The 72,089-nt window shown below is 34.5% G+C and overlaps 2 protein-coding genes and 2 pseudogenes across 5 annotated transcripts; 2 read left to right on the top strand and 2 right to left on the bottom strand.

The window, feature by feature from the left end:
• Positions 1–14,494: 14,494 nt before the first annotated feature.
• On the bottom strand, positions 14,495–47,945 carry LOC137806591 (Regulator of chromosome condensation (RCC1) family with FYVE zinc finger domain-containing protein). 3 transcript variants are annotated; one of them, XR_011080370.2, is made up of 10 exons: positions 47,110–47,751; positions 46,571–46,657; positions 45,951–46,040; positions 45,640–45,720; positions 45,270–45,437; positions 43,146–45,176; positions 42,298–42,444; positions 41,646–41,706; positions 28,477–28,769; positions 14,688–15,001 (listed from the first exon to the last, which is right to left on the bottom strand). XR_011080370.2 is itself a non-coding variant. In XM_068606795.2 (9 exons), the coding sequence occupies exons 1-9, from the start codon at positions 47,155–47,157 to the stop codon at positions 14,911–14,913; spliced, it is 3,036 nt and encodes a 1,011-aa protein (XP_068462896.1). In that variant the 5' UTR covers positions 47,158–47,945; the 3' UTR covers positions 14,495–14,910. The 3 variants fall into 3 exon arrangements, 2 of the variants coding, with proteins under 2 accessions (XP_068462896.1, XP_068462895.1); XM_068606795.2 differs by lacking the exon at positions 41,646–41,706 and having other exon boundaries at positions 14,495–15,001; positions 47,110–47,945; XM_068606794.2 differs by lacking the exon at positions 41,646–41,706 and having other exon boundaries at positions 14,495–15,013; positions 47,110–47,855.
• On the top strand, positions 32,667–33,442 carry LOC150028683 (uncharacterized; annotated as a pseudogene).
• A 4,454-nt stretch (positions 47,946–52,399) lies between the features above and the next one.
• On the bottom strand, positions 52,400–57,859 carry LOC137806590 (HVA22-like protein c). 2 transcript variants are annotated; one of them, XM_068606792.2, is made up of 5 exons: positions 57,649–57,859; positions 57,501–57,527; positions 57,278–57,400; positions 53,098–53,356; positions 52,400–52,569 (listed from the first exon to the last, which is right to left on the bottom strand). In XM_068606792.2, the coding sequence occupies exons 1-5, from the start codon at positions 57,714–57,716 to the stop codon at positions 52,501–52,503; spliced, it is 546 nt and encodes a 181-aa protein (XP_068462893.1). In that variant the 5' UTR covers positions 57,717–57,859; the 3' UTR covers positions 52,400–52,500. The 2 variants fall into 2 exon arrangements, with proteins under 2 accessions (XP_068462893.1, XP_068462894.1); XM_068606793.2 differs by having other exon boundaries at positions 53,098–53,320; positions 57,649–57,856.
• Positions 57,860–69,422: 11,563 nt separating this feature from the next.
• Positions 69,423–70,111, top strand: LOC150028682 (uncharacterized; annotated as a pseudogene).
• Positions 70,112–72,089: the final 1,978 nt, after the last annotated feature.

The raw sequence follows: 72,089 nt of genomic DNA, 5'->3' as shown, positions 1-72,089 counted from the left end.
GTGTGTTGTTTAGTAGTTTTTGAATTGTCAATTCACATCTAGTATTGATCCAAGCTCACTTGATTATTTATATCTTTTAAAAGAATTGTTTTCTAAAAGTTGTGAAATTTAGTCAGTTGTTTTTCAAATCAATCTGTTGAAAAATCTTTGTTCTCTTTTATCTTTTCTGTCAGGAAGAAACAATCAGTTATTTCGATAAAACAACTATTGTTTTATATGAAATCCTTAACAGAAAAATAAATTCAACAAGTTGTTTTATAAAAAAATCTGTTGTTTTTCTAACAAAATTATGTTAAGAATTCCAAATTGTTTTGAATGTTTCTAACTGCATTTGATTTATGATCTAACAATTTTAACCACTTCTTTGAGTCTATATAAAGACTGTTTTGTGATCTTTTCAAGTACCTAAGAAAGAGAGCTTATTAAAAATGTTTTCAAGATAATCAAGATCCTTTGGATCCTTGCTTGTGTGTGAAATAGGAACTGGGTTTTCTATCCACTTGTACTACTGCTTTGGAAACCCTAGGTGTATTCTATTTTCTTCCTTGAATACTGTAAATGTGTAAATCAGTTTCAGAAATGGTTTCTGGAAACTGAGGTGTTGCCAATGAGTGTTATGTGTTCTTGAGGGATTCAATATCAACATTTTTTGTGTGATTTTGCCTAAGAAGTGTTGTATGTTCTTGAAGGGTTCAAGATCAACATTCTTAGTGTGTTTTGTAATCTAGTTTTGATTGCATAGTAAATTTTCAGTGGTTAGATGAGGATTGGATGTAGCTCTTGGTTAAGAGTGAACCAATATAAATATCTTTGTGTCAATCTCTTTATCCATACTCTTATTCATTGATTTGTAAATCGTTCTTTGTTTTATGGTATAAACAATCTATTGTTTCGAGAAAACAACTGGTTGATTTTTTTATAAAGAACTATAAAACTGAAATTTTATCTAGTTGAACAAAAAATCAATTGGTTGATTTTTCAGAACTTTTCACTTTACTTCCAATCTTTGCAAAAATCTTGTGAAAACAATTCAGCCCCTCTTGTTTTGGCCACATATTCTAACAATCTTTCATCTTCAAGATAATATCACAACATATTTAAATGATAAAAATCATTTTTCTGATTACCACACTTCGGGTTTATATCCAATTAAGATCATATCGGTCAATGTTTAAACCTTTCCAATTAGGAGGAAGTTTTGCTTCCATGATTTGATCAGTAACGGGATGTCCCATAGGTTCCTCCTCCAAAATAACAGTGCATTACAATTGGTGAAGCCTAGATGATTGATGAGTCTGACTTTAGAGGATGGTCATCCTCTCTTGATTTTGTGTGTCCTCAGATTTTTCCGGGGAGGTTGTCTTATCACTTCTAGATTTGGCCTTTGGGGCCTTGGTTCAAGTATGATCCCGACCATTTGTTGCTTCATTTGATTATTCTATTCTCGGAGGATTCGTATTTCCTCTGTATTCTTCTGGTAGATGATTCACATCTCCTTGTTCTTCTGACGCATCTCTGCCATCTCTCTCTATAAAGTCTGGAATATAGCCATTTCCTCAGCCTCCGTCATTCTCAATCTTGCCATTTTCCTTGTTCATACCATTTGTTGCTTTTCAATACTATTTTGGCCTCACAGTATGCGCCAATTGTACTTGTATAGACTGATATGGCCTAGATAGTATCTGTTATTGGCTGGAACAGTTGTCTTTGATCCCTTGGTAGCTCCTCCTTCTCCTTCCTTCTCGTATTCACTCTTTGGTGCTCGATCGCTCTTCCTTCCTCTTCTCATACTCCTTCATATTCGATCGGGAGTTAACCTGCAAAAGGTTCTCTGATTATCAAGTAAGTTTTATGTATAAGCGTATATGATGTATTTGATAAAAGCATACCTTACACCTTTGTACAGGGTTTATTTATAGTATTTGGTCATTGGCCCTCTGTTATGATGGATCGAATCTATCAAATATCAATGTTAACTTGTTTCTAGGGAGGTTCCCTGATTTCACAGGACATTGTGGGATGTGCCCTGATTCTCAGAGAGTCTCTACAACTACCTTAACTGCTATTATTATAACTACTTTAAATATATTTTAACTCGGTCGATCGGTAACCAAGACCGAGTGACATGACTATTTTGGTATCGACCTGTACATTTTTCTTTCTTTTTCTTAAAACTGAATTATATGAAACATTGTGTAAATTAAAGATAGTTTAGGAGTAGGTTATTACTACCTTCTAGTAAGTGTATAATGAGTAATAATCTTAAGCTAAAAATTTAAAAAATTTGTTTTATTAATAGCTGAACTTGTTAATAAAGTTAACTATATATAATTGGATACAGAACTTCAAAACTGAATCCATTTGAATAAGGGGTCATGACTTTTTTTTCTTATTCCTGTGCAATTGAGTCGTGTGGCAGACAAACTTAAATGGAACAAAACATGTTAGCATAGGTTTTATTTATTTTTATGCTTTGTGTGCATTAATAAAACATAATATAGCGTAAGATTGAATATATTTTGGTTCTCCTAACAAGATCAAATTAACGTGAATAAATAACTGTCCGTTGCTTTCTGTCTGCCCATGTGCCCAACTTTACACAATATTTTTTAATCAAAATCCATTTTTCAAATATATAAAAGTGAATTCTACATTTAAGTCAATAATGCATGCCTTAGAAAACTATCGAAGCCAATATGCCTGTGGAAATAATGATAAAATCTAAAAGTGAATAGAAAATTACTGAAATGGGGCTTAAATAAGACCTTTTTTGGAATAAAAATTGTAAAAAGTTTTAAAAATAATACGAAATAGCGAGAACCATAAAATATAAATTAAGATTTTTCATAATAATACTCACATTAAGAACTTAATTAATTCAACAAATCAGGTTAAACTTTGGATTGTCTCCTAACCTATGTAGCACGGATACGACACGGACACGGAGATACGTATAATATCTAAAATGTATGACACGGGGACACGGATCTATATATTATATAATTATGAATTACATAAATTTACAATAAAGATTTATGTGCACTAATTATATTTCAATGAAGTAGATGATGCTTGTTATATTGCAAGTCTCTTATTCAAGGAAGTTATTAGATTGCATGGGCTTCCTAGAAGTTTAGTATCTGACAGAGACACTAAGTTCTTGAGTCACTTCTAAAAGACATTGTGGGGAAAACTAGGCATTAAACTCTTGTTTTCTACTACTTGTCATCCTCAAACTGATGGTCAGACAGAAGTGGTCAATAGGACTTTGGCTCAAATGTTGTAATGCCTTATTTCTGGGAACCCAAGGGTGTGGGAAAACTTAATCCCTCATATTGAGTTTGCTTATAATTAGGTAGTTAACTCTACTACTTCTCACACTCCTTTTGAGGGTGTGTGAGTTCAATCCCCTCACACCCCTTGACCTACTTCTTATTCTATACTTGATGAGGTGTTGTGCAAGGATGATTTTGAAAAAGCTTCCTTTATTCAAACCTTGCACCCTCACATCAAGCTTCAAATTGAAAGGAAGGTAGGCAAGTATGCTCATCACACCAATAAGGGGTGCAAGTCATTGATCTTTGAACCCGGGGATTGGGTCTGGCTTCACTTGAGGAAGGATCGCTTCCCTACTCAAAGGAAGTCCAAACTTCTACCACGTGGTGATGGCCCTTTCCAGATCATTAAAAAGATTAATGACAATGCTTATGAGTTAGATCTGCCTGATACATACTTAGGAAGCAATTCTTTCAATGTTAGTGATCTGACTCCTTTCTCTGCAGGTCTTCCAAATTCGTGGACGAATTCCCTCCCATCCGGAGAGCATGATGAGGACCTAGAAGAGGGTGTGCCCACTGACCAAGCCCAACCTTCCAGGAGGATGACTCGGAGCATGACTCATGATACAAGGCTAGGTCAGGATCCAAATCTAGCCAATGCCTCAGCACCTAGCTTTCCCCAGAGGATCACCAGGAGTAGAGCACAAGCCTTGGGAGCTGAGCATCAGCTAGTATCTTTATTTTTAATCTCAATAGAATAGGTTTCTTTTAGCATAATAGGGGGTGTGCTTATCACTTTAGCTTGAGCATAGCCATTTAGGGTAGGATTTTGACCTATCTTCTAGAAGAATAGGCTTTATGGTGCGACATTGACTTAATCAATGCTTAAGGCCACATCTTTCTTTTGTTTCCCATCCTACCCTTGCTTCTTGTTTTCCAAGGCACCATCTCCTATAAATAGGGTGTCATACTCCTTGTATTTTTCATGTTGAATTGTATAGAATAAGGAAAACTCTGCATAAGTTGTGTGAGGCTTGTTACTCTATGCATTAGGTCTTATCTTGAGTGAGTTGAGAGCTTTCAAGTGGCGGCCATTTACACTCATCTTGGAGAAATTCACACTCCAAGTGGCATGTCCACTCTCATTTCATCTCCTTAAGCTTTCTTTCCTTTCATCCTTTCTTCCATTTTTCATTACACTTTTATCTTTGTGTTGGTACTCTTGTTTTGCTTCATTTTCATTTTGGTTTCCTTCCATATCATGTGTTTCCTTTCCTGTCCTTTACATTCCGCACCATACATCATGTTCACCTTATTATGTGATCTTCCTTTTTGACTTTGGAAGTGAACCTTCACACTTACTTAACCACTTGGTTAAGTTCATGTCCAGTGGGGATCTTCCCTAGGTCTCACCATATACTTGTTAAAATCTCAATCATAAGTAAAGTGTCACCTCTAAAATGGAACTATCTAAAATCAACTCACAACAGACTAGAAGGAAGCCTATTATACCAATGAAATTATTCTCTATGAATAAATCCTAAATTAGTCAACTTATCAGCACATGCATTTCCTTCACGAAAAAAATGAGTAACCCTAAACCTAATTTTCCCGCAGTAATTATGACAAGTATTCCATCGATTATGAAGCATCCACAAAACTAGTCCTAACAGTAAACTTAGCACAAACCAAGGAAAAATCACATTCAAGGCATACATTATTAAGCCCCATCTTTTGAGCTTCCTCCAAAGCATGTATAACTCCATAAAAATCAGTAATCATATTAGTCTAAACTTCAAGAAACGCATAGAAAGCACCAATAAACTCTCTCATACTCCCACGAAAAATACCTCCACAAGTAGCAAGACTAGGATATCCCCTAACAGCCCCATCGGTGTTAATTTTAACCCAACCTGGAGAAGAAAACTCTCATCTAACAGGAAGAGGACGAAGAACTTTACCATTATCAGTATTAATACCAAAAAACTTAATCATGTTGAAATCCAACATATCATTCTTCATTGAAGCTTTAGACGAATTTCCCACTACACAAATTAAATCTTTAATTACCGAAATAGCCCTAGAAACATAAATCTTATCCTAAAATCTAGCATAATTCCTCATACGTCATATCATCCAAATAGAAAAAGTTATCATAGCAAGCTTAATCAATTTAACCAAAGGACTACCTTCACACTTAATAAAAGAAAGAAGATCATCCTTATTAGAGAAATAAGAAGTAAGAAAAATCTGTCGAACCCAACTCCAAATATGTAAAGCATTAGAACATTCAAAAAATAAATGTTGAATAGATTCTTCATGTTTTTCACAAAGCATACACAAAACAAATATGCAAACCTTTATTCTGAATATGCTGATCTGTAGGAATCCGCTCATGAAAAACTTTTCAAAGTATTAAAGTTTTGGAAGGCGGAATATATGAAAACCAAATGAATTTACCCCAACTAAAGGGAACAGGGAACACTTGGTTCCAAGAAAAAAGTCATAGCCGATTTAAGAGTAAAACAGCTAGACTCATCTAGAATCCAATTAGGAATATCCTGTTCCACTCTAACCATGATATGGTTAAAAAAATGAGGCATTTGTTTTAAAAACAATGGAATATTCCAATCACGATCAGTCCAAAACTGAGAGGCTGTATCCAGAATGCTAGCACCATCAGATAACCTTGCAATATTTGCTAAAGAAGTAGAAGAACACCATTTATCATTCCAGAAATTAATAAAAGTACCTGTACCAACCGTCCAAGAAGTATAATTAAGTATTGTAGCATAAAACTGCTTAATTTCAGACCAAAGAGATGAGGATCTATAAACCTTTCTAAACTCATATTTTGATTTAAGAACCTTGACTTTTAGGAGAAAAGACCAAGACTTGTTGTTATAAGCAAAGTTCCAAGCAAGCTTAAGAAGATGCGCATTATTTTCATGATGAAGGTTAATAATTTTCAAACCTTCATTCTCAATAGGAGAACAAATTGTAGCCCAATTAATAGTAGTTATGCCTTTTTTCAGAATATCACCAATCCAAATAAAATTTCCACACCACTGCTCAACTTGCTTAAAAAGTGAAACAAACCATTTATACATATTAAAGCTATAATCTAGAAATCCAGTAATCACCATATTGACCAATTAAATCCGACCCATCATGCTAAGAGATTTTACCTTTCCAAGATGCTAGTTCAATTTGACTTTATCAACTAAAGGTTGAAGAAATCGACACTTTGGAGCACCAACAAAGATAGGCATTCCTAAATAAGTGAAAGGCAAACAACCATGACTATAAGAAATAATATGTTGAGGTGACAAATCTTGCAAAATTATCCATGGTAAAATCCTACTTTTAGAATTATTAACATATTGACCAGAAAAATCACCATATGTTTTAAGAAAAATAGTCAAATTTTTAAGAGACTTATTATCTGCCCTACAGAAAACAAATATGTCATCAGCATATAAAATATGAGAGGGAGTGAGATAACCTTGCGGACTAGCCATATGTAGAATCTTTTATCATTCACAAGCTTAGAAATACCTCTACCAAGAACTTCCTCTACAAGAAAAAAAAAGTAACGGAGACAAAGGATCACCTTGTCTGACACCTCTACTATAAGGAAAAAAACCCACCAAACTGTCATTTATTATGATAAAAAAACATAGTTGAACGGAGAATTATACAAATCCAACCGGCAAACGAGGGGTGAAAACCAAAGTGTGTCAAAACTAATAATAAGAACTTCCAACTCAGAGTGTCAAAGGTTTTATGAATATCAACTTTGTAAGCCATGTTGCCTCCTCTAACCTTTACCAATACAATCCTGAATTTGTCTACCCTGCACAAACCCATATTGATTAGGAGAAATGATTCTATCAGCCACAAGTGCAAGCCTTATCCGCTAGTATCTTGGAAATAATCTTAAATTTGAAATTAGCAACAACAATTGGCATGTAATCTTTAATGGAATTAGCATCCTGAATCTTAGGAATAAGAGATACCACATTACTGTTCATTCCAGGGAGAACCCAGTTTTGTTTAAAAAACTGTTGAACAACATTGCAAACATCTGTCCCAATAATTTTCCAACAAGAATGATAGAAAACACCACCAAAACTATCAAGACCAGGAGCACTATTATCATTAAGATTAAAAATAACATTCTTAATTTCCAAAAAATCAGGACATTTAATCAACATCATATTCTCCTCAAAGGAAACCAGCGCAAGAATATAAGTATCAATAAAATCTTCCATATTACTTGTATCCTGAACGTTAGAAATAGACTCAGCATAAGGCATTTTATAAAAGTCCAAAATATGATCCTCAATGAGTTTAGGATCCTCAATAACCTCATTATCAATCTGTAGGCGATGAATCTCACTAAAATTATTTCTCCTCTTGACCACATCATGGAAAAAAGCAGTATTTCGATCCCCATCTTTAAACCATAACATCATAGCTCTTTCTTTCCAAAACAAATATTGAAAGTGAAGAGAATGATCAGACTCCTCCTTAGCAATCTTTTCTTGACAGAGAAGCCCATCAATATGAGACAAACTAGCAGTCTCTAATGTTTGTTGAACACAAAGGAGGATTCCCTACTTAAGAATAATTGCATTGTGAACATTACCAAAAGAATTTTTATTCCAGTCTCGAAGCTCAATTTTCAACCTTTTTAGCTTATGTTGCAAAATAAACATAGGACAACCAACAACCTTATTAGCCCAAGAATCATGAATAAGCTTCATACATGAAGTGTCATGAAGCCACATAGAAAAGAAACAAAAATTGCTAACCTTCCTTTAAGAATTACTAGCAAGACTAGCAAAAATAGGGGAATGATCAGAATAATTTTTAACAAGAACCTAATAAGTACAAGAATCACATTCATCCAAACACACTCCATTACATAAATCCCTATCCAATCTTCTATGAATTCTATGCAACCCTCTTCTTCCATTACACCAAGTATAACAAGGTCCAGTAAAAGGCATAAAAGAAAGATCATTAGTATTAACCCAATCAAGGAATTCATTACAAGAAACCTGGTTAGGAGCCACCCCCTTTGCAGTCATCCGCCGAGAGCACAACATTAAAATCTCCCATAACACACCAAGGCCCTGTGAAGAAACTAAGATCCCTCCACAAAAACCGTCTAACCAAGTATGTGTTAGCACCATAAACACCTACAAAGCTAAAGCATTTATCTTGCAGAAGGCAAGTTACAAAAATAAACCAATCATTGACCAAAAAATTTTGGACAAGATTTGGAACCGACAAACACCAAAGCTTAGCAGCTTTATTAGCAATAGGAGACGTTGCCACCAAATGCATATTAACATATTTGAAAATGATATCGAAAGCATCAATGTACGACATCATAGGTTCAACAAGAAAAACAAGGAGGGGTTTATGTAGTTTAAGTAAACTAATCTACATCTCCACCGTTTTGTGGTTTCCCAATCCTCTAACATTCCAGAAAAATGAAGAGACCTTCATTGGGACGTTGTAGAGAGAACTGCCTTATCATTTTTTTTGGATTTACCAGTCCCCTTAGGTGGTCTCCTTGATTTTATTTTAGTGTGAACAATTTCCTCCCTAGTATCACTAACATTTTCCTCCATCTCATTAGGATTTGTCCAAAATTTGGAGACGACCTGATTTTCAACAGTGATATGTTCATAATTAAATTCCACAATGGCAGTCAAAATAATTAGCGTACCAGTATGAGGATCCCCTCCCACATCTATAGTTTCCAAACCATCAAGAGAGGAAAAGTGATTTTGCAGGACCAACGTATCATTAGCAGGGAATAGTGCTTCCCCAAGTGATTTAGTCTTCTGAGGAGAGATAGGACGCGACGGAGATGGTACAACCACATTAGCAGAAACCTCCACATGATGACCATGAATAGGAGTCGTAATTGGTCTTTTAGCATCCCCAAGTGATTTAGCCTTCCGAGGATAGGTATGACGCAATGGAGATGGTACAACCACAGGAGTAGAGACCTCCACATGATGACCAACAATAGAAGTTGTAACTAGATTTACTACAATTTGCGACTCTTAGCCTTTGGTTTGCATAACAACCGATGAATTCCTAACAGTCCCTGGTTCTGAAACCTTAACTGTGTCAAAAGTGGGAGTGAACAACCCCTGTCTGGGTGGGGACCTATCATGATCTGAGGCATCCTCGAGAGAAGGCATATATGCAAAATCTTCCTCCCCTCCATCTATTTTATCATAAGCAAGGTGATCCAAGGGTGACCCTGCATTAGTCCCACCAGGAGCATCAGTTTTCAAATTACCAATAGGGCCTTCCACGAGCTTCGGTTGGGGATCTTTCTTCTGATACTCTTTATGTTGTTTAGGAACCGCGACCTTCCCCTGTTCCTGTTCTTCAGAAGTTGTCTTAGGCTTATGTTGAGGTCCAAGAACACGACATTAATCACACAGCATTGAGCAAGCTCATGCCCAATCATCTTACAGTGAGAGCAAAATGAAGGGAGTCATTCATATTCCACGTCGGCTACAAAAGCAAAGTCTGAACGTTCAACCAAAACGTGATCGGGAAGAGGGAACAACAGATCCATATCCACCAGTACTCTAGCAAAGAAACCCCTATTCTTTCTCATGGTATGTGTTAGAATATATGGCCTTAAACGAGAGGGGGTGAATTATTTAAGAGGGATTTTCGCAAACTTTGAAGGTATAATAAAATTCAATGCCGAATTACAGAGAAAAGAATCAAGGAAACAAATACCAAAACTGTTTTAAGATTATATCAGAAAAACAATCGGTTGTTTTGTCGAAACAATCGGTTGTTTTTATCAACAGTTAATAAAAAACAACTTAAAACATATATATGAGATCAGGGAAAGAGAGAATCACACAAACATATTTATATTGGTTCACTCTTACACCAAGAGCTACATCCAGTCCCCATAAACCACTGGGTAATCCACTATGCAATCAAAACCAGATTACAAACATCACACACCAAAGTAGTGACCTTGAACCCCTCAAGAAACACACTACCTTTGGCAAACCACACCGAAAATGTTGATCTTGAACACCTCAAGAACACACAGCACTCCTTGGCAACACAACTATAGAAATACAAGGAAGAAGGGAATAAATACACCTGGGTATTACAAAGCTTAAAGTTCAGAATTATAACCCAATCCTATTCCACACACTTAAGAATGATCCAAATATCTTTCAAATCTTGGAAAAACTGTTTTGATAAACTCTTTCTCTTACTTTTAGATTAGGAGCGTAAAACCACCTTTATATAGACCAACCAAGTGGTCAAAAGCATTTAATAAAGGAGCCAAGTTAGTTAGGATCATTTAAAATATATTAAAACCACTAATATAATTTTGTTAAGGTTTACAGGAAAACAATCGATTGTTTTGTCGAAACAATTGGTTGAATTGACTTGACAGCAGAGTCAAGCTTTTCCAAACCTTCTCAAAAACTGCTAAGGTAAAACAACCTGTTGTTTCAAAAAACAACCTGTTGAAATTTTAACAGCATTTTAGAAAACTCATCTTTTCAAAAGGTTAAAGATTCAAATGAACTTGGATCATCTTAAGGAGTGAATTAACAAGTTCCAAACAACTAGACAACACACACACACACACCTAGCAGCAAGGTCTTCAAGCTTTCCTCTTGGATTTAGAGACATCAAAGCATCTTGTTCAACAATATGTTCATCCAAAGACAAAGGAGTGCCAATGCCTCTAGTGATAGAAAATATCACCCTTGGTCTCCAATATTCTAAAGGAAAATGGTAGATTCTAACCCAGACCTGGGTTTTAGTACTCTTCATAGTAGATAGAACAAAGTCATTTGTCCAGGCAAACAATCTCAAGAAACCATGAGATAACTGCAATGAACTCATCCCGAGAGTCCATCGCATGTCTTCTAAAGAAGTGAACTCAAACACATATAAACCCTTCCCAAGAGGGATTGCTTTCCACGGTCCAATAGTCTTCCATACAAGCTGCAACTTTTTAGTTAAATCAAGATGTGTGAGAGCTCTTAGATAGAATAATCTGACTATGTTCTTAAATTTCTTATCTTTTCTTTTCATAAATGAGGTCTTCACTTGAGGAGGTAAGCTAAAATAAAGTATACTCTCACACTTATTCAATAACCTATTTTTAAAATAATTTTAAAGCTCCTTTATCGTCTAATGTTAGGATAATCATGATTTTTTTCTTTTAAAGGTTTGTAATAAGGTTAGAAACAAGAAAATGATAAAATCTCAAAAAGGCTACCAAGTGGATTATCATCAAGATAGACAAATATGACTAATGGCTCAAGATCCTACTCACGAATCTCCTTTAGAACCATCCCATCTCCTATTTCTTCATAACTCCATTCCCATGCCAACTTTTTCAAAAATTATCCTTCTTTCTGCTTCTTATAGGCGCTTGTGTGTACGTTTTTTTAGATCTTCTTCTTCCACAATGCATTAATGTTTTTCTTATGTTCTAGTTTGAATCCTTCCTTTGTTTCCTCCATCACTCGTTTGTTCTTCATGCCTATGATACTTTGGCTGGTTAAAATGCATTTTTTTATTCCCAATTTGAATCATATCCAATTGCTTCTCAACATATTCTACATCCCTCACTTCAGAAAATCTCACAATGTTAAATATATGCCCTCTCCAATATTAGTTTTCTTATATAAACACTTCTTGTACTTTTTTCCACCTTTGAAAGATTTTTCACATGTCATACTGACCATAGTTCTTCGGAAAGTGGCTAAAAAACATATATGATGTTCCCTGTTAAGCTCTTATTCCTAGCCATTATCTTCGTTGTTGATTATAGACACCCATAGTTGTTCTTGAAAATACTTTGATATTAATGTTTACAATATTGATCAAGAAAAATAAATAAACAGTAGTATATCCTTGAAGTGGTAAGTAAACCACTAGAGAAAGTATATTAATTTATTGTAATATGATATTTACTCTAGAGTTAAGTCAAAGTTGTAGAGAATGAAAGAAAATATTTGTTGCAGAGTTTATCCGATTGTTACGTGACGTAAGTCATAATCAAATCATAACATTTAAGTTCTTATTATCTTAAGTAGAAAGAATTATTTTCTAACTATCCTATAATTGTTTATAAAGTTCTTATTACCTTAAGTAAAAAGAATTATTTCTAACTATCCTATAATTGTTTATAAAGTTCTTATTACCTTAAGTAAAAAGAATTATTTCTAGCTATCCTATAATTGTTTATAAAGCTCTTATTATCTTAAGTAAAAATAATTATTTCTAACTATCCTATAATTATCTATAAAGTGATAAATATTCTATTCAACAATATTATATTATATTTCTAACAATTGTTGAAAATAAAATAATATCACTTTATATTTTCGAACATTGAGAAATATGATTAAATGTCTACCTTAGATATTATATTAATTTGATTGATATATTTTTCAAATATTATAACCTTTGTTAAAGAAATTAATTTGAATAATTATTAAATTAGTGAATTTATTATGGTCAAATAATAAATTATTTTTAAAGTGAAATATTATTATATTATTTCCTAGCATTTAAAATATACATAATATAAAGGTGAAAAAACAGAAAAATATTTTGATAAAAAATTTGTTTCAATTTTGAAATTGTTAAATAATAGCGAGAAAATACAAAAAATATCGTTATTTCAAGAAAGTTTTTTCGTGTTATGAAAGTATACTAAGGGTTAGATGTTTAATAAACACAATTATCAGTTCTGTACCTCTTCTCTAAATGAGTACCAAAAGATCTTGAGATAGATTGTCTATATCCTTATTTTAAATATCAAAATGATTGATAACAAAAATCAATCTCGCTATAATAAGTTACCTTTATTCTTATATATATGAAAAAATGATTTTATTTTTATTTTTAAATCTACTTTTAAATAAGTTTATTCAAACATACCAATATTTCATAACTATCTTCTAAACCAGTTATTTCCACGAACAACTCTTGTATTATTATGTTCATGTCATCTAAATGTCTATTATGAAATGGGAATACTCTCACTTTCACTTCCTAATAATGCATGTATCAAAGATTTAAAGAGAAAAATAAGAGGTTAGACATTACTCCAAGGACAACTACTTTAATTCTTGTTATCTGTAATTTGTATTTAAAAAAGCACCATCTTATAAAATGAATGGAGGTTGGTGGGGAAAAAAGATTCAAATTAATAATGTCATAAAACTTATAGGAAGTTAAAATATAAGGCTGTTGCCTATGATGATATGAGCTGGATTGAATTAACAAAACTACTACCGCCAGCACAGTCCAACCAAAAATGGATTGACCCACAGCAAGCTTTGATTTCAGTAAAGTGGCTATTTTCCTTATGCATTGATTGCAGCCACCTCCCTCACTCACTACATCATTCTTATTCCCAATAGTTAGCCGTATGCATAACTCTTACTAACTTTAATTGAGTCATTAATTATTAAAGTTCAAGAAAATTAATGCACCCGTTTCTCTGTTATATGACTGTATGTGAAGTCGTTGTTTTATCTTGTCCGTCCCTCAATGCTTCAACGAAATCGGAGAATTCGGATCAGAGCCTGAAGTCTTAAAAGGTTTAAGAACAATGTAACGAACCATGGAACTTTCCACTTCCAATTTCAACAGCAGGATATAGTGAAGGGAAAAAGACTCGTGATAGGCCATGGAGCTGTGGGTAGGCAAGAAACTTGAGGAAGAAAAGATGGTACTTTTGCTACTTACTCCCATGAAGATGCACTTGAGGGTAGTCACCATTTTTCCCACATTTGCCAATAACAACCTCTGCAAGATTTTAGGAGATGATAATCAGAAATTGGCGTTACTAATGAAGTCTATCAAAGGACCAATGATGATCCAAATTTACGGCAAAAAATGGTGTCCGAGTCCGAAGAATGAAAAATGAAACCAACAGACTATACGGGGCTTAAAAAAATGAATAACTACCAAATGTACAAATCCTCATTTTACTGAGGATACCTAGTCAAATTTAAATACTATCCCCGTCTGTACCTTTGGAAAGTTATTGAGTATCAGAATGGTAAAGGGACCAACATTAAACGCTCATACAACCAAGGATGTAAAGTGCAGTGCCTCGCTATGCTCTAAATGGAGTGAGCAAATTGTCAAAATGCACAGCAAGAGATCACTAGGTTGGCAAGAGATCACTAGGTTGCAAGAGAAGTAGCTATACAATAGGCAAAAAGAAACTGAAAAGAATCCTCAGCTGCAAGTAAACATACACGCAGTTATACCAAAAATAAAACAGCTGAATTTGCACCACACTTGTCAGTGTAAGTTCAGTAAAGAAAAAAAAATTCTGCTATTTTCCATTTTTTTTTTCTTTGGCTGAGGGGAGGGAGGTTGTAGAACCATTTTTCTGGAAAGTTACAAGTTTCCTCCTGCTGTGGTTTTTTTTTTCCCATAATTTTGTATCCTACCTGTCAATTTTGGAGAAGATCCTTGTTAATTTTGGAAGAGGGAAGAGGGGAAAAGAATTTACTGCTTCGATAGTGCACAGAAGAAGGATAAGCTTTTCTCCGGGGAACAGATTCTCTTGCATATTCTATAAAGCAACTATATTGTGCCGCTCCAATATTTTGGTTCCATTTTCGGCCCACCACTTTTCAGCCTCTTCTTCTGTGAAATGCTTTCGACTGTAAAAACAACTGATAATTTCAGTTAAGTGTGCAGGAAACCTCATTGCTGGACAGACAGATAAAGAAAATATTCTTAAACATTCACCACATATTCCTAAAATATTTTTAAAAAATACAGTAGATTTTATTTTTCCTTTTTTTTTGCTACACATACAAATAGCTTGCTATGGGGAGAATAAAAATGTCTCCTTCCCCTCAGTCCTCGATCTCAATTAGGATCGAGGATATGCCAAACAAAAAATCAGACCATAATTATTTCTCAATATATTGTTCTCTACTCACTCGAAAAGTGATAACTTACTTACCATAATACTTTGCACATTTACAAGAAATACTAATTTTTGGTAAGTATTGTCATCATTCACTTAAAGAATCAAGGGGTTAAATAAAATCGACAAAGTATAAATAAAGGTATATGCTGTAAGATTGATTCTGTAGCGATATCATAGTGAATCAAGTGCCGCTATGGAAGGGTTAACCTCTGCATGATGTCTGAATTTTAAATCTTAACCGATGTAAATACAATTACTGGACAGGTAAGACTTTTTCCTTCTGTAAACAATCAAATAATTTTCAAATAAGGAATTGCCAGAGGTCCAGCCAGTAAATAAATTGACTTTAGACATCGCAAAGTAAAAAGGTTATTTTGACACAAGTGTTGCAAATGGAAATATATTGTAGTCAACTATGAGCCATTCTGAAAACTCTTCATAAATATTTTTATGTCATTTTGAAATCTATTCATAAATAAATAATAAAAGGGTTAAATAAAACGTTTATCCCAGTAGAGAAACTCCAAAAACACTTATAGCTTTGTATCCAAACAGCCCCATGTAATTTTAAATATCAACAAAAATATTTTAAAATTTGGAAGATTAGACCATGCAAAAAGCAACACTATGATTTCTTTTTTGTTGACCATGACCATATAGACTGGGGTTTTGCATTGTACACCCCCATGAAATTATAACTGCACGCCCATACATTATTAAATGCTGACTTTGCCCTTCTGAATATAAATGTTCAAATGTGGGTGGCAATGTGTTGCTTTGGAGAATTTCTCAAGTTTGGAAAGTTTGTGTTGGCTCGTAGTGGTTGGTGTGCTTGGTGGAGGCTACTGCTGGTGGGTGGCTGGTGATGGTGGCAGTTTAGTTGATGGGCGGTTAGTTAGTGATTTCGGTAAGTTTGTGTTTTTTGTTTTGCAGGTTGAGTTCCAAAATATACAATCCGATAACCTTCCAAATTGTACATTCCAAAATGGTCCAAAATGGTGAGTTAATTTTTTTTATATTCTATAACATAAAATCCGAAATACAAAATATGTATACCAAAACGTAGAATCCATAATGCATATATGTATACGTTCCAGAATACATATTTGTATTCCATATTGTATTCTGGAAATTAGAATCCAAAATACAAATATGTATTCTGGAACATAGAATCTGGATACATATACACATTTTAGATTCTATGTTCCAAAATACATACTTGTATTCTAGATTTTATGTACCGAAATATAGATGTGATGAATTTTAACATTTATTTAAATTTTTTGTTTTTAATTGAAGATGTGATGTGATGTAATTGATAGTGGTTGTTGAATATAAAGATGCAAATGGTGGAGGAAAATATCCAACAAAGTAGATAAGTTATCTAACATGGATGAGTCCAACATAATGAAGTCAGTGAATCTGAAGATGAATTGGTTGGAGGAAACTACGTTTGGCCATTTACAACGGATGAGGTAAGTGTAATTTCATCGATTACAATTGAAGACATGTGACATCCGATATTCTGAAAATGTGTTGTATTTTGTGTAGGTATTGGGTACACAAGATGACTTCAAATGGGTGCGTAACATTTGGACTAGGTTTTGTAGTTGTCATATTGACATCTGACAAAACAAATGGATAACAGGAAAGGAATACATGAGTGTTGTTAGGTGGTGAAAGGGATGGTAAGCATAGGAAATACATAAATGATCTGAAAGTGACTATAATTGGTACAAGAAAGTGTGATTGCCCTTTTAAATAGTGAGGCATACCAGTTGCTCGTGATGAAGGTTGGGTTTTAAGGATAATATGTGATATATCAACTATGAATTGTCTAAGTTGATCACCCTTATGCTAATAGATTAAAAGCAAATGAGCATTTGATGATTATTGACATGACTAAAAGTTTAATGAAGTCGGCAAACACATTACTTATTTTGAAAGAACACAATAAGGACAACATGACAACAATAAGGCAAGTTTACAGTGCTAGATATGTATATAAGAGATCAAATAGAGAAGGCAGAACTGAAATGCAGCAATTGATTATGTTGCCAGAGTGTGACAATTATATTCATTGAAGTTTACGTAATGAGTTTATATAGATGTTACAAATCTTTTTTGGACACATCCCGATGTGGTTAAGTTGGTGAATGCATTCATCATTATCTTCTTGATGAACAACACACACAAAACCAACAAATATAGGTTGCCTTTGCTTGAAATAGTTGGTGATGTCCACAGGATTGATTTTCTTTACTACTTTTGCATGGTCAGCAACAGAACGAGAAAACAACTTCATGTGGGCCCTTTAAAGATTTAGAGAGTTGTTTGTTAGGGCAGATATCCTCTAGTAATTGTCAAGGAAAGGGATTTTGCCTTATTAAATGCAACTAGCAGTGTGTTTCCCAAAGCCACCAACCTTCGATGTCAGTTCCACAATAATATGGACTTTCTGGAGGCATGAAAATTTGTTATGGATGCATGGGCCTCTATGATGGATTGTGGAGACCGTGATGCATTTGTGAAATGTGTGAAACGCTTTGAAGTTGTTTGATAACTGTTAGATATTATTAGATATAATTAGATATTATTTGATATTATGAGATATTATAGATATTGTTAGATATCTTATATTTATGTAATGGGCTTAGCCCATATGTTTCTTTTTCCTATATAAACATAACCCTATGTGTTCAATATACACAAGGGATTTACCCTATTCTTTCTTTTCCTTTAACATGGTATTAGAGCATAAGGTTAGAGTTTAGGGTTTAGGGTTCAATTTTTATTGGTGAATCCACTATTCACTAGAATTTTCCAGCCACCACCCCCACTGTCTCGCCGTACCCGCCTCCAGACCTTCGCCGGACCTTCCCCGGAACTTCGCCGGAACTTCGCCGGAACTTCGCCGGACCTTCACCGGAACTTCGCCGGAACTTTGCCGGACCTTCGCCGGAGCCGCCGCCGGAATCTCGCCGGAATTGCTGTCGGAGCCTTCATCTTTGTTGCTCCCGCCAATTAACCGGTGACTGGATTTGTCCTTATCTTTTATGGCTTCTTCCACTTCCGCTGCCACTATGGCTTCTTCTTCAGTCATTATGCCGGATTCATCTATTTATACTAATTACGTCAATGTTCATCTTTCCATTGACAAATTGGATGGAACCAATTATGACACTTGGGCATCAGATATTAAATTATGGCTTAAGAGTCAAGGTTATGTTGATCATCTTACTCATCCTACTCTTGCTGAAAATGACATTGTTCGTTGGTCGAAAATTGATGCTCAATTATGCATTGTTATCAAATCGACCATTCACTCATCTTTAAAACAAATTTTTCGTACCTATGAAACATGTTCAGAAGTTTGGGAACAAGCAAAATTATTATGCACCAATGATACTCAACGTTTTTATGGTGTGTGTCAAAATCTTCTCACAATTGTTGCTCCCAAACGTCTTGATGGTACAATGGCAGAATATCTAGGTAAACTTCATGCTCTTCTTCATGATTTTAATGAGTTATTACCTCCTGCCTCTACTCCTTCTCAAGAACTAGAACAAAGATCCAAGTTCTTCATGTTATTGGGTTTACATGGTCTTCCTGATGATTATTCTCACGTTCGTGATCAAATTTTGGGATCTCCTATTGTGCCCAATTTTACTTCCACTTGTTCTACCCTTTTGCGCGTGCCAGGTAAACACACCGCTGATATAACGTCTCATGTTGATGACTCTTCTGCTTTAGTATCTCAGCATAATGATCGTACTCGCCCTCACAAGTCGGGCAAAGGGTGTCACAAGTGTGACCATTGTGGCAAACTTGGCCACAAAATTGACAGATGTTATGCCTTACATGGTCGTCCTCCTAGATCTGTTGCGGTTGCTCAAATTGCCCCTGTGCAACCTTCTACCATGGACCATACTTCAATTGATACCCCAAGCCAGCCTGCTATTTTCAATGAATTTCTTAAATGGTATGAGGATCGTCAGAACCCTAGTTCCACGGCTTCTGTTGCACATTCAGGTACATCTTTTGTTGGCCTCACTCACTCCACTTCCCATGGCCCTTGGGTTCTAGATTCAGGTGCCACTGATCACATTACTGGTAATAAATCTTTTTTCTCTTCCCTATTTACTACGGGTTATTTACCTTCAGTTACCATGGCCAATGGATATAAGGTACCATCACATGGTGTTGGTACTATTAATCTTTTTTCATCTTTATCTATTGATAATGTTCTTTATGTCCCTGGGTCTCCATTTAACTTATTATCCATTAGTCGTCTCACTCGTTCCCTTGACTGTGTTATTTCTTTTACCAAAGATTTTGTTACTTTACAGAACCGGAGTTCGGGACGGATGATTGGCACCGGATGTGAGTCTCATGGACTTTATCAACTACAGATCTCTGCACATGTTGGCGCAATTATGGATTCTCCATCTCTCATTCATGCTCGGTTGGGTCATCCTAGTCTTGCCAAGATGCAACAGCTTGTTCCAAGTTTGTCTAATGTGTCTACTTTATCGTGTGAGTCGTGTCAGTTAGGGAAACACATTCGTAGTTCTTTTCCTCGTAGTGTCTCACAACGTGCTTCATCTCCTTTTGCCTTAGTTCACTCTGACATTTGGGGACCAAGTCGTATTAAGTCTAATTTAGGATTTCAGTATTTTGTTACTTTTATTGATGATTATTCAAGATGTACTTGGGTATTTTTAATGAAAAACCGTTCTGAGTTGTTTTCTATATTTCAAATATTTTACAATGAAATTAAAAATCAATTTGGAATTTCCATCCGAATTTTGCGCAGTGATAATGGACGTGAGTATCTTTCTCATTCTTTTAAAAATTTTATGGCTTCTCATGGTATTCTTCATCAAACTTCATGTGCTTATACACCTCAACAAAATGGGGTAGCTGAGCGCAAGAATAGACATCTTGTTGAAACAACTCGTACTATTTTAATCCATGGTGATGTTCCTCAGCGTTTTTGGGGTGATGCTGTTCTTAGTGCATGTTATCTCATTAATCGCATGCCATCTTCAGTTTTAGATAACAAAATTTCTCATTCTATTTTATTTCCACATGACCCTCTCCACTCTTTACCTCCCAAAGTTTTTGGGTCCACATGTTTTGTTCATAATTTTAGTCCTGGTCTTGATAAATTATCTCCTAAGTCACACAAATGTGTCTTTTTAGGGTTCACTAGATCACAAAAAGGATATAAATGTTTCTCACCGTCTTTAAACCGTTATTTTATTTCAGCAGATGTCACCTTCAGTGAATCTTCCCTTTACTTTAAGTCTTGTCCTTCTCCTTCAATTTCTTCATCTAATCAAGTTAATATTCCTCTTGTTGTGCCTAGTGCACCTAACAATTTACCACCGCCGCCAACTCTTCAGGTGTATAGTCGTCGTCAACCGTCTCATCGTCCATCAGCAGACTCTATTCTGGTGCCAACACCTCATCCCCCTCCGGCTCCTATAGTTGAACCTCCGACTGTTGAACCTGATCTTCCTATTGCTATCCGTAAAGGTATACGTTCTACTCGTAATCCCTCTCCACATTATACTGCTTTGAGTTACCATAGACTATCTCAACCCTTTTATACCTGCCTTTCGTCTATTTCTTCTGTATCCATTCCAAAATCTGTAGGTGATGCCTTAGCCCATCCTGGTTGGCGTCAGGCCATGCTTGATGAAATGAATGCGCTTCAGAATAATGGAACTTGGGAACTTGTTCCTTTACCATCTAGGAAATCTGTTGTTGGTTGCAGGTGGATTTTTGCTATCAAAGTTGGTCCTGATGGTACTATTGATCGTCTCAAAGCTCGTCTTGTGGCTAAGGGTTATACCCAAATTTTTGGTTTAGACTATGGTGATACTTTTTCTCCAGTAGCAAAGATGGCCTCTGTTCGCTTATTCATAGCTATGGCTGCTCTTCAACAATGGCCTCTTTATCAACTGGATGTTAAAAATGCTTTTCTTAATGGGGATTTGCAGGAAGAAATTTATATGGAGCAACCTCCCGGTTTTGTTGCTCAGGGGGAGTCTTCTGGATTGGTATGTCGTCTTCGCAAATCCTTATATGACCTCAAGCAGTCTCCTAGGGCTTGGTTTGGAAAATTTAGCAATGTTGTTCAACAATTTGGTATGACTCGCAGTGAAGGCGATCATTCAGTTTTTTATCGTCACTCGAGTGCTGGGTGTATCTATCTTGTAGTATATGTTGATGACATTGTTCTTACAGGCAGTGATCACCATGGCATCTCACAAGTAAAACAACACCTTTGTCAACACTTTCAGACCAAAGATCTCGGCAAACTCAGATATTTCTTGGGGATTGAGGTAGCACAATCCAATACTGGTATTGTTATCTCTCAAAAAAAATACACATTAGATATTTTGGAGGAAATTGGGTTGATGAATTCGAAATCTGTTGATACTCCCATGGATCCCAACGTCAAGCTTCTACCCAATCAGGGGGAGCCTCTTTCAGATCCTGAGAAGTACAGGAGATTAGTTGGAAGATTGAACTATCTCACTGTTACTCGTCCTGATATTTCCTTTGCAGTCAGTGTGGTGAGTCAATTTCTTAATTCTCCATGTGAAGATCATTGGAATGCAGTCATTCGTATAGTGAAGTACATTAAAGGCTCTCCTGGAAAAGGTTTGTTATATGGTCATAATAACCATACTAAAGTCGTTTGTTATTCAGATGCTGATTGGGCAGGATCTCCATCTGATAGAAGGTCAACTTCTGGTTATTGTGTCTCCATTGGTGATAACTTGATCTCTTGGAAGAGCAAGAAACAAAGTGTCGTGGCAAGATCTAGTGCAGAAGCAGAATATAGAGCTATGGCCTCGGCTACTTGTGAGCTTATTTGGCTTAAACAGTTACTTAAAGAATTGCAATTTGGAGAGGTTACTCAAATGACACTGATATGTGATAATCAGGCTGCTCTTCATATTAGCTCAAATCCAGTTTTTCATGAAAGGACAAAACATATTGAGAGATTGATTGTCATTTCATTCGAGAAAAGATAATATCAGGAGATATCAAGACTGAGTTTGTTAATTCAAATAATCAATTAGCAGATATTTTTACTAAACCCTTACGAGGACCTAGGATTGATTACATTTGTAACAAGCTAGGTACATATGATCTATATGCACCAGCTTGAGGGGGAGTGTTAAATATTATTAGATATAATTAGATATTATTTGATATTATGAGATATTATAGATATTGTTAGATATCTCATATTTATGTAATGGGCTTAGCCCATATGTTTCTTTTTCCTATATAAACATAACCCTATGTGTTCAATATACACAAGGGATTTACCCTATTCTTTCTTTTCCTTAGAGGATTAGATTAATGAGACTTTTAAACTTGATAGCATTTGTGTTATTTTGATTATTTAATTATCTTATCAGTTTGACAACTAATATTTTGTTGTTATATGAACTTGTTTATTTTAATATTGTGGAATTGGTATCATGAATATTTTTTTACCGGAAAATTTTTCCGGCGGTTTTTTTTTTTTTTTTTTGTGCGTGAACAGGATCAAATTTTGCCAATCTGAAAAAAGTTTGTTTTGAACTCTCATGGACTCCCTTAGTAAGCCATCTAGCTATTGTTCCTTTACTATGAGTGGTAAGAGTTCTATTTTTTTATCCTTTAATGCTTCTAGTACTGAAAATATATGGATTATAGACTCTGGTGCTACTGATCATATGACACCTCATTCCTCTCTTTTTTCATCCTACACTACTTTATCCGGTAAGCCATATATTACTGTTGCTAATGGTTCCACTACCCCCATTAATGGTCGTGGTAACATTCACCTTCAACCTTCATTTCCTTTAAAAAATGTGCTTCATGTTCCCAAACTATCCAATAACCTCTTGTCTATTCAAAAGATTACCCAAGATTTAAATTGTGCAGTGGTATTTTTCCCTTCCCATTGTGTTTTTCAGGATCTTGCCACGGGGAAGACTATTGGAATTGCTAAAGAGCAGAGCGGGTTATATTATTTACAGCATGAAGAAAGTAAAAAGGGTGTTAGACTACAGGCACACACTTCTAATCTTCAGCAAGGTCGTGAATCTTGGTCATCCTCTCAGATATGGCTTCAACACAGACGTCTTGGTCATCCTCCATTTAGTACCCTAAAGTCCTTATTTCCTGTTTTATTTACAAAAGTGTCTGCTGAGTCATTTCATTGTGATGTTTGTCAGTTTGCTAAACACCATCGGACAACTTTTCCTCCGAATGGTAATAAAAGTTCTAAACCTTTTGATCTTATTCATTCAGATGTATGGGGACCTTCATCTATTCCTAACATCTCGGGTGCAAAATGGTTTGTTTCATTTATTGATGATTGTACTCGGGTTACTTGGATATTCCTCATGAAAGATAAGTCTGAAGTTTTTCACTTGTTTGTAAAGTTTTACAGAATGATTCAAACACAATTTGAAAGTCCAATTAAGAGATTGCGTTCTGATAATGGAAGAGAATATGTGAACCAAAACCTTTCCAAGTTCCTTGAGGAAAATGGAGTTGTTCATGAATTAACCTGTGTGGACACTCCTCAACAAAATGGGGTTGCTGAAAGGAAAAATCGTCATCTCCTTGAGGTTACTCGAGCTTTACTTTTCCAAACATCTGTTCCTAGATCTTACTGGGGGGAAACAGTCTTGACTGCCACTTATTTGATTAATAGATTACCCTCTCGGGTTCTAAAGGGTGTTACTCCTATTCAGGTTATGACCACATTCTATCCTTCTATTCCCATGTTGAATAGTCTTCAGAATCGTGTCTTTGGTTGTCCTGCTTTTGTCCATGTTCATAGTCCTTATCGGGGTAAGTTAGATCCTCGTGCCATCAAATGTGTCTTCATAGGTTATGCCCCTAACAAAAAGGGATACAAATGTTATCATCCTCAAAGTCGTAAAGTGTATATTTCCAAAGATGTCACCTTCCATGAAACAGAGTCTTTCTTTCCTAGTTCTCAGCTTCAGGGGGAGAGTATTCAAGAAGCTGAGGACCTTGAGTTGCCACCTTTTCCTTTGTTGCAGGATTTCGTTCTTAGGGAGGATGACAAAGACCCTGCACCAACATCATTACCAGAGAAGAATAATGAAGACAAATATTTTGGAAAACAATATCAGCGAAGGCAACAAGAACCCGTCCTGGTCGAACAGCAACTTCAATTGTCTGAACCGGAGGTAAGAACTCATACCAGTGAGACTCTTGAGGACACCTTAAATACTGCTTTTGAACCTAACCTAAATGATTTACCTATTGCCTTGAGAAAAGAAAAAAGATCTTGTGCCAAATATCCTATATCCCAATTTGTGTCTACAGAAAAACTTTCTATGCAGCACCAGAGTTTTCTTTCAGCTATTGATTCTATCAAAATCCCTTCATCGGTACAAGAAGCCTTAAAAGATGAGAACTGGATTCGAGCCATGAATGAAGAAATGAGCGCGTTAGAAAGGAATGAGACTTGGGAGATTGTAGAGAGACCAAAAGATAAGAAAGCAGTGGGTTGTAGGTGGATATACACAGTTAAGTATAAGTCTGATGGCACACTGGATCGGTATAACGCAAGGTTGGTTGCAAAAGGGTACACTCAAACCTATGGGATCGATTATGAGGAGACTTTTGCTCCAGTGGCAAAAATGAATACCGTCAGGATTATTCTCTCCCTGGCAGCACACTTTGGTTGGGCAATGCATCAATTTGATGTTAAAAATGCCTTCTTGCATGGAAGCTTGGAGGAAGAAGTATACATGGAGATTCCACCTGGTTATGGTATTGTTAATGAAGGGAATAAGGCGTGCAGACTTAAGAAGGCCCTATATGGTCTTAAACAATCACCTCGTGCTTGGTTTGGAAGGTTTACTCAAGCTATGGTATCTTTGGGGTACCGACAAAGCCAAGGTGACCATACTCTGTTTATAAAACATTCTCAGAATGGTAAACTCACTCTACTTTTGGTCTATGTAGATGATATGATTATTACAGGTGATGATGAGATTGAAAAACAAAATTTGAGGGAGAGACTAGCTGCTCAATTTGAAATGAAGGATCTTGGGAAGCTGAAGTACTTCCTTGGGATAGAGGTTGCTTCCTCGAGACAGGGCATCTTTATTTCTCAAAGGAAATACATCCTTGATCTTCTCAAAGAGATTGGTAAGTTGGGTTGTAAGCCCACTGGAGTGCCAATAGAGCAAAATCATAGGATTGGGAATGATGAGGAAAACCCAAAAGTGGAGAAGACACAATATCAAAGACTTGTGGGAAAACTCATTTATCTTTCACACACTAGGCCAGATATAGCCTATGCAGTTAGTGTGGTTAGTCAATTTATGCATGATCCAAGAGAAAGACACTTGCAGGCAGTAGATAAAATTATTCAGTACTTAAAAGCCTCTCCAGGAAAAGGATTGCTATTCAAAAAGGGGGAAAACTTATCCATGAAAGTATATACTGATGCTGACTATGCAGGATCGATTGTTGATAGGAGATCCACCACAGGCTACTGCATGTTCTTGGGTGGAAATCTGGTGACATGGAGGAGCAAGAAGCAAAATGTAGTTGCAAGATCAAGTGCAGAGGCAGAATTTAGAGTCATGGCTCAAGGGGTGTGTGAACTCTTATGGATGAAGATCATACTTGATGACCTAAAAATAAAATATGAAGCTCCTATGGGTTTGGCATGTGATAATAAGTCCGCTATCAGTATTGCACACAATTCGGTTCAACATGATCGAACAAAGCACGTAGAGATAGACCGACACTTTATTAAAGAGAAGTTGGATGATGGTCTTATAGCCACTGAGTACATCCCTTCAAGACTCCAATTGGCAGATATGTTTACTAAGGGACTTCCCACAAAACAATTCGAAGATCTTACTTGCAAGTTGGGAATGATAGATATACATTCACCAACTTGAGGGGGAGTGTTGCATAATCAGGAGAATTATGTTATAATTAAGTGCAGATTCCATTTTATATTTATTAGGACAGATTTGTTAGTGATTTGATTTTATTTGATTTGTAAAGCTTTAAACACTCATTATTTCTGGCTTTCATTGCCTATTATTTCTTTCTTTAATTAGGTTGTAAAACAGTCTATAAATAGAGACTGTAATCACATTTGTAAGATATCTCAGAAATATATTTCATCTATTTCTTTCCACTTAAAAAAAAAAAAAAAAAAAAAAATCAAATCACTAACAAATCTGTCCTAATAAATATAAAATGGAATCTGCACTTAATTATAACATAATTCTCCTGATTATGCAACAGAATTTTTATATGAAGTAGACTCTTACGAGTCTATGAGTCGGGTTTACGAGTCTATGAGTCGGGTTTACGAGTCGAGTTTACAGACCTCCCACGAGTCTACGTAGACTCTCGAGTATGATAACCTTGAGTGACGAGATGAAGATGCTACATTGTTGGGTGGTTATGAACGGGTAGACCAACTAAAAAGATCATTACTTGTGGATGAAATGTCAACGATAAGTTATGACACACCTAACACTTTTTTCCAACTTCTACGTTATAATGATGACAATCTAACTGACATTATTGTCTTTGCAAGTTAGTGTAAACAAATAAATCATTATGCCCGATTTGGGATATTTGATTGCTAGGAGATACAATGTTGTGTTTATCATTATATTCCCATCACGAAGTAATCTTCCAACTGATATCAGTATGCATCGATTCATATGTAAACGATTCACATTTTGTTCAAGTATTTCTGTAATGTTTGTTTTAATGTGTTTACATTCATATTCCCAACTACTTACCGATTATATTATATGATGGAATCTGGTGCAAGTAAAATTGCAGGATGGTTCTCCCATACCAACTATAAACATATCGTGGTCTACAAACTGTTATCCAGAGGCTATGTTATGGTCTTCCTATTATGTTAGTACGATGCAAAGTTTTACAAAGATGTTAGGAATTACACGCACATATGTTAGCCTTGTATACAATTGAATTTATTCTTGCACACTATTTTATTGTTGCATATGACTTTTGAAATCCACACTCTTAGAATTTAGTATATGAATGTATACTCATCTCTTTTATTCACAAGTGTTTCTTTTTCTTCACAAAACAAATACATTCTGGAATGTAATAATACATTTCAAATTGAACAATCCAAAAATACTTTCTGGAATATGCAATACAGAAAGCACTATTACCTTCTGGATTGCACATTCCAAAAAGTATTTCCAGATACAGAAATACATTTTAGATTGTACAATTCAGCGCAGATTGCACATTCCAGAATATAAAATCCAGAGTGTATTTTTTCAAGAACAACTTTGTCAATTCACCCCCATGGGGGTGCAGATTTAAATTCATGGGGAGAAAAATGCAAAACCCTACATATTAATCATCACCGTCGTATGCAATAATTAATATCCTCATAGGAACACAAGCCGCTATCACTTGTGTCAATCAATTAGTCTATGACTTATAGTGTATTTAAAGCAACAAAAATCTGCTTTTTCTTTCTTTAAGGAAAAAATGGTATAATGGATCAGATTATTCAATTCATTGTAAAGATATTCACTAAAATGAACAATCTTTGACCACTTCAAAGTTATAGCAGGTGTTGATAGCTTGAATTGTGACATTCTATGGGAACAATTTTCTATTAGGGCCTCATTTTCAGACAGTACAATAGTGCGAGCAGCATGCACTCAGAAAGCTGCATGAATACAGAAGCTCTATCCATCCCCCACATCAACCACCTCTAATAGTATTCCATGTTTTCGTGGAGTAACAAGTTGTAGATGGATGTAGATGTAAGGAATGATGGTCCCTTAATATAATCTCTATTGAGTTTCAGATTCGATAAGGAAAAGAAATAGATAAAAATAAATGGTTAAAACAGAATAGATATAGAATACATGAGGTGGTTGAAAAAGTACTTTGAACAGCTTGATCACCAACATCCACCATGCTCTTAGTTAAAAGTACTGATAAAAACATTTATAGGTGAAAAGAGGAAACCCAACACATGCAAAATGGTCTTTAACAAAGCGGCGTCACTTCTCATTTAATTGGAGAATATGAGCTCATAAACTATTTGTAATAGATCTATATGAATGCGATAAAGTTTTGATATGCTTAAAAATTTAGAGCATAGCATACCTGAAGCGAACACGCATAAGCTCATTACCACCACCTGGCTGGGGGGACAAACTCACGAACACACCTGTTTCATCTTGCACTACCCACTCTGCCTTCCCACTTTGTGTTTTGGCACCATTAGGTAATATCAGATTTGCTACATTGCTGCTGCCTTCATTTTTTAGAATGGCAGTGTTTCTTATATGGCTCACATCTAAGGAATGATCAATAATATTTTGAGTGTATTCAGCACCGAGCTCTGTACTGGAGTCATCATTGTGTCTTTCTGGCACTCTTTCCACCATTTCCTTTAACTGTAACACAATTAAACATCCAGAGTCAGATAATTCATCAAGGGCTAAAGCACAAGAATAGTAAACTTCACAGAAATCACTTAATCCAGCATCACTTGCCTGCCACAAGCAAAAAACAATATATCATAGATTTAGTGCATGTTTGGTACAGTTTTACTAAAAAAATAACTTTTTTTCTGCTTTCTGATAGATTTTTTTAAAAAATAGAGTCCCGGTTAACATGTCATTGGGTTTTTCCACCCTGCGTCCACCCATCACAGGTAGTCAATCACGTGTATAAATATGATTAACTTTGTCTAACTAGTTAAAATTAAATGAACGTGATTGTATACAATTATCAATATGCAGTTAATAGTGTGATTAACTTTGCCTCGTAAATAGTTAATAGAGTCATGAGATTATTGACTATCACAAGTGGTTTTAATTACATGCATATAGTTAGTTAACTGAACGAGAATTGATGTGTTGTTAGTAGTGACATGAGACTTTTGAAATGTCGAACAGTTAGTCAACTTTGCGTCTCAAGTAGTTAATATTAACCACCTCCATAATAATCATGTTCATTGTCATTTAACCTTTGTCAGGCAAGTGTCTAGATGGACATAGCCCAGTGAATTGTCCAACTTTTTCCTTAATAATTGATTATGGAAAAGCTGAAGTAAACATATAGCTTATCACAATTCTAACATATTTCAAAATTATTTTATATACCAAAAAAAATCTTAAATCCATCAACAGGTCACCAGTGTTTTTGCCATTTATGATTGGTTTGTCAGCAATACAACACTTATTATACACTTTCCATGGAGTTTGTATGGGAAGACAAACATAAGATTGTTTTTCTAGAGCTCTATTCCTAACATACTCTTTTTTCTTCATTCTCTCAGTCCAAACATTTATAGCACAAATGTATTAAAGATTTAGAAGGGAAATATCATAAACAGAAGGGAGAATTATTTTTTATAAGCTTTTCAATTTGGATTGAAGAGGTAAAAGAAGGCCTTCAAAGTTGGCGATCCAGATGGTATTCCTGTTGAAGTTTAGAAGTGTGTCTGAAAACAAGATACCAATTGACTCACTAAGCTATTTAATGAGATTTCGATATCTAAGAAAATGTTAGGTGAGTGGAGAAGGAGCACTTTGGTTCTTATATTTAACAAAGGAAATATTTAAAATTGTGCAAACTAGAGAAGTCTAAAACTTATGACTCATACTATGAAATTACAAAAAAAAAAACATGATTAAGAGTCATTTATCTTTTACAGGAGTTGATGGAAAGGTATCAAAACAATGAAATGAAAATAACTTACATTGTAAAAGAATGATGTTTGCATGGCTTATATCCATGTTATACAAGACATGCATGATGGGATAACTACTAGTGTGATCAGGCAAGACTATGGACTAACCAGTAGGGATAGGATTACATCAAGGTTCAACCTTAAATCCTCATCATACAAACCCTGGAAACGAATCCAGTATAGCAGTAATGTTTGATGAAAAAGAGGAGCTACTAGAGAGCACTTAATGGTAAGCTAGAGCCTATGTCTCCTATCCTGACTACCTCAATACAATATGCACGAATGCCCTGTCTTGTCCCCTAGTGACCTATTAAGGCATGCTGCTCATGGAATCCTGCTGCAAATGCAGTAAGCATATGCCATGTCACCATTAATTCTCTCTCTCTCGGACATACCCTCCATATGATGGGCTTATTTGGGATTAAGTTCAACATTTGATCCAATTCTTTCTAATTATCTTAATTGTGGCCCAAGGGCCTTATCACTATTTTTAATCTAGTTTTGGTTATGTTTATTGGGACATACAAAAGATTATCCTAATAGCATGATTTTGTGAGTGGAATAGTTTTGATTGAGAAATCAAGGGAAGCAGTTAATTTTAAAGTAGAGCTTTCATGAAAAACTTCAAAAGGAAAATATTTTCACTTAAATACGAACAAGACAAAGTGTGTTTTGCAATTTTAGCAATAAATAAGAGGAATATGATTTAGAAGTAAAAATGGGAGATGTCATACCACAAGTTTGACATGTAGGATTGTCATAGAAATTAAAATGCTAAGATGGATGTGTGACCACACAAGAAAGAATATGATACGAAATTATAGTCTGTGAGAAGAAGATATTGGTTTGACAAAAAGGGAGGAAAAATTATAAAAAATCAATTCAGGTGAATTTGAACATTTACAAAGAAAACCACTAGAAGCACCACCAAGGAGAGTAGATTACACATGCGTGTGACATCTACGTATCGTCTTCCTCTCATCAAAAAAACGTCACACCTCCTCCACAAAGCTCGCCAAACCTCCTTGTCTTCATTTCTAGCATGGTTGAAAGTCAAACCTAGGGTTCTCCTTTTGTCTCTTATCAGATGTCTTCTTCTTTGTCAACAAAAAATGGCTTCTAGACGTGTTGTCTCTTTCTCTAGAATTCCTACCATTACCTCTAAAAAATTGAATGGAAAAAATTATCTCTCTTGGTCAGCCTCAGTCCAACTCTGGTTCCTTGATCAAGGTTTCCACGATCACCTTGAACAAGATGGGAGTAATGTACCATCTAATCAAGTTGAACAATGGAAGAGAACAGATTTTCAGCTATCTTATTTTGGCAATCTGTGGAACCCAAATGATTGGGTACTCTTGAGTTGTTTAAAACGTGCAACTCCTTATGGAAAAAGGCTCGAGGAATATATTTGTAAATGATATTCAACGCCTTTACGATTCTGCCAATAGGCTTGCTTCTTAAAACAAAGAGACCACGACATGTTGTCTTTTATGAGTGAAGCACAATCTGCTATTGAATAATTAAAAATATTCTTAGATGTTGAGTCAGACCACGACATGTTGTCTTTGTTTCCCAAAAAAAATCCTCATTTCATAACCTTAGCCAATGATTCTAAAGTTTCCTTCCAGGGAGCTGGTCAAGTTTCCCATTCTCCTCCCTTAAATCTAAAATTTGTTCTTTTTGTTTCTTTTTGCCCTTTCAATCTTATCTCTTAAGTCAATTAACCAAGTCTTTTAAATTATTCAATAACATTTTATGACGATTCCTTTGTTATACAAGAATGTGGTACAGGACGACTGATTGGAGAAGAATGTGAATCTAGAGGTTTATACTATTTTGGAAATAGTCCACATGTGTCTTGCTTTTCAACTCCATCTGCTAAATTTTACATGATCGTTTAGGACATCCTCACTTCTCAAAATTACAAAAAAAAAGGGTGCCCTGATCTAAGTAGTCTTCAAACGTTTGAATGTGAGACATGTCAGCTAGGAAAACATGTTAGATCTACTTTTCTTAAAAAGTCTAAATCAAGATGCAATTTTGTTTTTTCTATCATTCATTCCAATATTTGGGGACCGAGCCATGTCTCATCTTTTGGTTTTAGATATTTTGTTACTTTCATTGATAAATATTCCAGATGTACTTCGGATTATCTTATGAAATATTGATCTAAACTTTTGTCCATTTTTACATCCTTTTCGAATGAAATCAAATATCAATTTGGCCAAGTAATTAAAATTTTACTGGGTGACAGCGCCAAAGAGTATTTCTCCTCTAATTTCTCTACAATTTTACATTCACATGGCATTTTAGACCAATGTACTTGTCCTCACACACTCAACAAAATGGTATTGTAGAGAGGAAAATAGACACTTGGTTGAGACTACTCGTACCTTAATTTTTGGTGTCAATATACAGGTCCATCATTGGGGCGATGTTATCTTAATTACTTGTTTTGTTATTAACATAATGTCATTCTCTTCTCTAAGCAATCAGGTTCCTTATTCCATTCTTTTTCCAAGTGATCCTCTCTATTCATGTTTCCTCCTATGTGTTTGATGATTGTGTATGTTTTGTTCATAATTTATCTCCAGGGTTGGAGAAACTCTCTGCCCATGTTGTTAAGTGTGTCTTCTTGGGCTACTCTCGACTAAAAAAAGGGTATCGTTGCTACTCTTCTGAAACCAAGAAGTATTACATGTCTGCTAGTGTCACCTTTGAATGGACTCCTTTCTTCTCTTCGTCTGTTGAAGATTTTTCTTCCATCCAACAGGTCCTCCCTATACCATTAGTTGACTCTAGTATTCCTCGTGCTCCTAACAATTCCATACCTGTTCAAAATCCTCCTAAACCATCATCACCTCCTTTTATCACCTACCAATGCAGAACCCAAATGACTAGTCCTATGCTTAAAGGTGAATCCTCTTCATCAAGTTCTTCTCGATTGTTACTCAATACCATGGCTCCTATTAATGATGATTCAGCATGACCCATTGCCCTCCAAAAAGGTACTCATTCTACCTATAATCCACATCCAATTTATAGTTTTCTTAGCTATCCAAGGTTGTCTACTTCTTATTGTATTTTTAATATCATTTGTGCCTTCTATTACTACTCCCAAAAATGTGAATGAAGCACTTGATCATCCTGGATGGTGACAAGCCATGAATGCAAAAATGTAGGCTCTTGACCATAATAGCACAAGGGAGTTGTCTCTTCTTCCACCTGGGAAGAAGACAGTTGGATGTTGATGGGATTATGCCATTAAAGTTGGCCCCAATGGTGAAGTTGATCATGTCAAACTATGCTTAGTTGCCAAAGGATACACTCAAATCTATGACCTTGATTATAGTGATACTTTTTCTCCAATGACCTATCAAGTTTAGAAGGAATAATATTTTCTTCTATATAAATTATGAGGTCATTAGACCTATATATACATGAGAGCTTGCTAGTTATTTTAGGAAATATGGACAACTAATTCTAGAGAAACAAATCCCTATGATTGTGGGATTGTTTCTAAATACATAATCCTAATATTAATAGTAAGATACAGCTGTGATACAAAATAAAAATATAATAAGGATAAAATATAAAACTTCCTAAACAGTTTTGACACTCCCCCTCAAGCTGGTGAATAGATGTTCTCCATTCCCAGCTTGGATATAATTCTTTCAAAGTTACTGCAGTTCAGTCCTTTGGTGAGTATGTCTGCAAGTTGACTCTGAGTGGACACATATGGGGTGCAAATCAAGCCACTGTCTAACTTTTCCTTGATAAAATGTCTGTCCACCTCGATATGTTTAGTTCTATCATGCTGTACTAGGTTGTGGGCTATGCTGATTGCAGATTTATTGTCACAATATAACCTCATAGGTTCATCCCATCTTATCTTCAAGTCTTCCAATATAATCTTCAGCCATAGAAGTTCACATATTCCTTGGGCCATTGCTCGAAATTCTGCTTCAGCACTTGATCTAGCTACTACACTTTGTTTTTTACTCTTCCAAGTCACTAGATTTCCACCAAGGAAGGTGCAGTATCCAGTAGTTGATCTCCTATCCACAACTGACTCTGCATAATCTGCATCCGTGTATGCTTCAAGACGAACACTTTTGTTTCGTTTGAACAAAATCCCTCTTCCTAGAGTCCCTTTTAAATACTGCACAATTCTAAGGGCAGCTTGCAAATGTGCCTCCTTTGGTTGGTGCATAAATTGACTGACTAGACTCACAGCAAAAGCAATGTCTGGCCTAGTGTGAGATAAGTAAATAAGCCTGCCCACGAGTCTTTGGTACATTTCCTTGTCCACGGCATTATCCTCCTCCGCACTTCCCAACTTTATATTTGGATCAACTGGAGTACTTGCTGGTTTGCAGGCTGTCTTTCCTGTTTCTCTAAGCAAGTCAGTAATATATTTTTGTTGAGATATGAAGATTCCTTTCTTGGAATGGGCCACTTCAATTCCCAAAAAATATTTAAGTCTCCCTAATGTCTTAATTTCAAATTCTGTGGCAAGACATTGACTTAACGTTTGTTGCTCCTCTTTGTCATCTCCAGTTATTATAATATCATCTACATACACCAATAATATTGTTACTCCTCCTGAAACTGAATGTTTAATAAATAAAGTGTGATCTCCTTGGCTCTGTTTGTAGCCCAAACTTGTCAAAACTTTGGTGAATCTTCCAAACCATGCTCTTGGGGATTGTTTCAGCCCATATAGAGCCTTTTTTAGCTTACAAACGGTTCCAGCAGCAACCTGTCCATCATAGCCAGGGGGCAACTCCATGTATATTTCTTCTTCAAGGTCTCCATGTAGGAATGCATTCTTCACATCGAACTGCTGCATATCCCAATCATGATTTGCTGCTAATGACAATATTACTCTGACCGTGTTCATCTTAGCAACCGGAGCAAATGTCTCCAAGTAATCCACTCCATAGGTTTGAGTGAATCCTTTGGCTACTAACCTTGCCTTGTAACGCTCAATAGTCCCATCAGCCCGATACTTTACAGCGTATACCCACTTACACCCTACTGGTTTTTTTCCAGTTGGTAAGGTGACAAGCTCCCAGGTCCTGTTCTTGTTTAGTGCCTCCATTTCCACATCCATGGCTTGTTTCCATTTCCTGTCAGATAATGCTTCAGATACAGAGGAAGGTGTGGGTGTAGAGTTTAAGTTTGTGAGAAAGGTTTTATGGGTAGGAGAGAATTTTTCAAAGGATAGGAAATTTGATAGAGGGTAAAGTGGCTGTTGGGTGCAGGTTCTGGTTCCCTTTCTAGGGGCAATAGGAAGATCCAGGTTTTGATCCTCCTGTGCTTCTGAATTTTCCAAAATAAACTCATTAGAATTATTGGAATGTCTAGGATTAGAAACTGTTACCTCATGTAAAGATGGTAGGTTGGATTCTTGGACATGGATAGATTCTGGAATGACCTTTCCTCTTCTTGAATATACCAGATTTTTTCCGAATTTCCCACCACCATTAGGTGCAGATTCAGTTGCTGATTCAGGTGCCTGTTCAGGAGCTGATTCAGGTCTTGCTGCTGGTTCAGGTGCTTGTTTTGTTCTTGTCTCAGTTTCAGGGACAGCAATGCAATTTGTCCCAATTTCGGGTCCAAATGCCATATTTGGAAGCATGAGAGGCTCATCTTCCTCTCTTACATTCTCCCCTTGAAGATGAGGCTGGAAGTAGCTCTCTTGTTCGTTGAATGTGACATCCCTTGACAAAAAGAATCTCTTTGACGGGGGGTGAAAACACTTGTATCCTTTTTGTGTGGTTGAGTACCCTAAGAATACACATTTGACAGCCCTAGGGTCCAACTTTCCCCTTTCATTACTATGAACATGCACAAAGGATACACACCCAAATATTCTAGGTTAGAGTTTATTTGTAGGGTTTAGGTGTGGGTAGAAGGAGGATAGGACTTCCATGGGGCTTTTTGATGCTAAGATTTTAGAGGGTAACCTATTGATTAGGTAGGTGGCCGTAAGAAGGGCTTCCCCCCAAAATTTCTTAGGGACATGATTTTGAAAAAGTAGAGCCCTAGTTTGGTCTAATAAGTGCCCATTTTTTCTTTCTGCAATCCCATTCTGTTGGGGTGTGTTAACACATGAAGACTCATGAATTATCCCTTCCTTTTGGCAAAAAGAGTTTAGCACCAGGTTAAAGTAGTCCTTGGCATTATCAGACCTAATTCTCTTGATATTAACTCCAAATTGATTTTTAATCATAGACACAAACTGAACAAAAATGGAGCTAACCTCAGATTTATGTTTCAATAGGAAAACCCAAGTCACCCGTGTACAATCATCTATGAAGGTTAAAAACCACTTAGCACCTGAGATATTAGGAATATTAGCAGGACCCCAGACATCAGTATGGATAAGAAAAAAAGGGAAAGGACTCATTTTACTACTAATGGGAAAAGGTACACGCTTGTGTTTCGCAAGCTCACACACCTCACAATGGAGACTCTCCACATTTAAATTCTGAAACAAGGAAGGGAAGAGCACTTTTACAACTTGAAATGAAGGGTGTCCTAGCCGACAATGATATAGTTGAGCTTTCTCTTTACTGGTCATGGTGGATTCAGATATGAGAGAGTGACTATTGATACCAAGATTAGGATCCTCCATGTAGTATAGGCCATTCCATTCTCTAGCATGTCCAATCGTCCTCCCTGAGTTTTTGTCCTGAAATACACAATAGTTGTTATGAAAAACAACGTTACAAGAGAGATCTTTTGTGAGTTTCTGTACAGAAATCAGATTGGTGGACAATTTAGGGACATGAAAGACATGTTTTAATGTTATAGATGGGCTTATTTGGACTTCTCCTTGACCTGCGGCAGTTATACATGTTCCATCTGCTGTGGAAATTTTCTTGTTGCTAGGACATGGGATATATGTGGAGAAGTATTTAGGTAGAGGGGTCATATGGTCAGTAGCACCTGAATCTAGTATCCAGAAATGAGTAAAGGGTGTATTTGAAGCAGTAAGTCCAAAAGAAAATGGAAACTTACCAGAATATGTTAAGGAGCACATACCTGAGGGCTTCTCCAATTTACTAAGGAAGGACCTTACCCTTTCTATCTCTTCATGATTCAGCTGGACATATTCTTCTCCTTGTCCATTAACAATGTGTGCTTGTCTTTGTCCTTCCCTTTTTGGAGGGCCTCCTTTCTGGCCCCATTCTCTACTTGGGGGTTTTCCATGTAATTTCCAGCACTTTTCCCTTGTGTGGCGCAGCTTGTTGCAGTAGGTACACCAGACTTCCTCCTGTTTTTTCTCTATATTGGAAAACCCGCTTTTCTTCTGGTTAGTTAGCATGGTTGTTCCTCCTTCAGCTTTCATTGCTGAGCTTTCAGTAGTTGGGGTCTCCAACATCAGTCCTCTCCTGCTTTCTTCACTTCGAATAATGGCTACCACTTCATTAAGCCCTGGGACCTTCTCTTTTCCCAAGATTTGGATACGAACCTGATCATATTCAGGATTCAGGCCTACCAAGAAATCATAGACTCTATCTTGTTCAATATACTCCTTAAGGATTGTTGAGTCTTCTGAACATTTTGCTTTTATAACTCGGTAGTGATCCAATTCCATCCATAGGGACTTGAGTTGATTGGCATATTCTGTAACAGATTTGTTTCCCTGCTTGGCAGCCACGGTTTTCACTTTTACATCATATATTTGAGCAGCATCCTTGGCCTTAGAATAGGTTTGTTCTACTGCCTCCCAAATTTCCTTTGCTGATTTAAGGAACATGCAGGTATCACTGATTTCTGGGACCATTGAATTCCACAGCCATGCCATGATCATGGAGTCTTCTTCATCCCATGATTTGAACTTGGCATCCTGTTCATCAGGGGCCATATCAGTCAGGTGACTGACCTTTCCTTTTCCTTTCAAGATGGTTCTAATGAGTTGAGACCATTTGAGATAATTTTTTCCATTTAATCTATAAGCAGAATGAACATTCTGCAATTCTCCAGCAGTTTGGGATCTGTCCCCAATAGGATTCACGATCTCAGTGATCTCAGCCATCACAGTGATGAACAGTAGCGGCGGTGAACAGTAACCGTGATGAACAGTGCGTGGTGAACAGTAACCGCGGTGAACAGTAGCCGCGGTGAAGGCTACACAGCAATGAAGGCTGCGATTAGGCCAAGGTTGTGCAGCAATGAAGGCTGCAGCAAGGCTCAATGTTGTGCAGCAATGACGGCTGCAACTTAGGGTTTTCAGGCACGGTCAGAGACTCCTAAAGATCAGGAGCTCTGATACCATATCAAGTTTAGAAGGAATAATATTTTCTTCTATATAAATTATGAGGTCATTAGACCTATATATACATGAGAGCTTGCTAGTTATTTTAGGAAATATGGACAACTAATTCTAGAGAAACAAATCCCTATGATTGTGGGATTGTTTCTAAATACATAATCCTAATATTAATAGTAAGATACAGCTGTGATACAAAATAAAAATATAATAAGGATAAAATATAAAACTTCCTAAACAGTTTTGACATGACCAAAATGACTATTCATCATTGGCCACTTCATCAACTAGATATTAAAAATGTTTGTCTCCACAAAGATCTAGAAGAGGATACATGAAGCAATCTCCTGGGTTTGTTGCTAAGGGGGAGTTTGACTTAGTTTGCAAGTTGCACCACTCCCTCAATGGTTCAAGCAATTAACATGTTCTTGGTTTGGAAAATTTAGTTACATTGTTCAAACCTTTGGGCAAAAACGAAGTGAAGCAGATCATTCAGTTTTTTACTATCATTCATCCTTTGAAAAATGTGGTCTACTTAGTGTATGTTGATGAGATAGTAATTACAAGGAATGATGTTGCTCGACTATCTCAGCTAAAGGAACACTTGTGTAAACATTTTCAAACCAAAGACCTTGAAAGCCTTAAATATTTGTTGGGTGTTAAAGTCACTCAATCAAAAAAGGGTGTTGTAATCTCTCAAAGAAAATATGCTCTAGATATCCTAAAAGAGACCAGTATGATGGGCTATAGACCAGCGGATAGTCCTATGGATCCAAATCATAAATGAAAAAACATGGTGAATCTTTCTATGATCCGAAAATATATAAAAGACAGTTAGGAAAACTTATTTATCTTACTATTACTAGACATGATTTGTCTTTTGCAGTTGGTGTTGTTAGTCAGTTCATGCAGGCTCCATGTATTGACCACTGGAATGTTGTTATCCATATTCTAAGATACCTTCAAAAGGCTTGAGGACAAGGTTTGCTATATGAAGATAATTGTGATGTTGACTAGGCAAGATCACCTACTGACATATGCTCTACTACAAGATATTGTGTTTTCCTTAGAGGAAATATTATTTCTTGGAAAAGAAAGAAATAAAATGTAGTTGTCGATCAATTGTTGAAACTGGATATAGGGCAATGGCAACTCTTGTGAAATTCTATGGGTGAAACAAATACTTCAAAAACTTAACTTCTGTGAGATTCAACAAATGAAGATGTATTGTGATAGCCAAGATGCTCTTCACCATATTGCTTCCAATCCAGTGCTCCATGAGAGGACTAAACACATAAAAATTGATTGTCACTTTGTTCGGGAGAAGTTGTTGTCTAAGGAAATTTGTACTGAATTTGTTGATCCAATGATCAACTTGCATATGTGTTAACAAAACCTTAAGGGACCCTCGAATTGAATTTATTTGTTCCAAGTTTGGTACATACAAGGGGGAGTGTTAGAATAGGTATTAAATAGAGGTAGGAATTAGTTGTATTAGAAGACTACTATATGGTGTACCTATGAGCTAGGACTCTAGTTTGATCTTTGCACTTCCCTGTAATCATTGTATTAGAATTCTATCAATATAAATATCAGAACATATGATAAAAGGAGTGATAAGCTCTCTAAAATATAGCCGATTTTATTTATCTCAACTTTGTTCTTACATCATGTTATCTCGTCAATTGTATGCCTCATGACCTTGACTAGCTCATCCCTTTTCTGAAAAGATATTTAGTCTAGTCGTAATCAATATCCTCACTATGTTACAATATGTTATCATTGTCTTTCCCTTTGCACTATACATGTCTCTATTATGTCTATATTGCGTATATTCCTAACTCTCTAGGTGATGTCTTATCTCACCCCAAGTGATGGTTCAACAAGCAATTATTGATGAAATGTGTACACGAAGGAATGGTAAATGAAAACTGGTCAAACTTTAACTCACAAGTCCATATTTGGATGCCAATGGCTTTATTACGCTCTAAAAGTAGGTCCTGACAAAAACAATGACCATTGCAAGGCCCACCTAGTTGCCAAAGGTTACATACCGGTATTTAGGCAACACTACACCAACACTTTCCCCCATATGTCCAAAAGGGCATCACCTAGACACCTATTCCGCGGCTACTATTCACCATAGGCCATTGTTACAATTTCACATTAAAAAATGCCACAAGGGAAATCATGAAGAAGAGATATATGGAGTAACCACTTATATTTGTTGCTCAGGGGGAGTCCTCTACATTGGTAAGCTAACTTTGCAAATCCTTTAATGGGCTTTGTTGGCGATCCCACATCGACTAGAGATTAGAGCCTTTCATTGTATATAAGTGGGTGCAAACCTCAACCCTATGAGCCGGTTTTATGGGGTTGAGTTAGGCTTAAAGTCAATTTCGTAATATGGTATCAGAGCCATTTCGAGCCTATCCTAGCGAGTGTTTGTTGGGCTTATCAGGCCACCCGCTATCGGGCCGCTATCGGACCACCCATAATATATAGTCCCACGCACGAGTTGGCAGTCTCGGCGTGAGGGGGGTGTGTTGGCGATCCCACATCGACTAGAGATTAGAGCCTTTCATTGTATATAAGTGGGTGCAAACCTCAACCCTATGAGCCGGTTTTATGGGGTTGAGTTAGGCTTAAAGTCCATTTCGTAATAGGCTTAAATAGTCATAATGTGCCTGGTTTTACCCTTTTGATACGATTGTGAAGTAGTTTTATATGATTCGCAATGTTCTATTGCCACTCACCTATGGGATGCACCTACTTCATTGTATACGTGGATGATATTGTCCTCACAAACACTAATCAACCTGGCATTATTCACCTAAAACAACACTTCTCCTACCAATTCTAGACTAATCACCTTGGTAGACTTCACTAATTCCTAGGTATTGAGGTTGCTAAATCCAAGGATGGTTTGGTTATCTCCCAAAAGAGATATGCTATGGACATCTTGAAAGAAATTGGCCTTCTAAATGTCAAACCAATTGACATCCTAGTGGACAATAGTATCAAATTGCTAGCCAATCAAGAAGAACCTTCATCAAATCCTGGTGATATAAAGGTTAGTTGGAATGCTGAACTACCTTAATAGTTACTCATCAAAATATTGCATTTCCAACCAATGTAGTGAGGCAACTCCTGAATTCACCTAGCCAAGACCATTAGAATGTTGTAATTTGTATACTGAAGTATATTAAAAATGTTCCAAGCAAAGGTCTCCTTTATGAAGACAGAGCATGCAAATTCTTGATCAATCCAATGTGGACTAGACTTGCTCACCCAATGATAGACAATCCACCTTGAGGTACTATGTGCTACTAATTGGAGGAAATCTAATATCCTGAAAAAACAAGAAACAAAATGTTGTAGCAAAATCCAACGTTATTGCAAATGTTGAAGCAGAATACTGAGCGATGAGCTAAGTGACTTGCGAATTCATAATGCTGAAGCAACTCCTAAAAGAGCTTAAATTCGAAGATTCTACACAAATGATAATGATTTGTGATAACCAGGCAGCTCTGCATGTTGTATCTGATCTAGTTTTTCATGAGAAGACAAAACATATCAAGGTAGATTGCCATTTCATGAAGGAGAAAATTGAATTTGGAGAAACTACAACAATATTGGTCAACACTAAAGATAAGCTAGCCAATATCTTCACCGAATCTTTGAGGGGTCCTACGATTGACTATATTTGTTACAAGCTAGGTGTATATTATTTATATGCTCCACTAAAGTTTGTTATTTCATTAAAAGGCCTATATTTGTTTATTCCTTCTTCTTCTTCTTAAGATCCCCCTCTAAAGCTTTAGTTATTTATCTGCCCTTGCAAGAAAAGTTTACATAATACGTAAAAAGACCTAACAAACTTCAACCGTGCTTAGCAATGTAGAAGAGGAGAATAGACAACCCAACGTATAGAATACCCAACCTGTGCAGTCAATGATTTTATGACCTCTTTTGCTGATTTACACTTTCCAGCTTCGTCTGCAGCTACAGCAGTCACTTCCTTCAATTGCTTTGATGTTCTCTCAAGTTCAGCCTCTAAACTTTTTGATTTTCGAGTAAGATCTTCAACCTAACCAGTATATTTTATCAGTTCCAGGCTGAGTATACTTCAAGCATTTTCAACATTTAGAAACCATAAACAAATAATATCAGAAAGTTAAAAAGTATAATTATTTTAAATTCAAGTATCATGTAATTATTTTAATTCAAGATAAAAACAGATAAACATATAATTGTTTGTTTCAATATCATGTGAATGTGAATACACAGACCTGAGCAGTGAATAAAAACTAGTAATGAAAATGCACTGTAAACAGTTGATCCAAATGGTGCTATATACGGATTCTTTAACATTAGAAAGTTAAAATGGTACAGTATATGCAGAACCTTCTCATCTTAGAAATTCTTTTATTATATTTGCATTTTATATTCTGTCTTTAACCAAGAAGAATAATGCCATGTAATCAACTTCATGTAGAATAAGGCTTTGCTGTTGTAAGGTGGACCCCTTATCCTCCACACTCAGTCATTACTTTGCTTTTATTTTAAGCAAATTTGTCTATCCAAAAGAATTTTATAACAAATCAAATGTAATGAGATATGCAAGCTTTAAGAAGTTAATCAACAATTTCATCAAAAATAAATTTCTTTCAAAGCGTCAAAGTCCTAAACAGATCAATATTACTTATGTGCAATACAGACATATGACATGAAAAGGTTCTCTAGAAGGATAGATACACACATGAATAAGATATATATGATTAGGCTTACCTGAGTCCTTAAAATTATAACTTCTTGACTTAAAATATCATTTCTATGCTTTAAATCATCATTGATATCCTCATACGATTCTCTTGGACTTGACTTTGACGAAACTGGAGATGTTGTTTGACAAGATAATCTTGCAGCAGGCTCTGAAAATGGAAGGTTTTTCTTAGAATCAACAAAAACAGAATTTGATGATTTTGAAGAAGCAAAACCCTTCATTTCTAGTTTTCCATTCGAAGCTGGGGAACGGTGGCTATCTTGTGAATCTGGAAGCTTCAATTGACTACTTTCTGTTTGAAGAATAGAACCAAAAGATGAAAGTCTCAATAGTGTTCCCTGTATTTTAGTGGTTCTATTCTCTTGCAAACTTACACTTCTCAAGCTAGGAGTTTGCACCAAGGGTACTGATTCAGCAGGCTTCTTAAGCTTAAGATAACAGTCCTCGCAAACTCGATACGGCTTGCTAGTATTGGGAGCAAGGGAAGCTTTTCTAGATTTCTTGCTGGTGCAAGATTTGCAAAACACAAGTCCACAGTTGTAACAATTATGACGTTTTCTTCTGAAATTAAATGGATTACGACATCCAAAACATGTAGAATGATCAACACTTGGGATCCATTTATGAAGACATACAGCAGCTGTAAAGTTTGAACCACAAAATACACTTTTCACTTGTTTATCTTTTAAAAACTCAACAAGTGTTGGTTTATTCCTGTGATCATTGTCTCCATGACCTAATTGCCCATTTAAACCCTTTCCCCATGTGTAAACCTCTGCCTTGGAAGTCAAGACTGCAACATGATATGAACCACAGGCAATATCTTCTACAAAACTGTCAGCAATTTTAACACATGTAGGGACTTTTCCATCAGATGCAGGACAGCCAAGTTGCCCATAAGCAGTGCTTCCTATTGTATATACATGTCCTGATGTTGTCAAAGCAATTGTAAGACTGTGGCCACAAGCCACCTGGCTAATGTTTTCAGTACTCAATGCAATTACACACTCAGGAACTAGTCTAGGCTCCCTATCAGCATGTCCAAGTTGGCCTTTATCTCCGTCACCCCAGGTGAACAATCTTCCACTAGATGAGCGTGTAGAAGATTCCACAGATTCGTTTATCGCCTCCACAACTGCAGCAGTGTGCCAAACACCACATGCAACCTTGGTTGTTCTAAACCCTCTCAAAATTTCTACTTCTTGAGGAATAGTTGCACTACAATGATTTCCATGTCCTAAGGCACCAAAAGTTCCATCACCAAATGTGAACAGTTGCCCAGCTGATGTAACAATAGCTGTGTGCCAAGGTCCACAGGACACATAAGATACACGTAAACCCTCCAAGTTACCACTAATTTTTTTAGGAATCCAGTGAGTGGCTTCATTTCCATGTCCAAGCATGCCAGAATTGTGAGCACCATCACCCCATGTATAAAGATCCCCAGAATAAGTAACAGCGCATGTATGATATTCTCCACATGCTACTGACTCAATATTCATGCCAGCAAGAGTGTCAACAAGCTTAGGGTGAAAAACATCCATTTCTACACCATGTCCAAGCCTACCTCCTGACTCCTCTCCCCAACTAAATATCTCTCCCTGCTTGGTAACCAGAACAGCATGTCTGTAGCCACAACTAATACTGTGAACATCTAGAACTAACTTAGATTCGAATGCCTTGGGGAGGAATGCATCCATACTAGACAAGGCTCCAACTCTATGTACACCTCCACCAAGAATTCCATTGCCAATACCTTCTCCCCAAATAAAAACATCACTTAGGGAATCAAAATCTTCATGATAAGAACCCTGGCTGGAGGAACTTACAGCACTAGACAAACTAACTCGAAATGCCTCAGATGCAGAATTTCGATTGCTTGAGTTATCCACACACCCAGAGGACAAGGAGGAGTTTGCAATAGATTCAGCTTGACTGGTACTCTTGCTTGCTGCATTGGAAGAAATTATTTCAGAGAAAGCCTTTACCCATCTATTTTTCACATCAAAAGCAGCTCCACCAGCATCTCCAGGGTCCTGTTGTATAAAATTGTAGAGTGAAAATTATAGAAAATTGTAAATGTCTATCTGAACTGTATGAAACAACACAAAGATGAAAGCCATTGTTACAGAAAATGGTGTATTTGATGGAGTGGATCTTCGTGTGCTAGATTTTGGACTATCAGAACAGTGACTGTCATCAGTTCTTGACTCAAACCACTTGCGATTGTTCGCTCGAGTAACTAATGCCTTAAGACCAACAAACCAGATTTCAGCTTCTTCTTTGTCCTTGCATATCTGTACATAGATTAGCAGTGAATCAAATATTGAAGCTCATAAGTTATAAATTCCCCATTTTACTCAACCCACTAACTTAATATCAGACTAGCTTTTCACAACCAGATCAGTGAGAAGAAAAAGATGATGAGACAATCTTCATTACAGGCCTAGTAGGTTTAATTTTCATAATAATAAACAATTATGCAGAGAGAAAGCGCACCAAATCCAAGGACCTATCGCTGTATATAAGAGAAAATGATTGATATTCCTTCTCAGGTCGTGGATACCGCTGAAATGTTGCCTGGATGATAACATCAAACCAAAATAATGAACATGGTGCAGTAATCCAATAAAAAAAATAAAGTGCTAAGGATCAGTCAAACATATGTATTTTTCCAACTATTCCTACAAAAATAAAGCCCCAAGGTCATTTCAGAATGATGTATTGAACTCAAGTGAAGGCTTGAAATTTCAAAAAAGGCACCAAGAATTAACCAGAGAAAATAGTCTCTAGGCTTTTTACAAACTTACAGTCCGCTGCCCTGGAATGATCCTTGAAACAGTACTGAGTTTAAGCTGTTTCTCTTCCTTGTCAGAGTACCATAAGAGTATAGACTCATCCTAAAACCAAAACCAATAGCATTGAATAGTGTAGAACAGAAGATACATGTGAATGGGAAAAATCAGAAACAAGTAAATAAGCACATTTTAAATTCCTAGCAAAAGCTTAATACTCAAAAAATAATATATAAAATTCCTATTTTATAACATTGAAGACACAATGCATCTAAAGGCATTTGACCTTTTGTTCCCCTCACGAATAATTTGCTGTTATATATAAGCTGCTTGGCATCTTAGATTATTCAAACAAGATTCACGCATTCCTAAACTACTGTTCATTACTGGATTTTATGCATATTTAACAACTTGTTTTAGTCAATTATAATATTTTTTGTGGTCATCATGTATATAATAGCGACCTATTTGTTGCTGTGTTTACCACTTTCCATCAGCAAACTGTTACTGTCAGTAAAATCTTAAGAAAATTGTCATGTATAAATTGTATAAAGTTCTAAATCAAAAAAGTGGTAGTTTTATGTCCTTTTAGGCTAATACAATTGTTTTAAGAAGCAATAACAATAGCAACTTACATTGGAAAGCCTAAACGGGCAGAACTTCGGCTTCCCTCTTCGTCCGTACTTTAGAAGATATGAGCCTTTCTTAAGAAATGCAATTGCCTACAAAGGGAACAAAAAAGGTTAATTATCCTGGAAAGAAGATTATCCATGACTCCAAAACTAAGAAGCACAAGGCAAGAAGTCTGCTTCCAGTTTCAACGTTTGGTTATGTCAGCAACCATTGTATATTAGGACAAAACATAGATACGGATTCACATGTGTTGATTATGCTGTTCTTCAATTAGAATTAAAGTTTCACCTCAGTAATCGGCATAATAAAGATTCATATTAAAGAATTATGCAAATACCAAAATAAAACTTCAGAAAAAAACAGTAAACACAGCACATAAGGAACTGTATATGACTCCCATACTAAAAATTATTATTCACCCCACTAAAAACATATTGAATGGGACACACAGGAAAGTAAATTTTATTTTCATTTTCTATTTTGCTACACTAATCATTAAAAACCAAAAGAAACAATAGAAGGAAAGCCAAAACTGTTGAACCTGCTCGATATCTCTCTCCCCAAGAGCAGTTTTCTGAGGATCAGCCATTCAAGTTGCAATAAGAGGCGCTTCCCAAGAATGGACCCAACACCCATTTGAACAACGAACCAACACAAAGCATATACCATAAAGCAACGTCCAACCCCTCCCCATGAAACCCAATTCAGCGCTTTCAAATTAACCAAGCGAAGCTAGTCTCATCTACCCCATAGCTCAACCACACCGCAGAGTTCATAGAACCGCAGAGAAATGCGCCTCCGGTCACCACTTTCAGCTCGAAACAAAACCCTAGAAAACGCGGTCACCACAGAAACCTCGGAATTCCTCGGATTCCCTCTAGCAGAGACGGCTCGGCGTCGCCAATGCGGGAGGAAACAACGCAACGATAACCGAAACCAGCGACATTGCGAGGAATCCTCGGACAACGCGAAAAAACCTAACCGTTTGAGGAGACGTCGGGGTCGTTGGAACCGCGGCGAAGGGAATTGGAAGAAGGAGAGGTTGCGGTGTGGAGCTTGCGGTGGCGAGAGACAATGCCTTGGGTTTTTCTTCTTTCTGAGCTCGAATTCGCGGAGCTTCGTTTGAAATTTTGGTAACACGCGAAAGGGGTCTCTCTCCTGAGAGGAGCTAACTGTTTTTTCTGCCGGTTAAAGCCACGTCAGCAACTGAAATCTGGGAGATGGGGATGGCTGGTTTTGTCGTTTTCTGGAACTTTGGGGGGACAAATGAGTCCAATTTCGGGATTTGAAACGAAATGCCTCGCTGGTGTCGCTCTCTTGGGGAACTTCACTCCCCTGTGCTTTGGACCACGCTAAGACCTCCTAGGGATTTTCCTCGGTTCATCTGGGATGCATCCAATGGGATAAAAAACTTCATTTTCGAGGGTGCACCGTACACCGTGCTCTTTACCACACGCAGTAACTCCAGTTGGATTTCGCGGACTAAAAAGGGAATTTGGGTGTTTAATCTAATGTAATAATGTAACCATATTCACTCGAGCTTTTATTACACCAATGGGAAGGATTTGGTTCCATTTTGAAATTAATCATAAACATTTTTTAATATTTTTTTATTTGTCGCATTTACTTGGTTTTAGACGAAAATTAGAACTGGTTGTAATTAAAATTATTTTCATTCATGTGGTTTGAATTTGTCAAACAAAATTTGCCGTATTTCAACCAAACTAAGAAATTGTCATCAGATAAATATAATCTTATGTTATAATTTGATTTACTTATTTATTATAAATTTAATTATATTATATTTTATATTCAAAAATGTTTATTGTTATGACTTTTAATTTCTTAAAGTAGATTTTCTACGACATATAAAAACACTACTTGTTTCTATTACCAATAAGAAATACTACAATTTTATATTTTCAGTTTTCAAAAGGCAATTTAAAATTTTAAAATTATGTTTTTAAAGCCCAAAACACACAACAAGTGCTTGATGTTCTCTTTTAGTATTTGCCACCCACTTTAAAATTATAATGGGTAGATCTGAATGACTAACTACAATATCCATGTTCATATTTATATTTTAAAAAAAATACTTGTATCTAATATGCACATGCCAAGTGCAATTTTATTTAATCATACTTTTTAACCATTATTCCCTACCCGCGTATTCCTCAAATACATGACAGTGGTAAAGAAGAACATATAAAAATTATATACAATAAATGACTTAATATATCAAATACTTAATACCAATCTCATAAATTTAAATTTCATTACAATCTATTAAATTAATTGGTTTTAATGTGATTATATCTAATGAGATCACTCAAAAAAATTCAATGTGAACGAGTCATTTAGTTTATAGGTTTATAAATACATTCATAAAAAAATAAGTGAATTTTTAAACTTTACAATAAATTAAGAATATAAAAATAGGAACTAATACATTTGAAAGTGTATCGTTCGATCGTGATTAGGTCATGACATGATCACTTAAAAGATGTTTCCTCGCGTCATTTATCTCGAGTCCAAGAGACAATGTTCGGTCCAAATAAGGACAGGGCCAATGACCCTAAAAGATGTCAGTTTTTTTACAAAACGAATTAGGTACTAAAGTAACATAAAGCAACTTAAGTATTTAAAATATAAATAGTTATATTCTTTCTTAGCACAAGCTCAACAAAAGTAAATAGTTAGAGACAATACTCTATATATCAACACCCTAAAATAAAGGGAATATATTAACAAATTATTATATGTTTACTAACTCCTGAATAATGATCTATGAGTATTATAGAAAGACTTTAAGATCCTGAGCAAAAGGTAAGCATTATTCTATGCAGTACACACTACACTCATATTTTTTAATGCTCACACTAAATTTGATTCTCGGAGTCTTATCAATAAGGAGATCATCTCATTGTGATCTTCAAGCATCTCAAATAGGCAATGTTGAAAGGTTGACTTGAAAATCACCTTCAAGACCTGACTTGGTCCAAATTTACTGACATTGAGAGAAAATGATAATTTTTTATAATTAAAACAAAAGGCATTACTAATTATTTCTTATATAAAGGATTAGAGGTGGTATAATTTATCAAATATATTTTTATTTTTTATCAAAAAATATTATTTATCACATTTTTATAATAAAGAGTTTTCCTGTTTCAGTATCAATAGAAAAAGACAAATTTATAACGATCAACAACATAATTTAGTATTTATATATATTTCAAAAGAATGTTATGTTTAATAATGATGACTTGGTATTCATTGTTGTTTGTAAACAACAACCTCTTATCAGTGATTGTTAGATTATATTATAGTTGTTCCTTTTGTATGAGTTGTCAAAGAGAGTGGTTTGCCACATTTGAATATTTTGAAGGTGGTAGCATGTTAATGGACAATAATGCTTCATGCAAGATGGTTAGTATAGACTATGTTTGGATAAGGATGCATCATGGCAAAATTATACGTCGTGAAGTTGAAGAAGAATCATATAATTTTGCTTTCTAAAAAATTATCACATATTATAATTTGGCTCCTAATTATTTAAATTTAATTAATTTTAAAATGCGATTATAGTTTTAAAAATATTTTTATAACTTCTTAACGGTGTATTATTATTTTTTTCTGAAATATAACATATTTTCGAAGTTTTCAGATTTTGAATGTGAAACAATCAAACCTTATTCTAAAATATTTATAAAACAGCAATCAAACTTTAAATTGAAATAATTATACCTTTTAAATTAAATGAAAACATATTTTAATAATTAGGTACCTAATTAAAATATGTAATAACTTTATCACTAGATGATGATATATGAAACTAATTTAAACACCTTTGTTATAATACAAATTTAATTATTCTAATCCCTTAGAATTTAATGGAGTACACCATAATTTCTCTGGTTTAATAACATAAAATTGTCATATCCTCCATCCATAATAACACACCACCCTTATCTTTAGTATTTTTCTTCTCCCACAAGATGAACATGTTCTTTCATATGACTTACGCGTAATCTTAGCATATACTTAGAAAATTTTGAGGTTATTACAGAGAAAAATTAATTTTAAAACGTAATAAAAAACATTAGTATCTCAAAATTTTACATTCGGAAGTTATAAAATAATATTTTCCATATAATATTTTAATTACATTATTAATAAATAGTGTAAATATCTTATTATTTTAAGATTTCTACAATATATTGCATAAAATACAACAACATTTGATAACTATTTAATAGATATAAGAATAACACAAAACAATTAAAAGTAATAAATAAAATTTAAAGATATATTAATTATTAAAAAAAGTGAAAACTATTTTTCTAAATTTATCTTCTGTATAAAGTGATAAGAAGAGCTAAGAAGAAAGAAGAAGAAATATGGTTATCCTAGGAAAAAATCAATAGTAAAATAAAATAAAATTTAAAAACTAAAAAATAAAAGGGAAGAATGATGAGAATTTTTAACCTTCTAAAAACACTTCTAGTTCTAATCAATAAAGTAAATAAAAATAAACGTTTATAATTTTTATACTTACTCATATTTTATAACAATAATTATTTTGTAGGGTTTCAGGAAACTCATTTTATTCAATTATTTTATAATTATAATTGTTTAATGAAATACCTTCAACCATCTTAGTTATTTATATTATTTATAACTATAATTATTTGATAAGAGGTTTCAAACCTCATATTGTTTAATTATATTACGTTAATTATAATTATTTATAGTAAGAATTGTTAGTGTAACTTAACAATTCTCACTTGGTGAATTTTCTTTATCTTATTTAATTATTTTATATTATTTATAATTATCATTATTTAGTGAGGTATTCCAAATATTATTTTATGTCATTTAATTATTTCCTTATTGTAATTATACACATTTCTTAATTTAATTTAAAATATAAATTTTTAGTTCGTAAATAAAATATAAATTGTATGTATGAAATGGAATATATATTTATTTTAAATTTTATAATAACTATAATATATGATAAGGGTGATTTATATATACTCATTATATTTATATATATTTGGGTGATTTAATAATATACTCATTATATTTATATATATATAATAAAATAAAAATTTGAAGTAATTTAAAATTAAATGTTTGATCTTAGAAATTTAAACAAATAAATATTAAGTAGATGAAAAAATCTTATATAATTTTTATTATAGTTGTTTTGTAATCAACAATAAACAATAAATTAAATATGAACCAGTCCAGGGTGGTTTAACCCTTATACATATTCTGCCAACCCTCACAAACCAATGGATCAAGACACCAGTCAGTAAGAGAAAAAAAAAAACAAAATGTGATTTGGATATAACCCAAGACCAAACCTTTAATTGAATCCTAGCAAACAACCCTCCTTTGAGAATGACATTATTCTTGTGATTCCAAATCTCGCTAACTACTACAATCTAAATTGCTCCCCAAACATCATTAACAGAATCAAAGGTGTTACACAACCTAAACTGAAAAAAATTTAACCGTGTATCATTGTTCGTCACACCAAGCCAAGCCAAACAATGACTACATACAAACCAAGCAAATCTGCATAACAAATGACGACGAGTCTCTTCCTCTACCCCACAAAGACTACACAAAAGGCTTTCAACCACAATCCCTTGCATTTCTAAATTGACCCTTGTTGCAATCTTATTTTTCTATTAACTACTACAAAAATATTTATTTTTTATTTTACCTTGTTACTTATCAAATATAACTAAATTAATCATTACAAGATACACTACTTTAAAAATAGGGAAGGGAGTTAGAGAACAAGTGACCCAATAACATAGTTCAATAGGTCATCATCAAACATCACAAAATATGATTAAATGAAATATTAGCAATGATGCTTTAACATTCAATATCTTGTTAGAAAAAATAACAAAGTTCAATATCTATAGTCGTCATCAAAGATCATGTAATTTCCAGTCCTCCTTGTCCTAGCCTGTCTGTCATTCTGCACATCAAAACCAATTATGTTTTCCATGGATTAAAATATTGTTCCAAACCCAAATGAAATTTCAACTTGTAAATGAAATTTCAGCTTGTAATTCCTGGTTCTCTACCTCAAATGATTCATACAAACTTTCTTTTGAGAACTCAATTAGAAAATTGAAAACTACTCTGATATTAAGTTTGGTAACTTCAACAATATGTTTGTGGTTAAGTTACCTTTGACTTACTTTTGCAAAGGATCCCTTTGTTACTTGTGAGTTGAAATGCATTGGAATTCATGCAACCATAAGTTTTAAATGAAATACAAACAAGACTTATACAAGACAGTTATCTCCCATGCTAGCCAGTTATTGTCCACAGTTCTGATTTTAGTTCACAAATAAATTATGTATAATTCTGATTTTAACATGCAATTCCCTGAGCAAAGCTGAATAGTCCCAAAAGCCACAGTGTTCAAAATTTACAAAGATCTTAACTTAGAAGCAGGAGCAGTTATTGTGGACTAAAAGCATTAGTAATGTGTGTGTACCTTGGTTATAAGTCTTTCAAAGGCTTCTGTACCATGCTCTTCCATGTATCTCTCAGCAGCACTCAAAACATCATCTGAGCCACTGAATAAGGACTTCTTTTGGGGAAAATACCAGATTTGAGATCCTTGTGGAATTGGAATTTGTGGGTTCATATAGAATGGTCTGATGTAATTCTTGTACACAACTGCAGCTCCATTGAAGTGAGGCAGAACCAACCAACAACTGAATATCAACTTGGCAAAGGGCCAAATGGGAAGCCTGAAATTAGCACCAAACTATTATATTGGAGAAACAACACACAAACAGATGTAAAGCAAATATAAAAAATAGAGAAATCTATTGGTTCTCTATAGAAAAAAAATATTCATCGTGCTTAAAAAAGTAGAAATATATAATATTAAAGAAGTAATAAGTATTTACAAAACAAATATAAAATAATTAATTAAAAATGTTTAATTTAAATTGGACTTTGTTTGTGAGAAGGAAGAAAATAAAAAATATTAATGTTATTATTGAAAATAATATTAATGTTATTATTATTTGTGACACTAAATTAACATAGGATTTTAAAAATTGCAATAACATAACTTGAATTTATAAATGTAATTAAGGATAAAAACTGTTGTATGAAAATAAAATTAAAAATAGATAAATAATAATGTTAATGTTAAATTAAGCAAATAATTAAATGTTTAAAATGTAAAGTTGATGTAACTATATATAAGTAAAATTTATTTTCATTATTATGGATGCTATAATCATGTTAGTTTGATGTAAAAAAATTGTAGTAGATAAGTTTGAAAGAGCAAAGTCAATTAATAAAGTTATATTAAACCAAAAAATAAAATGTTATAAATATAATGTTAATGTAGTTAGGTGTGAGTAAAATTTATTTTCATATGATATAGTCATGTTAATTTGATATAAAAAAATGCAGTAGATAATTTTAAAACAACAAAGTCAATTAATAAAGTTATATTAAACCAAAAAATAAAATGTTATAAATATAATATTAAGTAATTAGGTGTTAGTAAAATTAATGTGATATTTTAAAACTTGACAATTCATTTTAAATGTGTTGGACCCCTTGAGACTCTAATGGTGAGCAATTCTACATTGATGACTACGTCTGCTATGTGATGGGTTGCGTCATGATGAGTGCGGACGGTTGTTGCGATTTGTCACTGTATTCAAATTGTGTGGGTGGTGTATTCATTTGGAATGAAATGGAACAACTTTCTCCTTCATTTTAAAAATGTGTGTTGGATGAATATGTTGCTTGTAAATATTAACATAAGGTGGTGTATTTAAATTCACTCCAAACAAGTTAAACAATAAATCAATGGACACAAATGATTGTTTTCTACTATTCATTACAAATTGTGGTTGAGGTGAATTGAATTGTTCAAATGAGAACGAATTTGGGTAATATTCTTATTGTAACTGCAAATAAATGTCAGTAAAATTCTTTTGTGGATAATTAAAATTAGTTTCCTAATATGTTGACACTCTCTGTACATGACACACATTTGACGTGGTAGACGTGACAATGACGTGACAGAGTGAGATTGTGCGTGAATGAGCGGCGCGAGCTTCAAAATAGGATAAAAAAGAATATATCACATCGATTTTTAGAAACAACCGATATAATATATGATTCTTATTAAAAAAAATTGATTTTTTTTCCATGAATAGTGAGTGACTATAAATGTCACATAAGTAACCACTTACAGACACACGGGTAACCAGTTTTGCGTGTGCTATGGGTCATATATTATAATCTAGAGTCAGTGTCACGTCTTCGTCAAATGTCACGACGTCTGCAGCGTCAATTAGTGCCACGCAAGTGGTGTCAAATGTGTTAGTGAGAGAGAGTGTTAATAAAATATTTTTCTTAGTTTCAACTAGGATTGATGGATTTTGTTATGTGTGTGGATGAACAAAGGTACATGCATTGCACGACCATTTAATGCTAGTTCTTGGTGGTTGATTCACTTTCCATGTTTAATCTGCCAATTTTCGCCAAGTCGTCTCCACATACCAATTTTTGTGTAGTTTTTCCAAATTGTTTGTTAGGCATGGTAGAGTTCTCTTGGAATAGACCAAATTGAAACTAAACTCTAGAAGATTTGTATCATTCCACTATTGTAAAGAATGATAAGAGTCTATGTTATCCAAAGTTCAACATTCCTATACGCTTCTAGCGGGGGTTGATACCTCAAAATCCTTGTATGTATTCCATTTAAACCGTAATAAGTTATTATTATCAAAAGATTTGTGTTAAAGTTTACATCGTTTGGGATAGGTGCAAAGAAATGAGGGAGGAAAAAAAAGGAAAGGATACCCCTTTTTTTGTGAGATTGTGAAGGAAAGAAAAGAAAAACCGTGAATATGTGAGTGGAAGAAAAGTAAAACAATGTTTAGTTATAATGTGTATTGGAGAATTAATTACCAAATCCGTACCATTTGTGAAAAAAATGATAGGATGGCACAGTCTCTTATCTTTATTTCATCAAGTCTTGCATAAAAAACAAAAAAAGTCAAGGCAAAATGGAAACATGAAGCTAGCCCTAGCACATATAACTTTAATCTTCGGTTATTTATATATAATAGTTGTTGCATACATAGGATTATTTTATAGGATAATATAAATATAAAGAGAATAAAATAAAATAAAATATTTTGAACTAATTAATTATAATGGAGAAAATAAATGATAAATTATATTCTTATAATAAATTGGACTTGGGAATAATAAATTCTAATTTGTATTTTTATAATAAAAATAAATTGAAAGAAAAAATTAAAATATTGAGACTGAAATTAAATTTTGTATTTTTAGTTCGTTAATAACATATCAAAATAAGCAATAAGAAAAAATAAATAAAATTATTTGTGTATTTTTTAAAATAAATATCAATTGAATAATTTAAAATTATATTATCTATATTTTTGTTTAACATTTCCTAACTGTATTGTTTAAAATCATATCAAAAAAATTAATTTACCGATAATAATAAATATTTACAAAAATTTAACATTTTTTTCTATTTTTAAAATTTAAAAATATTTAAATTATCCACAAAACCAATTTATATTAAACGTTACATAATTTAATATTTTTTTCTTTTCACAAACCATTTAAAACTTATTATTCCTACTCTTAGTTAAATTTTTTAGAATCTTTTTAACAATTTTAAAATTTAATTTAATTTAATTTTTCCTCCCTCACTTTACTTCCCTTCAACATAGTGAGAAATAAATGAAAACCTCATCTCCGAATCCAATCTGATCATCACGGATTCCAATTCTGATAAAGTTTCAAATATTAAATTGGAAAAAATTTCTTAAATTTATTTTATTATTTTACTATCACGTACTACGAAGCAGAAAAAATTTAAACCCTCTTTCCGGAGTGAAATTTTAGATGTCAAAATTGAAAAATGAATATCAGGATTGTGATAACACTCATGCTTAGCTCAGTTTCAACATCAAAAATGAAAAAGTTCAAATTTCTAAAAGCCCTTCCAAAACTGAATTTTGGAAAGATTTCTTTTATTAGAAGTACAAAAGACAACGAGTTATACGCACTGATATAACAGAAACACCAATATAAAAATTCCTACAATATCTAAAATATAAAATATAAAAACATAAATTTATATATTATATAAATTTACAATAAAGATTTATGTGCATAAATATATTTAAGATTATTTTTTAAAATAAAAAAATATTTTTCACTGATTTGTTTTTTATTTTTATAATTATAATATAAATTTATACAATAAAATTAAATTTTTAAAAAATTAATATATTTTTTTATGTTAGAACTGTAATAAAATTATCATAGATTTAATAAATATTTTTTAAATTAATTTTCTTCAGATACTGTGATATCATACTATGTTCAATGTAAATATGGAACACGTCATTTAAAAAAAAAATTCCACTTGCTTTATAGCAAGTGACTATTCCACTGTCTAAAAACCAAAAACACACCTCTTCGCCCCCCGAGAAACAAATTTTGAGGGTAAACACTAAATGATTCTAGAGTAGGAAATAAAATGCAAAGTGTTTGGGGATTTGTTTTCAAAATCCTTACTTTTCACGGAAAAAAAATCTCAATCGCAAAAATGAAGTTGTAATAGTTAAAACATGACTAGAAGAGAAACTCACAGTTCAAGAACTTTTGCAAAAGTGAGCTCAAAGAGTGTGAGAATGGAATACAGAATCCAATAAGTGAGCCATTGTTGATCATCAGCAGTGGACTTAGTCTCGATGGCCTTAATTGAAGCATATCTGACCATAAAGGCAAAAGGGTAGGCAGAAAAGTTGAAAATTCAGACATACATTCATTTTCCCAAATGAAAGAAATACAGCAAAAAAGAAACATACTTACAAAGGGTAAGCAAGCGTAACCAAGGGTCTGGAGTAAAGATCAATTATAGAATGAATTTAGTAACAGCGACACCAAAATGATTGCCACAACTTGAGCAAGAGTGAAACAAAAAAAGTATATAATTTGAAAAAGAAGAGAGGAGATTTACAGAGCAAGAACGTCGAAGTTGTTGAATACAACTTGGAGAAAGTGATTGTTGTTGTCCGAAGCACCCATATTTTGCAACCAAAGTTGGTCTGTTTTCTACACCTTCAATGTGGGAGTGAGAAAGTGGAGAGTTTGAAGCGAGAAAGTGAAGAGGGAAGAAGAAGGTGAGAGAGAAAGAAGGTTTAGAAAAGAGTGAGAAAAGTAAGATAGAAAATGTGGGAAAGTAATCTTTGAAAAGAACAAATGTTTTGGACACACTCTATTGCACACAACCAACGAGGCACCGAATTCCACTTTTTCCACTCTCTGTACGGCAATTTTTCCTAATATAATGTTATTTTAACTTATAATACCTGAAATGGACTTAAAAGGAACATTAATTTCTGAATTAGGACGATTACACTGTATCAAATGCAATTCGGGCTCCCGCCTGATTTCACAATTTCAATTTTGTGTTCGGGAGTTCGAAACTCCCCGATATTCGGTCTTTGGAAACTGGAGGAATCCAAAAAGAGAGAAAGGAATGAAAAAAGAAAATCAAATAATTAAAAATAATGAGAATCAATTTTGATTTAATTGAGGAAGTGAAAAAGTAAAAATAATTGAAATTTATAACTTGTCTTATCTAAAATCAAAATTCCTCCAATCAAACTATGTAAGTTCGAAAATGTGTGTCATATTAGTTTCATTTGTAAATTTATCCTGATTGGTGTGATATCTAGATAAGTTTCACACATTTTTTTACCTATCAAGCATTACGAGGCTAACGATCGATGACTCATCTACTTTAAGATGCAGTTGAAGTGAAATTTCTTGTAATGTGGTCGTACACTCATAAGTTAGAAGGAAGAATGTGTGAGTTGTGGACACAATTGACTTCATAGGTTGGGGATTTAATGGAGCCTTAAAATCTTTTTATAATAAATAAAAATATATTGTCTAATATATAATCTAATAAGAATAAATCAGATCATCTAGGTTGACTGTCTATTTAAGCAAAACAAAGCAACTAGTGAGAGTAAAGAGAGAACAACACACAAAAATTTATCCTAACTCACAAATTTGAGCTACATAAAGTCCCCTTATATAAATTGCTTAAGAGCTTTCACTAACAAAAAAGTTGGTTACAACGAGTAATCAAATATCTCCCGGACACAATGAGTAAACACACTTCTTCAAGTTACAACGAGTAATTAAACTTCTCCAGGTTATCCCTTCTTAACCTCCCTTGAGATTAAGAACACTCAAGTTCATAAAGAACACTCTCAAAGAGAGCACAAAAAAGCTCACAAGGAAATATTTGAAGATTTGAGAGATTGGATGTGTGAGAATTTGATTCACTAGTACATAAGACAAAATCTACAACCTCGTATAAAGACGGTTCATAAAGATTTTTCGTAATAAAAGAGACGGTGGCATTTTTGTAATTGTTTTGCTATTTTTGCCATTTTTAATGACGGTTCCCACCTAAACCATCGTTATATATGCATTTGTGTGATATATGCGGTTTCATCCTGAACCGTTGATATATGTTAGATCCAGAACCTATTCGTTCACGCGGGGCTCCCTTTACTCTCACTCTCTAACTCACTGTTGATTTTGGCTTAATCCCGAGTCCCACATCGGTGGGTTCATTCTTTCGGAAGGAGGTTTGAGGGTTATAAATTAAACGCTCCTCCTTCACTGTTAAATATCTCAATTTGTAATATCTTCTCCCTTAATAATAAAAGCGAGATGTTTTTGCTGTGCTCGGAGATTAGGCTAAATTGGCCGAACTCCGTTAACAATTTTCTGGTGTGTTTTTTTCCTCTTTATCTCTTTTATTATTCCGCTTTATTTATTCAATATTATTTATCGGGTAGCTCTGTTAGGGTTTAGTTTTAGTGGAAAAATTACCCATTTTTCCCAACAAGTGGTATCAAGAGCCGAAGGTTCGCCCTTGGGTTGTTTGAAATTATTTGTAATATTGAATATTATATTTTGAGTTTGTAATGGCAAGAGGTCGTCAGCAAAGCCTGACAAAGGGGAGAAGAGGGAGGTCTAAGTCTAAAGGTCGAGCCGTTGCCAAAGATGAGTGTGCTTTCTGTCATGAGAAAGGACACTGGAAGAAAAACTGTAAAAAACTGCAGAAGAAAGGGAAGACTCCACAAGATGTAAATGTTGCAGAATGCAAAAGTGATGTGGAATCAGATATATATTTAATTGTCTCGCTTTCAGCATTATCGTATCCAGATGAGTGGATATTGGATTCAGGTTGTACCTATCATATGTGTCTCATTCGGGATTGGTTCTTTGAATTTCAAGAACTTGATGGCGGGGTTGTTTACATGGGTAATGATCATCCATGTAAGACAACTGGGATAGGTTCAATCAAGCTGCGGAATCATGATGGATCCACCAGAATTTTGCGGGATGTACGGTACGTGCCAAAGTTGAAGAAGAATCTCATCTCATTGGGGGCTTTAGAATCTAAAGGCCTGGTTGTGACGATGCGAGATGGAATTCTTAAAGCAACTTCAGGAGCACTAGTGATGTTGAAAGGCGTGAGGAAGAACAATTTGTATTACTACCAAGGTAGTACAGTGGTGGGGACAGTAGTGGCAACAACTTCTAGTTCTAAGAAGGATGCAGAGGCAACGAAGTTGTGGCATATGAGGTTGGGACATGCTGGAGAGAAATCCTTGCAAATTCTTACCAAGCAGGGATTGTTGAAAGGTACGAAGGCTTGCAAACTTGAATTTTGTGAGCATTGTGTTCTGGGAAAACAACGAAGAGTGAAGTTTGGCACTGCAATTCACAATACCAAGGGTATTCTGGATTATGTGCATTCAGATGTGTGGGGACCTGCTAAGACTCCGTCAATTGGAGGTAGACATTATTTTGTCACTTTTGTGGATGATTTTTCCAGGAGAGTTTGGGTGTTTACTATGAAGAACAAAAATGATGCGCTTGAAATTTTCCTTAAGTGGAAAACTCAAGCTGAAAACCAGACAGGAAGGAAGATTAAGGTTCTCCGAACAGACAATGGAGGAGAATACAAGAGTGATCCGTTCTTGAAGGTATGCCAAGATTGTGGCATAGTTTGGCACTTCACTGTTAGAAAAACACCACAGCAGAATGGGGTGTCAGAGCGTATGAACAAGACACTTGTGGAGAAAGTTCGTTGTATGTTGTCTAATGCTGAGTTAGGCAGAGAGTTTTGGGCTAAGGCTGTGACATACGCTCAACATCTCGTCAATCGTTTGCCATCATCTGCTATAGATGGCAAAACCCCGTTAGAGGTATGGTCTGGAAAACCTGCAACTGATTATGATTCTTTGCATGTTTTTGGTTCTATTGCATATTATCATGTGATTGAATCAAAGTTGGATCCACGGGCAAAGAAGGCTCTTTTCATGGGCTTTAGTCCTGGAGTGAAGGGATACCGTTTGTGGTGTCTAGAGGCAAAGAAGACGATTATCAGCAGAGATGTTACCTTTGATGAATCTTCCATGTTAAAGAAGGTAAATCCAGAAGGAGCTGATAGTACTCCACAACAGGTGGAGTGTGCCCGGAAGCAGGTGGAGTTTGAGCCGACAGTGGTGATCCCAACACGAAATACCACAAGTGACTCTCCTATGGCAGAAGAAGAGTTAGATGAGGAAGATGTTCCTACCCAAGAATCTCAACAGCAATCAGCACCAATTGCAGTTAGAAGATAGAGACGAGATATTCAGAAGCCTGCTTGTTTCATGAATATGGTTGCCTATGCACTTCCAGTTGTTGATGACATTCCATCCACTTACCCAGAAGCCATTATGAGTTCAGAGAGTGGTAATTGGGCAGGTGCGATGGAAGAGGAGATGCAGTCTTTGAAGAAGAACAAGACGTGGAAGCTGGCACAATTACCAAAAGGTAAGAAGGTAATTGGGTGCAAATGGGTATTTGCAAAGAAAGAAGGATTTCTTAATAAAGAAGATGTTCGCTACAAGGCAAGGTTGGTTGCTAAAGGCTTTGCTCGGAGGGAGGGAATTGATTATAATGAGGTATTTTCTCCAGTTGTTAAACATTCCTCCATTCGAATTTTGTTGGCCTTGGTAGCACAATTGAATTTGGAGCTTGCTCAACTTGATGTAAAGACCGCGTTCCTACACGGTGATTTGAAGGAGGAAATCTATATGACTCAACCAGAAGGATACAAGGTTGATGGTCAAGAAGATTGGGTTTGTAAACTTAGCAAATCGTTGTACGGACTGAAACAATCTCCAAGACAGTGGTACAAACGATTTGATAAGTTCATGAAGGATCAGAAGTACAAGAGAAGCAAATATGATCACTGTGTGTATTTGCGCAGACTTGAAGATGGTTCCTACATTTACTTACTCTTATATGTTGATGATATGCTGATTGCAGCAAAGAGCCAAGTTGAGATTGACAGGTTAAAGGCTCAGTTGAGTAAAGAGTTCGAGATGAAGGATTTGGAAGCCAAGAAAATTCTCGGCATGGAGATAAACAGGGACAGAGCGAGGGGAAAACTTTGGCTGTCACAGAAGCAGTATTTGCAGAAGGTACTATAACGTTTTGTTATACACAAAGATACAAAACCTGTAAGTACCCTACTTGCTCCTCATTTGAAATTGAGTAGTCGTTTATCTCCGACGATTGATGAAGAACGAGAATACATGGCGAAAGTCCCATATGCAAATGCAGTTGGAAGCTTGATGTATGCAATGGTGTGTACAAAACCAGATATTTCACAGGCTGTGAGTGTTGTTAGCAGGTACATGCATAATCCGGGCAAGGGACATTGGCAAGTTGTGAGATGGATTCTACGGTACCTCCAAAATACCTTAGATGTTGGATTGACATTTGAGCAAGATGAATCACTTGGTCAATGCATAGTTGGATATTGTGATTCTGATTATGCAGGTGATTTGGATAAGCGACGATCTACAACTGGCTATTTGTTTACTTTAGCAAAGGCGTCAGTTAGTTGGAAGTCTACCTTGCAGTATACGGTGACTTTGTCTACGACAGAGGCAGAGTATATGGCGATTACAGAGGCTGTGAAGGAAGCAATTTGGCTTCATGGGTTGCTTAAAGACTTGGGAGTTGGTCAGAAACAACTTGAGTTATATTCTGACAGTCAGAGTGCTATTCATTTAGCAAAGAATCAAGTCTTTCATGCACGGACGAAACACATTGATGTTCGTTATCACTTTGTGCGTGAAATTCTCGAAGAAGAGGAGATTGTTCTCTAGAAGATTCACACTACGGAGAATCCTGCAGATATGCTCACCAAGGTGGTTACAAGGGCCAAGTTTGAACATTGTTTATACTTGGTTAATATCTTGCACATTTGAAGTTGGCGCCCGGAGGTGCAAATTTGAAGCACTGCAAAGTTTGTGTTTTGTTATGTTTTGTGAAGATTTGTATTAGGTGAGATTTGAAATTAAGCCAAGGTGGAGATTTGTTGATTTTGGCTTAATCCCGAGTCCCACATCGGTGGGTTCATTGTTTGGGAAGGAGGTTTGAGGGTTATAAATTAAACGCTCCTCCTTCACTGTTAAATATCTCAATTTGTAATATCTTCTCCCATAATAATAAAAGCGAGTTGTTTTTGCCGTGCTCGGAGATTAGGCTAAATTGGCCGAACTCCGTTAACAATTTTCTGGTGTGTTTTTTCCTCTTTATCTCTTTTATTATTCCGCTTTATTTATTCAATATTATTTGTCGGGTAGCTCTGTTAGGGTTTTGTTTTAGTGGGAAAATTACCCGTTTTTCCCAACACTCACTTCATCTTCTTCCTCCTCACTCTCCCTCGCGTCGCCCTTACAACCTCCATCCCGCCTCCCCTGTGCACTCAACCCGACCTCCCTTGCGCGCTCTTCTCCGCTGCCCAGTGCCACTCAACCCCGTCACTCTCTCTTCTGTCGTGCGTTCTCCATCAACACACCGCGCCCAACCCTTAGGGTCTGTTTGCTTTTGTGGATGTACTGTTCACAGACAAAGAAGTTTTGTGGGAAGGAGAAGGAGAGGATATACTTGTGAACAATAAATATCCCTCATAATGAAGAGATGTAGAGTGAAAGCCATGTCAACATGTGTTATTTTCGAATTTACCCTCATTTATTTTACTGATATAGTATTTCTTATTTTCCATTACTGTAGAGTTTTTTAATATTAAAAAATAGTATTTTTTATTTATTTATATAAGATGTGATTTATTTTCCAATTTTACAATATATGTTTAATATTTTAAGAAATTACTTGAAGTTTTGTTTTTATTTAATTTATTGTTGTGTTTATGTTAATATATTTTTGTGTATAATTATTATGTTTATGAGTTATAATTTATTTGATTATAATTTTTTTATGAAATTCTTTTCTATTGTTAATTACGTTATATTTTTGTTGTTGTGGTATTTTTTATTTTTCATGACTACAAGATTTTTAATATTAAAAATAATATTTTTTTTATTTATATAAGATCTTATTTATTTTTTAATTTTATAGTACATGTTTAATATTTTAAGAAATTATTTGAAGTTTTGTTTATATTTAATTTGTTGAATACATATATTTTTTTCTAATTATAATTTTTAAATTATACTAATATATATTTATTTTTTAAATATAATTTTTAAGAAATCCATTCTAAACAAAAATAACTCCATTTCATTATTAATTTTTTTTAATAAGCAAAGACAAATTTGTAAAGTAACATTTTACACCTTTAAAAAAAATTCAAAATCTCCTCAGAGGCATCACATCACTCAAATTCTCAGTCCAAACATCCTCGTTTTTTTCACATTTTCCTCTCACATCCTCACACATCTACTCCCTCAAATCCTAACACATTCCCTCCAAAATCCAAACACATCCTTATGTTTGGATTGAGGAGTGGAAAATTGTGGGTGTGGGGAAGTGGAAGTGTGAAGATTTGAGAAGTGTGAAGAAAGTTGGGGGTGTTTGGATTGGAGTATGTTAAAATGGATGTGTGAGGAAAGTTTATTGAAATATGTGAGTCATGTGATGGTTGTAAACATATTTTGAATTATTTTTAATTGTGTAAAGTGTAAGATTACAAATTTACCCTTGTGTATAAAAAAGAATAAATAAATTATAATTAATTTTGTGCACATTTTAATTAATTAAAATAATTTAAAATTTCAATAATAAATAAAAGAATAAAAATAATTTAGAATTCAAATAAATAAATAAATATAAAATTTAAATATAATTATATTATTTTTCAATTTATTAATTAATTTATTTATTTAGTTAAATTAATGTATTTAGATAATTTTAATATTATTTATGATTCTTTAAATTATATATATATATATAAAGTAATGGCCTTGATTCTCCAATAAAGGTAATGGAGCCTAAATTTGATTTATGCATAATATAAATTAAATGTTAAAAAAGTTGCATTCAAAACAATATCATTCTCTAAATAAGTATCATGAAAACTACCATTAAAACCTTAATATTAAATATCATCTCAATGTTCAACGTGAAAAATAAAAGTAACAATTCATGAATGTTCAACATGAAAAATAACCCTAAACCCTAAAAAAAACATAATGATAAAACAATCAATGGCCTTGATGACATTTAATGTCATTCAAAGTATCCTCAATTTGTTTCATCCTTTGATCAACCTTGTCAACACGGGTATTCAGGTTCCTCATACTTTCTTAGATGTTTTGCATTCTGTCCCAAATTTGGGTTAACATTTCGGTTTGATTAGGGATTGCGGGCTCAAGTTGACCGCCTTGAATATTTTCTTCTACCAATTCAAGGTCTTCATCATCTTCTTCATCTGTTTGGTCAGACCTACCAAGTTGTCATACACCATTGACCTGTAATATATTTCATTTTCTCATACTCTTTTTCCCAAAGTAATGATTACATCCTAGCATTATTGCTACATCATTTGACAAGTCAAAGCCATACACCTGCGTGATTCGTGTTATCAAAATGCCATGCGGCATAGGCATGTTGTTATCCTAACATTTCATCATGTGTTGCATGATGTAATGAGGCTAATTAATCAATATATTATTTTTGATGCACCACAACATGAAAATGTCTTCATTCAATAGTTGTGAGAAGTTGTTGCCACGAGGGCAGAACATGTGCATCCATGTGTAATGTATTAGTTTGTCACTCATATTCAGACTACCTACATTTCTGACATTTTGACCTTGTACCTCTTCACGAATCATGGTTGATAACGTCAGTGCTCGATCAAAATTTACTCCCCCAGGGATCGTTCTAGGGGTTAACTTAACGCCATCATACCTGAGATTTGCAATGTTCATCCAATCCATTTGTATTATGTGTATTTGGTTTGAGCAAATCTCAATAGAAAAAGGTCACCAATAGGTGTGATATTTAGATTTGTATAAAATACTCTCACCAAGTTCTCATAGTACGGAAATTTCATTCCAAGAAAAATGTTGTAATCCTTGGAAATTCAGATGGTTCTGGAATTGAAACCCCGGTGCAACAAAAAATGAAAAATGCATAGCTTTTGGTGATAACATTGGTCTGTTGTGAAACATTTTTTCATAACCATCATTTGACGTTTTATACTAAAGTATCTTGAATAATCAAGAACTTCTTCAACTCTTGTTCCTTGGATAGGAGGAACGACATGATGTTCTACTAGAGTTTTATCCTTACGGGTTCTTTAACTTTTCAAAAATGATGCCATGGATAATGAAATTATGACCTTATATAAAAAAAATGAATTGTTCATAACTTAATTTATATAAAATAAAATTAATTTATATAAATAATAATCTAAACACTATAATTCAATTTTAACTTAATTAGTATATGAAATTGTATAATATCTAAATAAATATACAGTTTATATTTCCATTCTTTCAAAATATTAATTTTAAATAAAATTTTTTTTTTGATAAACAATTAAACATGCAATTATTCCTCAACATGAACGTTTGTAAATTTAAGATTTATAAGATAAAAGAATAAGAATAAAAAAAACGTGATAGCAATAAAAATAATAATATTGGTAACCATTATAATAACAATAAATATAAGCAGAATAATTTTTAAATTTAATTGTAACAAACATTTGAGCTAATAAAATAGTAACAATAATTAAGCACTGCGTTATATTTAAAATGAATTTTATATGACACTCTAAAAAATCATTTATTTAAATGGATTCCTAGTAATAAATATATTTAATTTATGAATTCAATTAAAATAATCTAAATAATCATATAAATTTCATCACTATCTTAATATTTCTATTTTAAAATAATTTATATAATTAATTTTCATAAAAAAGATAAAAAAACATTTTTATCAATAATAATATTTTAAAAAAACATATTCATATCTGTAATTTAAATTAATGTCAAATAAAATAAAAATTTATATTTCATCAAATTTTTTTTTCAAAAAAGTAATAATAAATTAGATAAAAACTTAACGGGATAGTAAATTTAGTAATATAATTATTGAATTTTAAATAAAAATTCACATATAAAATTACAAACTTATTAACATAAATAATTACTTTAAAATATTTTAAACAAATTAAATTTCAAAACCCTAAACATCCAAACAAAATATAAATTTAAACCACAAATTTAAAAAAAAAGATACATTTAAAAAAAAATCACATACTTAAAGAAAAACAAAACAATATCACAATTCAACTAGAGGAAGAAGACGTTGTACTTGAAAACCATACACATTTGATTAAAAAAACAAAAATCACGTAATACGAAAATTTGGAAAAAGATAAAAATAACTGATTATCCTCTGACTTAAAAATATCACATAATCGATTATCCAAATATTTCTGAGGCATAATCGATTATGCTACAACATAATCGATTAAGCTTATATTTACATAGAGCAGATAATCGATTATGTCACTAACATAATCGATTATCCACTATTTTTAACAACATAATCGATTATGTTATGTGTTGTTTTTCAGTGATAATCGATTAGGTACGTTACAAAACTCAATGAATGTTAACCTGAGATCAAAGATGCAATACCAAACTCACTTTTGTACCACTCTCGTAATTCACGAACATCTCCAAACTCATTGAACCAATGCAAAAGTCTGTAAGGATAACTTGAATTTGTTTGAGTGCATTCTTAAGTTCCCAGAAACATGCTTTTTATATATGTGAATGAGCACTTTATTATGACCTATCTACTCTCACCAACTGATGGTATTCAAGTGTGGTCAAAGAGATTCCCTGCGACAAAAGAGAGTAGGAATCTCTTATGCATAACATGCGTACACAGTGCCATTGTTGTCGTTGTGCATGAAGGCAGTGTTGCACTTGTCATGGCATGGCTGGTGTAACATAAAGTATAGAGTGAAGAAAAGCAAGGGTACCATGGTCTTTTATGCTATATGACGTGGCTTTCAACTTTGGGTTCTCTCTTTTCTCTTCATTCTTGAGAGGAAACAAAAAACGCTCCACTTTCTCCGCCAACTCACCTTTAACTATACACTGAAGCAAACGGGGGTGTTACCCTCTCATTTGTCTTTACTACAGTGCCACCCTTGGAAATAAACATTGTGTTAGGGTGTGCCGCCTCTCTCCCTCCCTCCCTCCCTCCCACTTTGCCTCCCGCCTCCCTCCCTCTCTCCATCAATGCCCCCACACACCGAAGGACGCCGCATGTTGCTCCGTCATGCCACCGCACACTACTATGTCGCGCTGCTACTCCTCTCTGCCTGGTCGCCCTTGTGCCTTCGCTCACCCGCACCATTTTTTCATGCTAGGTTAGTGTTTTAATATTTTTTTATTGTTTTAATAGTTTTTACTTTTTTATTAGTGTTTTAATATTTTTTAGTTTTTATTAGTATTTTAATATTCTTTACTTTTTTTATTAGTGTTTTAATACTCTTTACATTTTTAATTAATTTGTGAATGCAACATGTTGATTCGGAGTCGGAGGGTGTCCGACCCTCGACAATTTGGATTTTGTTTTATAATAAATTAGATAATATTTGTATACATTGAACATGTTAATCTCGAGTCCGAGGGTGTCTGACATTCGACAATTTTTATTTAATTTTTATAATGAATTATATAATATTTGTTTGTGTTGAACGCGTTGATGTTGAGTCCGGGGATGTCTGACCTTCAACAATTTTGCTTTAGCTTCATAATGAATTAGATAATATTTGTGTTGATGCCGAGTCCAAGGGTGTAAGACCTTTTGACAATTTTGATTTAGGTTTATAATGAATTAAATAGTTTTCTTAGTTGATCAACTCTATGGATCGGTGTCGGATTAATGCACCACATATAAATGATGCATATGAAAAAGGGGTGGAAGAATTCATACAGTTTGCACAACGTAATGTCGTTTGTAATCATAACGGAGTAAGAATGAGGTGTCCTTGTGTGAATTGTTTCAATTGAAGAATATTGAATGTTTCCAAAATTAGAGAACATATTTTGTGTGATGGGTTTTTGAAAAATCATACAACATGGACGTGGCATGGTGAATTGTTACACTTACAAGTGTCCGCCAAGCTTCGGAGTTTGTTGATTTCCCAATGGACGATAGATTATAAGACATGATTCGTGTGTGGGAGCATAATCTTTTGCTCAAGCGATTTTCGGAAATATGTCTAATGATGCAGAGACTCCTTTGTATTCTGGTTCAATTAACTTCACACGATTATCAACAATGTTAAGGTTGATGAATTTGAAGGCAATGAAAGGATGGACTAACAAAAGCTTTACAAAATTACTTCAATTGCTAAAGGACATGCTTTCAGGAGGAAATACATTACCTAATTGAAATTATGAGGCAAAAAATATTCTTTGTCCGATGAGAATGGAATATAGAAAAATACATTCATGTCCTAATGATTGTATTTTATACAGAAATGAGTATGGTAATTTAAGAAGATGTCCTAGGTGTGGTTTGCCATGTTATAAAGTTAAAGTTGGTTAAAAAGAATATAATGATGAATTTACAAAGGAAGGTCCTCCTACTAAGGTCGTTTGGTATCTTCCAATAATTCCAAGGCTTAAGCGTTTGTTTGCAAATGTAGATGACGCTGAAAACTTAGGTGACATGCAGATAATAGAAAATGTGATGGACTACTTTGTCATCCAGCTGATTCTTTGCAATGGAGGAAGATTGATAAATAATTTCCTGAATTTGGAAAAGAATCAAGAAACTTAAGACTTAGATTAGCTACTGATAGAATGAATCCTTTTGGAAATTTAAGTAGTAATCATAGTTCATGGCCCATTTTGTTAGTGATTTACAACTTACCTCCTGCTTTGTGTATGAAGTGCAAATACATGCTATTATCTATGATGATCTCTGGTCTAAAACAACATGGAAATGACATAGATGTTTATCTTAATCCATTGATTGAAGATTTGAAATTATTGTGGAATGAAGGGGTTGATGTGTTTGATGTGTTTAAGAATGAATCTTTCTGATTGCATGCAATGTTATTTTGTATTATCAATGACTTCCTTGCATATGGAAAATTGTCAGGTTATAGTGTAAAAGGTCATAAAGCATGTCCAATAAGTGAAGAGAAGACATCATATGAGCAGTTGAAACACGGAAGAAAGATTGTGTATCTCGGGCATCGTAGATTTCTAACAAAGTACCACCCATATCGCAGATTGAAAAAAGCTTTTAACGGTAGGAGTTTTTGAAGATTCGAGAAATTGAGAAATGTCAGATTAATATCACTTGTTTTATTTGGATGTAGTTTATATTAACGTATTATTAACTTTTGAATGTTGATGATAGGATGTTCGGAAGAAATCAAAATCCAATCAGGCACATAATGAGACCCCACACTTATTATCCCGTGGTGGTTATAAGATGTTAGAGTATAAGATGTTTGAACAAAAGATTAAAGCATGTTCTACTTATATCGAAGAAAGGAATAGTGTAGATTCTTTGAAGCCTCTGTCCCACCATTATGACATGAGAAATGGAAGAGTGTCCGTCTAAAGCCATCAAACACATGGACTTATGAGGAATCACAACGAAAAGCTGAACAAATTGTAAGAAATATGTTCTCAATGTGATATTTTAAATTCAGTGTGTTGACATTTGATAATTTCTTTTCATTTGTTGTAGGATTCTCTTGTTGAGCAAACAACATAGGGGACTTTTAATCCATATGGTAGCGATGATATTCTTAATGTTGCTACCAGACGACCTGAGCACCCTGGACGTGTTTGTGTTGCTGGATATGGGGTTGGGATTTGGTCATACTTTGGACCCTCATAACATAGCAAAGAACATTCGTTCAGTCAACCTAGCCATGAGTATTTGCTACAATTACGACAATATATAAAGGCTGAGGTAACACAAGAGATTAAAGAAAGCTTAATGGAGGAGTTTAATAAGCGGAGGGACAAGGAGTTTGAAAAGCAGTGGGAAGGTTTAAGACTCTCGCAGCAACCACCTACTATGGTACAAAATGACCCGCTTCCTACTAAGAAAGTCAACACTAAAGGAAGTTGTTCAACGATTGATCTATCGGGGGATGACTTTGGTTCAACTAGCCAATGTGAGTTATATGTTGATTATGATTCTTCCATCCGATTCTTTGCCCTAGGTAAGTGTTATGAAGGGATCACAATGTTACACAATGTTCCTTTTCCTTCTAATTTGATAAAGGTCACGGTGGAGAAGGTCCTTTATAGTGATGTTGCAGTTCCTGTGCCGACATCAGAGGTGACAATTGTAGCAGAGACATTCTAAATTTAATTATTTGTTTATTTGTTGATAAGTAGCACGAACCTAAGACAAAATTGTCTCTGCAAAAGAAGACAAATTTCTCCATTAATGATCCTGTGGCAGCATTGGTGGAAGGTTCTACAACTTTAGATACAACCGTCGTAGAGGTTCCATGGGATGTCAATGTTTTTGGAAGGCACAATGATGTACCGTTGTACTTTCACATGTCTGATTTGTTGGACCTTGCATCCGAAAATAAAGAGATTAACATAACAGTTCTGCAATTATGAATCATGTAAGTTCAATTATTAAAATCTTTATACTTTTGATTTATTATAAATATTAATACTAACTTATTGAAATTTAGGTACATTTGTGGATTATGCTTCAATGAGGGGAAACAATATACATATGGGTTTTTAGACCCTTAACTCATCAATCACTTGGAAACAAGAAGTCAAAAACACAAACATACATCACCACTGCCTTAAAGAATGGAGGAAAAAGAATTTATTTTGCTCTGTATATCCATGAGTAAGTCCATATTTATTAAATAAGTTATATTAAATTATTAAAATAAGAGAAACTAACTGATTTGTTATATAGGCGTCATTGAAAACTATTGATCATATATGTTCAAAAACATATCACTGCATGGTTTTGCTCCTTGCATAAAGAAACCCCCTAACTATTTTAAACACATTAAAGATAGGT

Source organism: Phaseolus vulgaris, chromosome 3, assembly GCF_051622355.1.
Source record: "Phaseolus vulgaris cultivar YP4 chromosome 3, ASM5162235v1, whole genome shotgun sequence".
Taxonomy (NCBI): Eukaryota; Viridiplantae; Streptophyta; class Magnoliopsida; order Fabales; family Fabaceae; genus Phaseolus; species Phaseolus vulgaris.
This window is presented reverse-complemented; position numbering and strand designations above follow the sequence as displayed.

Bases quoted from the DNA above. Each gene is read 5' to 3' on its own strand.
- LOC137806591 (XM_068606794.2), bottom strand. From the start codon at position 47,157: ATGGCTGATCCTCAGAAAACTGCTCTTGGGGAGAGAGATATCGAGCAG. The intron at 45,721-45,950 runs GTAAGTTTGTAA...GTTATCATCCAG, and splicing joins TCATTCCAGGGCAGCGGACT to GCAACATTTCAGCGGTATCC. The intron at 15,014-28,476 runs GTATGCTATGCT...TGAAATTATCAG, and splicing joins CTTATGCGTGTTCGCTTCAG to TTGTTTTTACAGTCGAAAGC.
- LOC137806590 (XM_068606792.2), bottom strand. From the start codon at position 57,716: ATGGGTGCTTCGGACAACAACAATCACTTTCTCCAAGTTGTATTCAAC. The intron at 57,401-57,500 runs GTAAGTATGTTT...CTTTATGGTCAG, and splicing joins GTTACGCTTGCTTACCCTTT to ATATGCTTCAATTAAGGCCA. The intron at 52,570-53,097 runs GTACACACACAT...TTTGATGTGCAG, and splicing joins TTGAAAGACTTATAACCAAG to AATGACAGACAGGCTAGGAC.